Raw genomic sequence first — 60,948 nt, 5'->3', positions numbered from 1 at the left:
AAGCATGTCAGGTATGGCTATGATTCCAGAAAATGAAGCCTCGCCAGATGGAAACCCACCCAAAAGATGTCTTTGCTCTTCAATAGACAAAGCAACACCATCTATTGCAGGATGTAAGCATGTGCTGCCAGTACGATGTGTCATCTGCAGAACCAACCAGTATGTGAAGGACTCAGAAACAGGGAAAAGAAAGGTTGCAAAATTAATGAATTGTGAAACCATGAGAGGGGGGCTATTATTTTAAAAAAAGCAAGATCTAAGGTTGCTCCTATATATCAGGGATAAGGACATTGTTGCAATTGAAGCAAAGTAACATAAGTCATGTTACCTAAGGTATACTAAACTAGTCCATAAATCTCAAACAAAAGTAGAGAGCTCACAGCAACTGCACAAGAAATCAAATCAGAGTTTCTGTAGGAAAGTGATTGAAGACAGGATAATCAAAGGGAAAGAGATTCTGAGATTCTTATGAAGTTGAACAGGTTAGTCATCAAAGAGGTGCAAGATCTTCATTCAAATCTGGTCATCTGCAGACAAGGCTCGGGAGATCATACCTGTCATATCTGCATTTTTGCAAGCCATCACAGGAAAGTGAGAGTGACATAATATTTGTGGAAACACTTGACATTGTGGACAAGGTAGAAGTTGTTAAAGATGTCACTTGTGAGGAAAGTAAGGGCAGTGGTGCAAATCTCCCAGACCAAACATGTGGAAAAGCACAATGTTTGAGGGAAATATCCCATGCTCCTCAAGAACTGAAGGCAACCATGAGTAATGTGAAAGCAAATGCAGTATGGCCTTAAAAACTAATGATATGCTAGTAGAAAAGATAAATGATCTCATTCCTACTAAGTTGTATACATTTTTAGCATGGAGCACTGGTGCAAGCAAGGATTTGAATGAGTTTGAAAAGGTTTCGGTCCCTAATAAATAAAAAAGACGTCTGTTTGCAGTGGCACAGGATATCATGTACATTTGATCAAAAGGAAGGATGCTCCTTCCAAAGCATATATCCTTGGCAATGACATATGACGGGCTTGGCAAAGTTGATATAAATTCTGAATGGACTAGGCCACAGTGTGTCTAATTCATTCACTTTGGAACATGATACCACTCTTGCAAAATGACAGCTTGTCCTAGGTGCCAACATTCTTCTAGCAGATACTCAGTCTTAATTTACAACTGTTGTCTGTGATAATAATGATTTCAGTGAGGAGACCTTGTCTGGTAAAGGCACTATGCACAACACATATGGTATCCTACTGCAATGGCCTGAATCACTGGGTACTGATGTACAGTCTCCATATTCCATACCAAGAACCCGGGAGAGATCAATTGAGCCCCAAGAACCCAACATAAAGAGGTACTGTGAAAACAAACGTGCCAATCTTGAGCCGTATGGAGTTGATGTTTCTCTGAGAGAACAAAATCACCGTCCAGTCCAACAATCTGCAAGGGACTTGGATTTAGCATTGAAACTGATGAAGACGGCCGAACTGTCCGAAAAGATCTTCCCTGGTTGGCCTGGCTGCAACACCTTGCTGCAAAATGAAGTTCCAAGTGTCTAGACAAGAGCATATTTACAAATCATTAGTGTATGAGATTGTATTTATCAAACCTGTTCATCTTGCTCCTTTTTCATACTTTGGTATAAAGCATTTTTAATAATCTTTTCAACACAAATGCCTCTTACCATTCATACTTCATGTGCCATTCAGTAGATCTTCCTAAAAACTTCCTAAAATATCTTCCTAAAACTGAAATTACCTAAAATTCTCTACGTTGTAAAGGAATCAAGCTATGAAATGATTTGAATGACATCAAACAAAGTAAAACTCTTAATGATTTTTTTTTTATTCTAAAAGATGAAACATTCTCTCAATATAAAAATCTTGCCAAATCAGGTAATGAATAGCACACTGTAGGTCCCTAAGAATTTATGATTATTATTTCTTGTTTATTTCCTCTATATTAGTCCACTGTCTTTGCACTGTATTTCAATGTTGTTTTTTGTTTACTCTTTCTGTGTGTTTTACACTGATTTGTATTTAATTGTATCATTGTGGTGCCCCATCCACAAGTTTTAAAAAAGAAAAAAACTTCCAAGGGCTCCCAATCATATGTTTTGATCAAAATTTGTATATATTCAGTCAGACCGCAGCTCGCGCGATAATGAGCATATTCACGAAGATTTATTCAGCGGCCCTCTAGCGGTCTCATAAGGAAAACGTGTGATCAATTTGGCTTGATTTTCCCAGTGAATTGGAGGGGCTGAAGTTATAGCTCTGTACTGGTCGCTAACTTCAGTTTACGTCGAAACGAATTGTGGTAAGTTATTCTCAAGGCCTTCATCTACATTTTGATATATAATTTTTCATATTTCGACATTTTCAACCTACCATTTTTACCTCTTTAATTGATACCATTTTTACCTCTTTAATATTTTAACTGCGATTTTGTAGTCGGAATTTCACTTTTGGTTCCTGACTTTGCTACATAACCAAATGGTTTCGATCTGGGTTTTTTATAATGAAGAAAATTCACTGTTCAAAATATGTCAGAACCAATTTGACGCAAACTCACCTTATATTTTTATTTTAGAGAAAATGATACCCTAAAAATCAAGAAATTTATATTTTACCCAGAAGTAACCTTCTCGTTCACTCTACGATGGCGCGAAATAATGCAAAAAAAGTACGGTCGTCGCGTGTTGGTGGGATTTCGCCTTTGGTCCCATACGTTGAAACTTCTGTAATGATGATAGATGGCTCGCATTATTTATGTGAGTGTGGACGGTGGACCTGGTTTTTTTTGCAATTAAGACTTAATATAAACGAAGCTCAATAAGTAGATCTCTTCTAAGGTTTTATTTAATGATTATCAGGTTTCCGCTTTCTATCAAGTTTTTATAGATTGAGATATTTCTTGATTTATGTTGAAAAAAAAAATGTTAACCTTTTTTCTTAATTAGTAGAAGTTGAGTCCCATGATGATTTTTGCCCCAGGCTGCGGTTAAGAATGAAATGATGATTAGCTTAGACATTCTACTCTATAGACTATAAACAGTTTGAAGTCAAACTGAAAAGTCTGGTACTACCGTACTCAGTAGTAGCTATAAACCATTTTGTTCAAATAAAAAAATTGTGGCTGTTGCAGACAGTACTATTATTAGTCTCTTGACTTACATGTAAAATAATTTATACATGTACTTTGAATGATTATTTAGTAATTTAGACTATTTCTCTCTTTTTTTGGTCTCTTCTACACACAGATCTGCACACTTGCTGACTCTGGTCTCTGCTCGCTACTTCATTCTGGGAGATTCCATCATGTACTATAACGGTCAGACTGATTTGGACAAAGCCATTTTTCGTTTGCAAATTTTGAACTGATAATGATACAACAGAAAATTGATCTTTATCGATATTGGAAACAAAAAAAATAGAGCACAGTTTTGGGGAGGACTAAGAATACTGACTTGGACAGGAATACAGCTTGACAAAAATAAGAATACACAATTTAAAACCAAAGAACATTTTTAATGTTACTAATAGTGCAGTGCAAGAAACTTTCTACTCATTCACACATTCCAAAATCAAGGGTAAGTCCTTTGATTAAACACAAACATGTAGTTGATTTGCAATCTAATGTGCTGAAGGTTAAGTGTTATGTATGTTCACAATTTTTTTTTCTCAAAAGGTATAATATATTTGTCCTTTTAAACGGTGTTCGAATGTGGTTACGCCTTGTTTTTGTTTTCCACAGTAATTATTGCATGTATGAACAGAAGTGAAATATTTGTTGTGAAGCACTGTGTGAATGTTGTGTGATCATGGAGCTGTGGTGTGATGGTATTATAATTAATTCATCATTTTTGTTATAAGACTGTAAAACTGGTGGATGTGAGGGAGTGGCCTGGATGAAAGGAAAGTGAACATGTGTCCAATTACTGATTTTTTTGCATATGTTTAGACAATTTTGTTTGTGGATAAATATTAATGTGCATTCCCTACATTCCATGCAAAGAGTAAAGGAGAAGTCCACCCCACCAAAAAATAAATTTGAATTTAAAGAAAAATAAAGTATTGCAGAAAATTTCATAAAAACTATGATTCAAAATTTTAAAAATTACTATTTTGACATTGAAAACTTTTTGCCTAATTTTATTAAACAATTATATGCTCATCTTGGTCAATGTGCAAATTACAGAACTGATTATGTCACACACACTCTAATTACTTGTGTATTTTTTTTGTTTGATACATGTTCATGACATTATATTTTATTTTGATTTTCTCATTTTCTTTGACAAATTTTGAGAGATTTTAATTCCTCCATTAACATTCGTAGTTTCCATGAATGTAACCTATTGTGATTCGATGAAGAGTATTTTTATCAAATTTGCTAAAATTGATATAATAAAATGCAACCAAAATTTAGAAAGTAATGTGATGTGAGTGACATAATCAACTCTATTTGTATACCATTGTTTTGTGTATATAACTGTTTTGTGTTAAAAAAGGGAAATTTCTCTATTTATTCAAATAATTTTTTGTTGATGTGCACTTGACCTTTAACTCACTTCCCTTTCCACCCCTGCCCAAATAAGTGTAATCAAGAACTAGAAAATCAAAAGTGATTAAGAAGAAGTAAGATTTAATCATAGTTATTAATAGCTCCATGATTTAATAATACAGGCCTAAATAGAAATTCACATGAAAGTAAAGAGAATAAAGCTGGGTAGGAACGGGGAAGGAATATGATTTAAAGAAAAAGTAAAAATATATCCCCACCAACCCCCCCGAAAAAAAACATTCCGGCGGGTTCGTTCCAGGGTCCCTGCACATGTCCAAACATTGAGCTTACGCAAGTCGCCATAGATCGCTTTGATACAACTTCCGGGATTTTAATGCTATATAAAATGTTGTAAGTCTGTGCGCCGCTGTTGACCAATCAGAACGGGTAGGCAATTCTACTGCAATTCCAATCATTTTGCAATGGACATTGCCGTGGTTTTTTGTGGTTCCTGACTTTGCTACATCATGAAATTTCATAATTCTTTTTCAGTCATAAAGAAGAATGTCTACGCTTTATATTGATTATAATATCAATTTGACGCAAGTGTGATTTCTATGCAAAAATACGCTCTGTTTATTCACATATATTTCTTGAAAAAAATCATTTTTTCTAAGCTAAATATCGGTCTTCAAAATACGTTAAATGTGCATTTTATTTAACTGATAAGAAATTTCAAAGCCTTATCTATAAAATAAGACCAATTTTGTGAGGAATAAACGATTCTAAGAGCAAAAAAACACCGATCGGAAAGTTCATCTTCACAGCTCATTACGAATGCATAACCACCGACGGCTATGCATACCGCTGAATAAAATAGAGCACTTTCGGACGGGCTGCGGACTGACTGTATTTTATGATTGATTGACTGAAATAAACTTTGAATTGTATCGAATTGATCAGATGGAGCAATGAAAGATTTTCAAAGAGATTAGTTCCTTGTCTCCGAGCATTCCACACTTCCATTGCAATGCTAGCCTGCATAAGAAAATGATTCAGTGATGATGGCCTAGAGGACTTAGTAATTGAATCTCGGCTTATTGTTCAATGTTATTTTAATGGTGCCATGAATGGAAACCACTATAACAGAAGCTCACGTATGCACAAGTGTCTGGTAGAAACAATGGAACGGACTCACTAGCAGTGCTCCATGGATTCACTCGGTGATCACGACAGGGATGAAGTGTCTGAAGAGACTGCACACATCTTTCCCAGGATCAGCTTTCATAGTGTTTGCAGTCTGAAGATTATAGGCAATGCATAATACTCTACCTCAACTTTATTGGGGAACAGTGACAAAAGAGTCTGATTTTTGCAGTGTGGTTCTCATACATCAAGATGGTACAGCTGTTAAAGCTATTCATTAGAGCTACTGGAGAAGGAATTTGGAACTTACATCTATCATCCATTCGGTCATTTCTTCCTTGGATTTTTGCCTATGATTACATCAATTATTCCTGATACCTGCCAGCATACTGGCTCTAGATGTTCAAAATACCTGCCTTACACCCTGCTGTCCATGAAGAGTCTGTCCAGTCCAGAGTCAAGGTGGCTATGGATTTTCTCAGACTGCATGTGAATATGGAAAGGGTTCAGCCAGGAGCAGCAGAAGCATCCCAGAGAAACGTATACATGGACAATTTTTTTGAAGTCAGATAAGACAACCACTGGAGCAGAGAGACTCACTGATAATACGGATGTTAACAGACGGTGGCTTTAAAGCAAATGGACAGATATCCAACATAAAACCACTACATGGACACAGCAAGGAAAGAGAAATGAAGTTGCTTAAAACTCTTGTGGAAGAGAAATTAATTGGTGTCGTGTGAGATAAGAAAGAAGGTGACTTCTCATACAGAGTTGAGGTATAAATCCTATCAAACAATCTGGGAGAGATTTGTCTGAGTCAGAGATGTCATGACTGCAGAAGGGAATGTGATAATTGGAATATAGATAACTATTAGGTTGATACAAGAAAATTACCGATGATGGACTTGAAAGAAAGTTGCAGTAGAATAATACAAAAGGAATTTATCATAGGCCCATCAAGCTGTGTATGCTTGGATATGCTAGTTACATTCAGATAATTAGAGTATGAATTCAAAACGTGACAATCTACTGAAATGAAATAATGACCAAGTCTTTCATACATAATTCGATTCCACTAGGTCCCCCAAGTAAAAAAAATATAATTGATTTTCTATAAAAAATATTATTACAAAACTTTGTCTTTTATATTTTAAATGATCTTTCCCTTACATCTCACCCCTCAATGTCAGTGATCTTCTAAACTGAGTAAGTACTGATTGACAAGAGGTAACATCTTCCAGTTATCTGTTACCATGGATACCACAGTGATGTTTTCCTGCAGTTGTAACTGTAGCAACAGATGCCATTGAGGTGGCAGCAGCAAGGCAAGATTTATTGTTCTTCCATCTGAAACAACAAATATAAAGAGTTGATTATGATAAAATTACAAAACTGAATGACTGGCATTGTTGTGTTAGAGAGGAAGAGCTATACTGCATATTATGAACTATAATTGATATTCCTTACATGTCAACTTATCCGTCAACTAATTACCTTATCTTGAATGCGAAGAAAACAAAGGAAATTGTATTTGATCACAGGAAAAAACAAAATGTCTCTGTAAATCAGTCAGTCCGCAAGCCCTGAAAAAGTAGCTTCTTTTATCCAAGTGATATTCATGACTAGAGGGTTTTTGCATAGTTAATGAGCTTGGTGCGAACCAAAACACCTCTTTTTATTCGGCCATTGCTGCTCTAAATATTGACCAAATTTCATGTTTTTGGTATCTTTGTAAAGAAGAATCATTCTTTCAGGTCATGTGTTTGGATTTTTAAACGAATGTTGTAATATAGGAAAAACTTTTGATCTAAAACATGAATCAAAATATTTTTTTTCATGCAACAACAGTTGTTGTTTTCACACTTAATTTCTGTTTGGGCACAAATGATTTTTGAATTATGATAAAGCTGAAGATCTAAGCTTTAATATGATATAATTTTTATAAGAAGATGTATTTTAGATGGGTCAGCAGCCAGCTTTTCATAGGCCAAGTACATTTTGCAGCTCAAAAACAAGAATACTGTGCTCTGATTGGTCATAGAGACCACTCACCCACGCAAATTCCAATGTTCCCCACACTGGGCCTCTGCAAGGTCACACTCACCATGTGGTAATCTCTTCAAATTACCCGCGCCTGTTTGTTTTGAAAACAGTATTCAGCCAATCAGAACTCTGGATTTTATGTTACTCAGAAATTTCAGAAATCTCGTCTTGCATCTTGATGGAAAAAGCTGGCTGCTGACCCATCTAAAAGATGCCACATATCAAGAGTGACATTGTAAGAAAGTATAGAGTTTGAGCTTTCTGATGATATAAATAATGTTGGTGCCTAAAACACAAAATGTTGCACAATTTGCAAGTGAAAACAGAAGAAGAAAATTCTGTTTGATGCATCTTTTCAGGTAAAAAATTCACTTATTTATCAAAATATTTCATTCAAAAGAAATGACCAATATAAAAGATTAACATTTACTCTTGCCCATGGTACAAAAATAATCAATATTACTCAAGGAGAAAGTGGTTAAATTCTTTGAGAAAGAAAGTCTCACAATTCACGAGATTTTGCAGGGACATGAATTCAGCCACGAGAGGACTTGGATAAATCTTGCTCATTTGCTCATTAACACAGGGGCTTGCGGTCTGACTGAAATCCAGTTGTTATGAAAGATTCTGAAATTGAAATTGTTCCATCATATAAATATCTTGGTGTAGTAATTAACGATAAGCTAAACTGGGAAGAACAGTGCAAACATGTTCTAGGTAAAGGCCATGGAAGGCTCCACTTTCTGAGGAAACTGAAGTCTTTCCATGTCGACAACGTCATCCTCAAACTCTTCTACTCCTCGGTTGTTGAGAGCACCATTTTATATGGATGCCTCTCTTGGTATTGCAGTTTGAGGAAATGTGACCAAACAAAAATTCAGAGGTTGTCAAATCAAGCAGGAAAAATAGTTGGGGATAGGTTTATACTTGATATCTGTTCTGCCCGCATTCTTAAGAAAGTTGAGAATGTCATGAAAGATCAACAACACCCTCTTAATCAATATTTTTGTTGGATGAGATCAGGGAAACGACTCCAGTCTGCAAGATGTATGACAAATCGCTATCTTAATAGTTTTGTACCATTTGCGATTAGGGCATTTAACAACTTACATTGAATGGTATCGCCTCTTTTTCTATCAATAGTTTATCAACCCATAGCTCTATGATCAAACAACTCACAGTTTTTCTTATAGAACCTCGTATATCATGACTGTTCTGAGTATGTACTTTTCCATGTGCTCCCATTTATTACTTTCTCTCCTTCTTCTTCCTCCTCCTCTTCTTCTCTTTCTCCTTCTTCTTCTTCATCTTCTCCTTCTTTTTATTCTCCTTTTCTTTTCTCTTGTTCTCCGTCTCTTATTTCTTCTGCTCTGGATTAGTCATGTTTGCTATAATAAATTATTTTAAATGTATAAAATTGATGTAACTGGGAAGGAAAACAGTTTAGAGAGATGTGCTTTGCTTTACTTTACATTTATCTATTTTACTATACTATAATTTAAATAAATAATGAATGAAATTTCTAATTATTTCAATGCATTGTGCAGTAGAGCAATGTCTTGCCCCCTCCCGCTGCCTCCCTTTCTCTCCTGGGTAATCTCCCCTTTCCACTCTCTCTCCTTACTCTGCACTTCTTGCCCCCCTCCTCTCCTTTTCTCTCTTTCTCTCCATCTTCTCCTTTTCTCTCTCTTCACACTGATACATTGTTTCACCTCCTGTAGGGTAGGCGCGGGGGAGGAGATGGTGCCTCGTAGGAGTTTTCTTTTCTGTGTTGATATTATGTCTGTATATATATATATATATTTGTAATGGTGCACTATTTCTTTATATTTGCCGTTAATATGTTTGCATGTCTTTCACATATGTATTTTTAGATGTTTTCATGAAATGTATGTATGTAAATCCCAAAGCAAATTTCCTTTATGGACTCGAATAAAATTGAATTGAATTGAATTGAAAAGTATGCTTACATAACAGGAGGTAAGTCATGAATAACTTAGTTTGGTTTGGTTTGGTTTTGGATTATTTTTCATATCTCACACAAAATCAAATACAATGCAATGTCCATCAAAAGACACTAAATCATTTATGATGAAATAATACAAAACAAAATTATTCATCATAAATAAGACAAAGGTTATACAATGGAACGTTCAGATTGGAGACAGATATATCAATAAGATGAGATTATGAAGGGTAAACTATTAAAAAGCAGAGATTGTAATTTAGTTTCCCTATTAATAAAATTATAAGTAATTGTCAACTTGTTTTTATTATCAATATAAAGAAAAGAAAAAGAGAGAAAAAAAGGAGAGAAAGAAGAATAAGTAAAAAAAAAAAAACCAGAGGTAGATGGACTGACAATAGATAAGAGGAACACTAGTGAGCCAAGGTATTGTAAATAAGATGATATTTCTTTCAAATATAAGTTTTCAATTTATGTTTAAAAGTATATATAGAATTGCAATTTTTAAAGTCGGTTAGTAGATTATTCCAAAACTTACAAGATAATGGCCTGTATTTTGAACTCTGGTTTAACTTAAAGCGTGGTCTAAAGATTGGATTGATTATGGATAGCTACATGGGATGTAAATCTCCATGTCTTGATGATCAATTTATTATCACATTTGGCACTCAAAATGTTACAAACCCCATCGATAGGATAAATACAACAGTTTCCACAACAATGGGAACATAGGAATGATCCCAGTAAACTCACAAGAAGCATATGTTCAACACTCACAGATTTCCACAACTTTAGACCATTCAGACCATATTTTAAGTTAAACTGGAGTTATGAATGCAGGTAAATTGGTTATGCACGGCTTTGACTTAAAATATCATGAATCACATGAGCTCAATAATTCATATCACAATATATTAAGATCAAATATGACATATATTTAACTTTCTATCAATGAAAATATATTTTTGATGCCAAATATTATAAATTTCCTTCTTCTTACCTTGTACTTCATCTGAAGTCACAATGTAATCTACTAATTGAGACTGCACTATCCTCTGTATTGATTCTGATCCTAGAGTGATGGTACAAATGGATTCAGCACTCATAGATTCTGGTCTGTTAAAAAATGAAAGAGTAAAACAATTTGTATGACTGAAATCCTCTGATTGGATATGCCATTGACCCTCTACAGTCATCCATATGGGTGAGACAAGTAACCTGCAGACAATTGTTGCTCTCTCTGCTGTATGCTTCACTAATCCATCTTAAACCCCTCCCAACCCTTTAAGGATGTTAATGGCGAAATTTTCAAATTAAACATTAGCTCTACTGTTGAGTATATCTTGTGAAGTTACAATCATATTTGTGAGCCTTATGAAGTGTAATCATATCCACCCTATTCTATCATGATGTCATAAATGTGTATACTGGTATGCAAAACGCACACATGCCATGATCAGGGATGCCAGTAGCAAATGGTCCCAAGGCCTGAACAATTTTCAGAAGGTAAATTATAAATGTGCACAAAGTCTCTTCCCGCTGGGGTCTGCTTAAGGGCCCTGTAAGCTCTAGGGTTCTAAATCATGTAAATGGTCTCTGATTCAATCTGAGCCTATTTCAGGTATCATTTCCCCAAAATTTAGCTCAAGTTTGACATGACATAATTCATAAGAAATAATGAAGTACACAAGAACATAGACTAACACACCTGGAATTCGACATGTGCCTCCATTCGACATGGCTATTTAAACTCATTTCTGCAGCACAGTCAATCACCACAGAGTGCACGACACAAACTAAACACATTGTTCTAATATACACAGGTACTATCACTCACCCCATGAAAGTCCCTATTTCAAGTCCAAATTCTCCTTTTAAAAGTATTTTTTTTCTTTAAAAAATGTGGAATCTGTACCATATTTCCAGAGCACGCAGCAGCTTAGCTCAAATTTAAGAAGTGGGGTCACGAAAAATTCACTAAAAATGACGAAATCTGTGATTCTGTTTAGAATTTGTTCAGAGTTCGCAGACGTTCTCGCAAATTTAAGGTTCGTATCTTCAAAGTAACTAATCAAAAAAGAAAAAACTGAGTAAGTCTACCGCATTGAATTTGCACAGAAATCAAGTTGACGGCATGCTATAGCGGCAGACATGGGGTCCGAGCGTTATGAGGGAGCAAATGGCCGCAGTATATTGCATGCCGTGCTCTCCGAACGGCCATGTCTGGCCAGTGACTGTTCTCTCCAGCCTGAGAACACTCAACCAGCCAGGACTTACTGTCAAAAAAATGAAAAAGCCGGAATTCCGGCTATAGCCGGAACTCTGGCATCCCTGCATGATAAATGTCTTGACAAATCAACTCTTTTTATCAGGAAGTTGAATTCCTGAGCTCCAAACATGAACCATTTTCATATATAATAAATAACAATAAAAATGTTATTTACCCAGGATAGACACTTCAGTTAGAAAACTGCTCTACCAACAGGCCCTGCATAACATAATATGTTATTGTTACTCTTTTTCAATCTAAATGCTGAGCGCCTAGTAAGAAGGTAGAAAGCCCAATTTTAAAAGTCTTTGGTATGACTCGGCCAGGGATCAAACCCACGTCCTCCAATTCATGAGACAGGTGCTCTACCACTAAAGCCACCACGCCCATTTACATTAATAGGCACTGAAATACATGAATATAATTAACTCTATCAGCTTTTTGTCTACTAGAAGAGAGAGAGAGAAAAAAAAGAATAAGGAATCAAATCAATCTAACCTTGTATGCTCATCTTGTCTGATGCTCTTCCATAGTTCACTGAAGAGATCAGGACGTAAAAAAGGCATGATAGGAATGGGGATGAAGAGGTCATCAAAGGTCACTTCAACAGGTTCCAGTTGGCACACACAAGTTTGACCATCACTGCTACTAAACATTGCACTAGAAGATACAAGACAAAAACAAATTATATTCATTTTCAATTAGAGATGGGTTTCATGTATATACATATCTCTTATCACTCAATTAATCAGAGCCATAAATGTATCTGATAAAATTGATTAAAATTGATACCCATATTGAGATTGAATTGAACCAATAAGTAAACTGACAAGCATGCAATATTATACAAATAGCAAATAGGGATGAGTGCGAAGGTGGGAGATTTCACATAAGGTGAAAGAAAGATGCTCTATACAATGAGGCATTAGCCAAGTTGAATAGAGTGTCTTGCACCATTGCACAAATAACAATATTTGATATTTGTATTGTACAACGCCTCGGAAGTTAGCGAAAATCCAAACAATAATCGTTTTTTTCCTACGTAAATCTATGAAAATAAGAAAGAAAATTTTGAAAGCAAAATCCTTTCAAACGCGCATCTGATCTGCAGCAGCAATGCCCATTTCATCCAGTAAGCCCGGCCACACGCATACAGAGCCTGCATTTACTAAGTGCATGCAATGCTTTGAAGCAATGCGTTGAATCATATTTTTATAGTGACGTTACCTTCTCCTGACCCTTGCAATGGTACATTTTGGACGGTACATGTACGTGTGCAACGGTACTAATGTTTGACATTCAGCCTCTCATTTGCTTGCGTACAACAAACAAAGTAGGCGTTGTACAACCTTTTTTTAGCATTCATTTGAAGTGGTGTAACAATTGCAGCATTATATCATTTCAAAATCAAAATTAAATATCATACATCACACTTACTTATCGTTGACCAACTTAAAACTGTAACTAATAACAACATAGTAGAAAAAAATTAGATTAAAAGAGTACCACAAGAAAATAATTTGCAATTGATTATAAATTTTCAACAGACAGATCATTTAAAACTATAGCTACTTATTTCTGTTGCATTAAGCAGTCCAGAAATAAGTTGCAAAATCATTTTTTTGTATTTTTGATTAACGACCAATTGCAACATTCTTGCTATGCCCCAAGCATTATTTTACCTTACAGATAAAGATGTAGGTATAGGTTCTCTGGGATAGAGTGCTAATGTGACCATCTGACAGCCATCTTTGGGTTCAGATGAATTCTCGACTGACAGTGATGCAACTGTCATATCTTGAGAGAACAGACATGGATATGACATAGAAATATTATTAGGAATGACTTAAGTTATAAAACTTGGCCTACAAAACAAGGATTGATTCTTCTATGGATATTTCTTTTACTCTCTGTTCCACTAAACAATATTGTCATTCATTAGATAGTAAAACAGAGCACAACATCAATGCACAGTGGATGTTGAGCCAATAACTTACTCTAAAGTTAGTAAACATTCAATCAGATTGCTCGATTATGAGTGTAATCAGGTAGAGTAGCATTAATAACAAAAATGTATCAATTGTGAAATATTGTAGAAAAAAATCTTTGACTGATAATGCAATGCGATGATAAATTTTGATCAAGATTATTTAAGAACAGTTCTTTAAAATCCCCCCCACGAGCATATTATTTGAATATAGAAAAATCACACACAAAAAGAAAAAAGAACATGAAAATTTCATCAAAAGAGGATTTAAACAGAATAAGAACAAGTGGAATGCCTCTGGCCGTCTCACCTGCATCACGCGATTCAATATAGCAGCAGTGCTGATTTTGAAAACTACTATAACTCGCACAAGATGTTCAGTGATACTTGGTTACTCGTATTTCCACGTTTTATGAATTAGACCAATACACTTATAGAGATATGATGGCAATTCAACAAATACCCCCAACGTGGCCAAAGTTCTTTGACCTTACATGACCTTTGACCTTGATCATGTGACCTGAAACTCGCACAGGATGTTCAGTGATACTTGATTACTATTATGTCCAAGTTTTATGAACTAGACCAACACACTTTCAAATTTATGGCTGTAATTCAACAAATACCCCAATTTGGCCAAAGTTCATTGACCCTAAATGACCTTTGACCTTGATCATGTGACCTGAAACTTGCACAGGATGTTCAGTAATACTTGATTACTATTATGTCCAAGTTTCATGAATCAGATCCATAAACTTTCAAAGTTATGATGGTAATTCAACAGATACCCCCAATTCGGCCAAAGTTCATTGACCCTAAATGACCTTTGACCTTGGTCATGTGTCGTGAAACTCATGCAGGATGTTCAGTGATACTTGATTAACCTTATGTATAAGTTTCATGAACTAGGTCCATATATTTTCTAATTTATGATGACATTTCAAAAACTTAACCTTAGGTTAAGATTTTGATGTTGATTCCCCCAACATGGTCTAAGTTCATTGACCCTAAATGACCTTTGACCTTGGTCATGTGACATGAAACTCAGGCAGGATGTTCAGTAATACTTGATTAACCTTATGGCCAAGTTTCATCAACTAGGTCCATATACTTTCTAAGTTATGCTGTCATTTCAAAAACTTAACCTCAGGTTAAGATTTGGTGTTGACGCCGCCGCCGCCGCCGCCGTCGGAAAAGCGGCGCCTATAGTCTCACTCTGCTATGCAGGTGAGACAAAAATCACACACAAAAAGAAAAAAGAACATGAAAGTTTCATCAAAATAGGATTTAAACAGAATAAGAAAAATCAGACAAATAAGATACTGAAAATTTGATCAAAACCGGAAAAGGAATAACAAAGTTATGGCACTTTTCAGATTTGCATTATTCCGGTGAAACAGGTCTAGGCATGTCTTCATGAATATTCAATGAGCAAACTGATGTCATATCCCCACTTGTTCTTTTGAATTTAATTATACAAAATTTGGTTTCGTCATATTTTTTCCTTCAATAACCAAAAATATTGGAACAACAACTGATTAAGTGCATTAGATATTCAGTTCTGCAACTTATTTCATTATAAGGGAGATATATCATTCACACATGAATGAAAAAATGAAACAATCATGATTCATATAATAACATAAGAAAAAGAGAAATGAGGATGTGACATCATCAGCACATCTAACGAATATTCATGCCGATGTGCATATAACTGTTTTCACAATATGTACTGCTAAACTTTAAAATTCCATAACTTCGCTATTTGTTATATTTTGATGAAATATTCATCAATTTGCTCTGTGAATTTTACTCTACTTATTTAGACACAAATATTTTCAGAAATGAGAAAATTAAAACATATTACAGTTTCAGTTAATTTCACAAAAATTGATATGCACATCCTGGTCGGTATACAAATTAATTTACTGACTTACTCACCAACCCACTATTTCTTTTGTATTGTTTTCAACATGAAATAAATAAATGAATATAAAATATTTCGTTTTTCCTCATAGTAATGTAAAACAAATTTTGATTACTCGTTGATCATGTGGAATAATAATTCACATAGTAAAATGCAAAAACAAAATAGTGAGTGTATGACATCATAAGCTCTCTCATTTACATATCACAAGTGTACAATTGTTTCATCAAAATAAAACTGTAAAACAGCAATACTTTGTTTTTTTAACTGAGAATGTTTAAATCAATACCTTCTATTGACTGATATGCAGCAGGTGTATCTATATGAAGAATCACTGCATAAAGGTGTCTCATAGAATCAGGAATATCTTCCAAGAAACGTTCCTGTAATAAAAAATCATTTGTGTTTATAAAAGAAGACATCACAATTTAAGCATCACAATCTTTTTAATTAAATGGAAGTAGGCTATGTAACAAATTTACTTCTTTACAATGTTTTCATTGTTTGATAATGATTTCATATCTTTGGTTTGACCTTAAATTTTGACATTAAAAGTATTGTCAATGTATTTATTATCATTGGTCTGAATGTATAATTTGACATGCTAGCCATTCAAATGTACAAACGATATAGGGAGTACAACAAATAACTTCAGCAAGTGCGGAACTACCAATTTAATGTCCCTTAAAATGAAAAAAAAAAAGTAAAATAGACCAACTCAAAGAAAGTGTGACATTTCCATATATGGTTGACTTGTAACATTTAACCGAGTATGTATTCAAGAGAAATCAACTTACATCAAAATGAAGATAATAATCAATTTTTATGCATGTAGTACTCTCTGATGATAGTGATTGTAGAGCTTCGTGGTATTTGGTTACAGAGGAAGAAAAATCTTTACTGATGCGGTGTGATGATGTTCGTTTTCTAATTCTGACAGAGATACCACAGAAAGAAAAGAAATCACAATCAGAGATATATGGTTGTTTGGAAATAACATTTTTTAAACAGATAAAAAGCTTGTATTAGTAGTTGTGCTAAAAAAAATAACTACATTCTTTAAACAATTGAAAATACTGATCACTCTCTCGTAGTCAAACTTCTCGGGACGACAGAAAGCTGATTTAGCCAAATATCAAAATTGAGATGGTTTGCATGTTTTGGTCTCACAAATTTCATCAACTTAGCTTCATCAGATTTACAGAAGGTGAGGCAGAATTAACTATATTTCTGTCAATCATTATAAATTAAGTAAATTTGGCTAGTGCATTACTAAATTTTATGAGGAAAGAGAAAACAAGAAGAAGGGGAAAGACAAGAAATGAGGAAGAACCAAAAGAAGAGTGTATTTTTACCTGGTCAATTTGAAGACTGTTTGATTTAATGTTTCCACTGCTCCAGCAGGCTTAACACTAGCACTACCCGTTACTAGCCTCGTTAGATTCTGAGAATCCTCAGCTGAACCAATAGATGATAAAATCTGGCTAATCTGTTATTAAGAAAGAATGTTACTGATGTAAAAATCAAGCGTTGTCATACTGTTGAGCGAAAAGTCAATTTGTCCTCTTTATGTTTCTATTGGGTGTTGGATACAGAGCTTATTACAAATTATACAACCAACAAACTTATTAGAAAAGTATTAAAAAATCATAAAAATTCCCAAATTTTATTTAAGGTATGAATAATGCAACCAAATCTCATCACATATCTATTGTTTGCCATCAATGGATGCCCGCGCCATTCCCAGTCCTCCTGTGTGTACCCAATATGTTTGCTCCAAACAAGATAAGCAAATTTAGAACTGTCAAAAGAAATTCTAAAACTAGATCCTGTAGAACAGTTTAAAATCGGCATACCTTTTCACTTGATAGATTGGTAAGTATAGCATAGTAGAGACAAGCTCTATCCCTTATCTCTATATCCTGATGCCCAGTGAATAGAGTGTAGAGTGTGTCACCCATATCTGAAAAAGTGAAGCAAAACATACTTCTGCACATAATTTGAATTTAGAAAATACTTGGGGGTTACTTGATTGGATTCTGTTCAAACTTGTTTTGAGATCTTTACCACCGCCAGGACTAATGTCCAAATGAAAAAGGAGCCACAGTAATCATCAAAACCAGACTTGCAAATAATGACTTAACATCTCTAATTTGTAATTCTGTTACCATTGAATTGCCCAAATTCACCATGGGGCCGTTTCATAAAGCTGTTCGTAAGTTAGGAGCAACTTTAAGAATGAGTGGTGAACCTTTCTTACGCGCTTAACCATTGCCAATGAATATACCATTTTCCACAAGAAAGGATCACCAGTCGTTCTTAAAGTCGCTCTTAACTTACAAACAGCTTTATAAAACACCCACCAGGATGTGCAAAATAAATGAATTGTCATTCTGCCTAAACAATGTTTCTCAAAGAATTTTTATTAAAAAAAAACTTACCAGAGTAAATACCAGCCTTGCTATGGACTTGGAGCAACTGATGACATACAGAAAGTATCTTGTTGCCTAGAAACCAGGATCCATCCTGCATCAGTGATGTTCTATGCAGTAACATCTGGAGGTAGTCTAAGATAGGCTAAGAAAATAATTCAAATACATAAATGAATAATTGTTGCAGCAATATAAAAATATTTAGACACTGGATGCACCTGGATTAGCTGGTGGCAATAGACCGCAGCCTGCCCTAACCCATACCACGCTTGATTCATCCCTAATATTTTATTGAATATTGTTTCAATATAAACACATTACTATACAGAATATAAAAACATGTTAATTACTGACAAGAGGATTAATTAGCTCCCACAGTACTGTAGTTTGACTTGCAAAAGGTTGAGGCCTGAAATAAGAAGCAATGATGATGTTTGTGTGGTATAACTGTTGTTCCAATAAATGCTAAATCTCACCATGTCAGACCATTTTGGATATCTAGATTTCATAATAATTCTGGTCATAAAAGATATATGGACTGCTATGAGAGACAAGGTTGTTTCTTTTGGCTTGCAGGTACCTAACAAGCCTGAAAAAGGCAGTCATACTGTGGTCCCTTGTAGCAGTCCATACAACTATACTATGGTCTTGTGGTTTTGTTGAGGATACTAGTATATTTGACTTGTGTACAAAACCACAAACTCACTATGGTGTTTGCTAAATGCAAACTATGCAAGCCATGGCGCTTTGGTGAGATATAACTATCACATCATTAGACATTTGAAGAGCTGTCATATTTTTATGCATGCATCAATTTCCTTCAATGTGTGCTCTTTACAGCAACAAATAATACAACCAACCCTTTATGAGGAAACTGACTATAAAACGAATTGCTACAGAATGCAAAATGTTCTGGCTGTGACTTCAATGGACTATCTGCTTTGCTTTTTCTCACTGTATGGGCAAGAAACAGCACAGACCATACATTAATAGAATGCATCAAAACAAGGAATCGCATCAAACCTTGAAAGAAAAATATCATTAATGGATGCATAATGTATAGTTAACTTTCTCATAGAGTCTCTTAAATGTGCATCTCCATTTCTGCATACATCTTTAGTATTGCAAACCAGTCAATTCAAAGTGATGTTCAGATTCTATAAAGGTGCGACACAAACTGAATCCCCGATCATTCTATATTTAGCATACTTTATATCGCTTACAAGGGCAGCTATGTGCCCCCCCCCCCCCATTCATGTCCAAATCAAGGTGTAAAATATGCCATAACACAAACTCGGGGAGAGGAAAGAGGTTGCCAGAGGACAGAAGATTAAACATTAAAGTCTCTGACACTACACATTGCGGAGAGACAAGCATATTAAAACCAATGCACCAACAGACAATAATTTGGTACAGAGCTTGTATCAGACTCTGAACTGCTGTTCCCACCTCAGCCTAACAAAGTTCTCATGAAATCTCTTTACCAACAGATAAGGGTAAAACAAGTCAATGCCATGTCACTTGAACCTGGCCAGACTTATCAAGCTGGACGCCTATGACCTTGGTAGTAACATAACTCTGAAGCACTTTAAAGACATATAGAATGATATGTTCAGCATTAAAGAAAAGTTAAATATCATTACTATATACCCATAAAAAGGCACTAAGGGCAACACGGGCACACTTACCTTTGGTGATATTTCAGTTTCTTGAGCTGCCCTCTGAAGGATGAGAAGATAGTTTTCTAAATCAGCCTCTTTATTGTGAATATCTGATGTGACAACATGTTGAAGGAGTGTCTCAAGAAGAAGCACAGTAAAACTCCTGGCAATTCAACACAACAAATGTTGATTGATGCAATAAGTCATAAATTTCATGCTATTTACAAATCATGAATGCAGGAAAGTTCTGTTTAGAAATATTTTTGTATAGAAATTATATTTCATTGAAAGCTTTGTAACTTAATACATAATTATTTTTTAAATTAAAAGTTTATTTGATAATTTCATAGCAGAGAACTACATTTATTTGTGTCCCCTTAGTGTAAAACTGTTCACAATGAAGTTACTGTATGCAGGAGGTTACCATCATAAGTGGTGAAGTAATGGCAGCGATGGGCATTTTGGCTTGCTGTAGACATTGACAACTTTGAAGAAGTTTATAAAAACACAAAAGGTATACACTGTTTGACACTAAATTTGCATGCTAAATCTACACAACCTACTTGCCATGTTAAAAAAAGGATGTAGGCATGTTTGAGTTCCATATTCTCAGAAATCATAAGAGTTAAATTAAAGACACAGGAAAGTATGGTGCGTATATGAGCTGCCATATATGGTAAAACTCAATGTCCTCTTTCCTACTGGCTTGCTTTCAATAGTTCACTAATTACAGTCTGTGGTAGAACTTACTTATCTGATGTAACTTTCTGCATACTCTCAATGAAGTTCACTGTGTGTGGAGTATACTTGGGGTTCTTAACAGTAACTTTCACCACAGCACTGTAAAATAAACAAACAAATATCAACAATATAATGGTGAATTTCAAAACATTCCAAATGAATGAACATCGTAACTTTGAACATAAGATTTATAGAGCGCTTTCTTTGCCCTAATCATTGAGGGAGGAAAGGCCATCTTTAATAAAGAGGGTTCTTTCATTTTCTTTCAAAAATAAGATTTATTAATATTATACAGTTTTTGTTTGCCTTGTATCTTTTAACTATGCTATTTCAGAACAGTACCAGCGGCCGAGATCTGAGGGGGGGGGTCAAATTGACCCCCCCCCTCGATCTTGGCCGCTGATTGTGCGATCGCCGCAAAAATTTGCACGAGCATATGTACACTACAAGACTGTATGGTAAAACTTTCAAAAAATTAATTGTTCATATTTTTTATCAATGAATTATGCAAATAAGTGCATGAAATTTGCCCTAAATTTGTTTTTTGTGTATGTTTTTGCCTTTAACTCAATTTAAATAGCTAGTAGAATGCTAATTCTATCGATTATTACATTTCTAATACCTCCAAAAAAATGCAAAAATATTATTAATTTCTTATGTATTTCATTGTCTTTTAAATTCTTATGTATTTCTTTGTTTTTTCAAGCTTTTGTTTTTTATTGTTTTTTCTAATGAACTTTGTCAGGGACCCTTTTGCAATCATAAATAGCATAAAATAAATCCATTTAAACCAACAAAAGTAAAAAATAATCATACATTTATGATTTAGGGTTGAAAAACACAATTTGCATTGATTTGTACACGTAATCATGTTTTTGAGCAATTTCGGGTCTGACATGCACTTACAAAATGTTGGGTAATTTTGGAACCACGTACCTGGGCATTGCAAATTTGGTCTAAAAAGATGCGCGAGACTTAAAAAGTAAAAAGTCGGCAAGCTGCGCAATAAAAAAAATTCACGCGATGGCATAGTGACGAAATTTGTCGGGGGGAGTCAAATTGACCACCCCCGGTTATTAAATAGGGGTTAATCATCAAGGCGAAAAGGTCATAAAAAAATAAAAGGTCTTTTTCCATCAACTACTGAATTTCCTAGTCAAAATGGATATATATGCAAGTAGGTTAATAATGTATGAGTGAATAACTTACTTCATGATTTCTTCTCTCAATACAGTCCCATAATGTCTCTGTAGCATACTGAACAGCAAGCGATACCAGGAGGTGGCTGGCCTACCCACTATTCCATATTCCAAGGACTTCCCAAGAAGATCGACACAACCCATCAAAGTAGCAGATGAGGTATCTAATGAGAATATTTTGAATCACAAATGTTTGTACAGAACAAGGGATCCTTGAGCATTATACATAAAAGATGGTGACAGTCATTGAATTCCTTAAGATTGAATTTAATCACATTTGAGTAATAAATTACTTCTTTTGCATTAATCTTTAGATAGCAAGGAAAATTATCTCCTGCCCATATACTAGCTCCATACTTTCCGTCCCATCCCCTCCCCAAACATTAAAGTTATAAACCCTATCATAGAGATTTGTGTGACAACCATGATTTTCATTGACCTGAATAGGAAGCTTGTTTTAGAAGTACAGCATTTTATCATCTAGATAACATCATGTGCCTATCAACAGGATCTATTACCCTGTATTGTTTTCTTTGTACATCCTGATAAAATGACTGCAGTTACTGCAGGTAGTCTTTGCACTATTGCGCACTTAGGTAAAATTAAGACTCACCACAGAGCACAGTAGCAAGGCTTACCATGTATAGTTGTGGGCACAAAACATTGGCTAAGTAGATTGAGTTTGACAAGAGATGTATCTAGACCATCAAATATTGTAGGAAAGAAATTTGTGTAGTGCTCAGTGAAGAGACATCCAGGGAGATGAGGCTTACAATGAGGAAAGATTGGCTGAGCAAGAAATAAAGTAAACATAAATTGCAAATTTTTGCTTGAAAGCAATAGTTAGCATAAATAAAAACAAAATCATTATAAAGATATTGCAAAACTATTTGCTTACATTATTTTTTTTCTACTAAACAGTGATTTGTACACCAGTTGAGCATTCATGGAAGAGGTTTACAGTACACCATGTGTAAAGTACTGGAGGGACTGAGATAAGAAAAGTGGAAAGAAATGGAGATGAAATGGAAAGGCGAGAAAGTAGAGTATTCTTTTAACAAGTGGAATGCCTCTGGCCGTCTCACCTGCATCACGCGATTCAATATAGCAGCAGTGCTGATTTTGAAAACTACTATAACTCGCACAAGATGTTCAGTGATACTTGGTTACTCTTATTTCCATGTTTTATGAACTAGACCAATACACTTATAGAGATATGATGGCAATTCAACAAATACCCCCAACGTGGCCAAAGTTCTTTGACCTTACATGACCTTTGACCTTGATCATGTGACCTGAAACTCGCACAGGATGTTCAGTGATACTTGATTACTATTATGTCCAAGTTTTATGAACTAGACCAACACACTTTCAAATTTATGGCTGTTATTCAACAAATACCCCAATTTGGCCAAAGTTCATTGACCCTAAATGACCTTTGACCTTGATCATGTGACCTGAAACTTGCACAGGATGTTCAGTAATACTTGATTACTATTATGTCCAAGTTTCATGAATCAGATCCATAAACTTTCAAAGTTATGATGGTAATTCAACAGATACCCCCAATTCGGCCAAAGTTCATTGACCCTAAATGACCTTTGACCTTGGTCATGTGATGTGAAACTCATGCAGGATGTTCAGTGATACTTGATTAACCTTATGTATAAGTTTCATGAACTAGGTCAATACATTTTCTAATTTATGATGACATTTCAAAAACTTAACCTTAGGTTAAGATTTTGATGTTGATTCCCCCAACATGGTCTAAGTTCATTGACCCTAAATGACCTTTGACCTTGGTCATGTGACATGAAACTCAGGCAGGATGTTCAGTAATACTTGATTAACCTTATGGCCAAGTTTCATGAACTAGGTCCATATACTTTCTAAGTTATGCTGTCATTTCAAAAACTTAACCTCAGGTTAAGATTTGGTGTTGACGCCGCCGCCGCCGTCGCCGTCGGAAAAGCGGCGCCTATAGTCTCACTCTGCTATGCAGGTGAGACAAAAATGAGTGAATTCCTTAACCCTAAGAAGACTGGGGGGGGGGGGGCTGAATCAGCCCCCCTCAACATTTTTTGTGATAAATCCGCCGCTCGAAATTTTTTGACTGCGTCGCTTGCTGACTTTTTACTTTCAAGTCTCCCGCAACTTTTGAGACCAAAATTGTGACCCCCGGGTACGCGGTTCCGAAAAAACGCAACATTTCGTAAGTGCATGCAGACCCAAAATTACTCAAAAACGTGAATTTGTGTACAAATCCAATGCAAATAGTGTTTTTAGCCAAAATTCATAAAATGTATCATTATTTTTCCTTTACTGCTTAAAATCAATAAATTTTATCTTGTTTATGGTCAAAATAAAGTCCCCGACAATTTCCATTGAAAAAACAATAAAAAACAAAAAGTCAAAAAACAAAGAAATACATAAGAAATTTAGTAAATAGAATACATAAGAAAATAAATGTGATGTTGAAATTTTTGAAAAATAAATTTGATCAGATGCCTATCTAGAGTATGTGAAACAAAAATTTGCATTTTAGGGGCATTATTTTATTACTTAGAGCAAACTTATGATTTTACGCATAAATTAGCATAATTAATGAGCAATGAGATTTTTCGCAGAATTTGATATTATAGTTTTGTAGATAATGCCATGGGTAACGGGCGTGCCAATTTTCGTCGCGATCAACAGCCGATATCATAAGAGGGGCTGAATCAGCCCCCCCCCCCGTCTTCTTAGGCGTCGAAATAGCCCAGTCTATTTAGGGTTAAAAGGACTGTATACCAGAAGGAGTGGAAAGCTGAGAAGCAGAAAGGCTTGAGTAGAACACCAGTTGAGCATCTCACAAACATTGTACTGGATTAAACTCAATGCCAAACTTAAGACTGACTGCATCAATATTCTCAAAGAGAGGCCTGGCAATCAAGACACTCATGAGATTGTGTTTCCTCATACAAATATTTAAAACAAGGCAAACGCCAAGCGTTGTCTTGCCTGCATATTGCAGTCATGAAGAGACTGCATGTCAAAACTACATGTATGCTATATGACTTAGATGGACCTCTGTTACGAGTTTGGCGATCCCATCTCGAAGCTATAGAAAGTTATTGTGTGTACAACACAGCACAGTGCCAGTCATGGAAAGTTCATTGACCTTTGACCTTCATCAAATTCAACTCACATTCGAACTTGACCTGCACCTTCAAGAGATGGACCTCTTGTATGAATTTGGCAATCCTACCTCGAAGATATAAAAAGTTATTATGTGTACAACACGGCACAGTGCCAGTCATGGAAAGTTCATTGACCTTTGACCTTCATCAAATTCAACTCACATTTGAACTTTACCTGCACCTTCAAAAGATGGACCTCTTGTATGAATTTGGCAATCCTAACTCAAAGATATAGAAAGTTATTGTGTGTACAGCACAGCACAGTGCCAGGCATGGAAAGTTCATTGACCTTTGACCTTATTCAAATTCGACTCATATTCGAACTTGACCTGTGCCTTCAGGAGATGGACCTCTGGTATGAATTTGGTGATTCCACCTCGAAGATATAGAAAGTTATTATGTGTACAACACAGCACAGTGCCAGTCATGGAAAGTTCATTGACCTTTGACCTTATTCAAATTCAACTCACATTCCAACTTGACCTGCACCTTCAAGAGATGGACCTCTGTTATGAATTTGGCGATCTCACCTCGAAGCTATAGAAAGTTATTGTGTGTACATCACAGCACAGTACCAGTCATGGAAAGTTCATTGACCTTTGACCTTATTCAAATTCGACTCATATTCCAACTTGACCTGTGCCTTCAGGAGATGGACTTCTGGTATGAATTTGGTGAATTTCCCACCTCTAAGCTATAGAAAGTTATTGGGTGTACAACACAATTGTTGACGACGACGACGACAACGACGCCGACACCGGAAATAGTGATACCTATGTCTCGCTCCGCTACGCAGGCGAGACAAAAATGGGGGTAATTCACGAGATATGATAATCAATCAGACTCTTGTTCGGCTTTCCAGATTAGATCATGTGTTAAAACAATACTGCTAAAATAAAATGATAGATCAAAAACACAAACAAAATAAAAGAAAGAAAATTCCTTCCTCATCCCCTCCAAGAATGTTTATGACAGAAAAACCCACTACAAATTTACAGCATATCAACCCAAATTTGGCTGAGTTATTTCTACCAACAGCAAACCTCTCTTGCTTACGTACCTCTCTCTCTGGAAAGTGCTGTAACCACTGGTATGCAAGAAGTCGATGGCCAGGAGACAGGGCAGGATGGTTGGTACATGTCAGTAATTTACTCAATACAACACATTCCTCATCACCATTCAATATCTCAGTGGGAAATTTAGCCTGAAAAAAAAAACATTAAAAAAATCAGCATAACCTGTAAAAGGTACTTTAAAAAATGAATTCTATAAAATTACAACACCAAATATAATACATGTTTACAAACAATATAAGTACTTTTCAATAAGGTAAATTTTATCTCAATGAAAGATTGTCACAGGCCTGTCATACATAGCAACAAGTAGTTAAAGACATACTGGATTCAAAATATTGAAGTTCATGAGTATTGTATCTTGCCTATTTGCAACATGTCAATGGAATACCTTGATACTAAAAAGGCCACATTCACGAAACAACCAAAAATACAAAGGAAGATTAAAAGCAACTAAAGAAATGGCAATGTAATTATTTTGTGGCATGTTGAAGACTAAATTGACAATCCATATTTGCAATGAGTAAGCTGCAATACTGTTCTTTGGCTAAGCTATTTCACATATTATTAGATACAGTTCTGTGAAAGTTTAAAAGAACCATACCTTGAGCAGAAGAACAAGATGAAATAGGATGATATCAGCTGATGATGCCCAGTTAGATACATGACCCTTGAAAATCTAGTGGTAAACAGACAAATTTTGAGTTGAACTTAAAAAATAAGCTATATACAAAACTATAAATAAAATAAAATTGAAAAAATTTAAATCCCTCTCACTATTTCAAACTCACTGACTTTGGGAAAATCCTGTAGTTAATTCAAGACAGAGTAATAATAAAAAGCCATAAGAAAACCAGATTTGGTTTATTGGTAGCTCAATAGTTCATGATTGCTGATAAATATTCAGATGACAGGAAACTCCATATCCACACCCCCAATTCATATGATTTAAAGATCTTATCCATACATCAGAAAATTCATCTAGTGATAGAACAGGGTCCTGTCTTACAAAGTGTTGCGATTGATTCGATCAACCTCAACTCGATGGAAATCCATCATTGTCACAATTTTTCTACCGAAATTTGCACAAAGTCCTTCTGTAAACAAAGAGGAGCACACCAATTAGTCAAGACAACAATGAATATATGAGTATCTAGAAAACATTTTGAACAAACACGCATTTTAGATGTTGACGTGGCTGGCTTTCCATAGTGGTGGTCGATCCGGATCAATCGTAACTCTTTGTAAGTCGGGGCCCAGAGATACATTTCTTCATGCTGCTAATATAAGAACAAATATCAAGTCAACATACATATCTACTTATGACTAGGATACCTGTCTTTTGACCAAAGTAGCACCCTACAAAATTAGTTATAAAAAAAATGATGTTCTAATAAAGTTTTCTACAGAGAAACATGTACAGAATCTGGTAATCATTTTTTCCTCATAAGTCACTTACCAAAGGATTGATACTAGGACTATGGACCAAACTCTGACCAACAAGAAGGGATGATTGCATAGCTGATGACTGAGTCATGATAGGAAGATGGTCAACAATATATGTGAGTGCCCTCTTAAGTTCACGGGTGTCCAGGTGCATTGGAAGCTGCCCAGGCTCTTTAGTGATTTTCTGAAAGGATGGAAAGATGAGAAAATTGAATGAACTATCCAATTAAATCAGTTAAATTACAAAATGCATATTTTTTCTGATTAAATCAGATTATAGTATTTGTAACAGAGTTTTGATTAAAAATACTTTTGGTCATTTTCTCAAAGTTAAAGGAACCCATTGGAACAGATTGAAAACAACAAAAACGTAATACAATCACTTTGAAAGTTTTCAGTAATATATAAAGATACTTTTTGGTATACTGTACGAAATATCATTAAACATGTTACTTTATCATATGTGGGCGTGCCATGGTCTAGTAGTTCTGACTCTCACCTTTCAAACAGAGGGTCGTGGGTTCGAATCCTAGCCATGGCGTGTTTTCCTTTAGCAAGAAATTTATCCACACTGAGCTGCACTCGACCCAGGTGAGGTGAATGGGTACCTGGCAGGATTACTTCCTTGAATGCACTGAGCGCCAGTGGTGGTAGCTGGAGCTAAAGCCGGGGTAATAATAGCAGCGCTTTGTATCCTCAGGCAAAAAGCGCTTTATAAATCCAGCTATTATTATCATTATTATTATTCCAGTATTTTTCTCCATATTGATTGTTGTATTATATTCTAAGTTTTTTTTTTTCTGTATAGTGAATTCTATTGCCCTGCATTTTCTCATTATAGAGAAATGTCCTAGGCGTATATTGTATTCCTTTAATGTGCAGATTTGCAAATAAAGTGAAACAACTTGTCATCAATATAATATACTGTATATCAAGTCAAAACAAAGAAAACTCTCAAAAAACGAATAAAACATTCACCTCTTTTAATTGAAACATCTTGATGTCAAAGTTTTCAGGCAAGTTCAATGGCTATTGAAGAAGAGAACAAGTTAAAAAAAAATCAACATTTAAATTCAATGTTTTAACCTACATAAATTTTACAACATCTATGATTATCATCCATTTCCTCAAACACAAGTACATGTAATTCATCAAAAAATAAAATTTTCATGCAATGTGAGTAAATAATCAACAATTTTTTTAAATTTAAGATGATTCTTTTTATAATCCTTGGGGCAATTCCTTAAAATATGTACGTCCGACCCCATGTTCGTGGAACCTTAATGAAATTTTCTGTCTCTGATTTCTGGTTCTTTGTACAGTCTTTCATGCTCTCAAATAATCATGACTTGGACAGTTTATGAAGTGAAGTAAAACTTGAGAAAAATGGGGGTCAGATATACAAAAGGGTTATTTTACGGAGTTGCCCCATGCAAACTGCCCTAGAAAGTGCTAAATCGAATTCATCTTGTCTATAATCTTGAATTTTTAAAGGACCTATGAGTGTTTTAAACATTCTTTAGGTTTGTCAAAAAAGTTCCATAAATCAGCATAATAAAAACAAATTTATGATTCCTAGATTATCAGGTTACATGTAATGTTAGTATGAAAAAAATCTGTATTTCAGCATTTATTTGTATCTTACCTTCAATGGTTCCTTCCTTCTGCTGAGTAAATCACTCAAATCATTGACATTTAAGCTGAAGGAGGAAGAAGGCAGTATACTTATCATCATTCATATATATTTTCACATAGTGGTATATAAAGTATTTCTCCATTACATACAGCACAACAGTTGACCTCAGCTGAAATAGTCGCTTTTTAATGAATGAATAATTCTCATCTCCATGCTGTTTGCCACTCTCCCTCCCTCAATATATACCTTTTAAAACTTTATTTATATTTCTATATCGATTTACAATGTACTTTATCCAATATAAATTTAATCAAACAATAGATTTGCTACCTTTCTATATTCCTTTAATATACAAACTCCATGTTGATATTGTGTAATGTCCCTAACTGACAGTAGATGCATTTTTTTGTCGCAATCACTGTTTGTTTTTTGTTTTTGTAAAAACTAATAAATAAAAGTCTGAATGTGAAATGCTAGATAATTATGCAATAGCAATGTAAATACTTCTGACACAAACCCTTCTGGATTGTCATCCTTATAACTATCTTTTAGGGCCTCCAGGCATCTTTACGTTTAGACAGTTACCCACTTACTAATACCATCTGATAAATTACTCTCTTGGTAGGATATTGATAGGTGGTGTAATATGCATAAAGGTAATAGATATCTGGGGAGCCATAGAGTAAGATCTCATTCTTGAGGGGAGACTTTTTTTGTTGAGCTATACTTGTACCTAAACATGTCAAGGTGAAATGAATCTGGTAACCAGAAGAATGACTTTTAAAGGGAAAAACAGCACATAATAGCTTTTTGTAATATCAAGTGAGCTTTGAGAAATCCTTCATCAGGTCTGGAAATTAATTATTTATTCCATTCAAAACCAGACCCTCTTAATTCAAAAATTCTCATAGTGAGCTCTCAGAAAGGTCAAGAATGCACCTACGTTTCATTGGTCTAAGTATCTGCAATAGTCTCCCACTTAGCATCCAATGGTGTTTTACATTCAAATCATTTAAAAACTAAATCAAAACTTTCTCTTTGATCCCCTATTAAACTACAATATCCGAATGGAGAGCAGCATTGTTTTTCATTCTTTATCAAAGTGGTTCATGCATGTTAATAAAGAAAGGCTGCTAAACAAATGCCAAAATATACATTTGTACATACATTTACAAGAAAAGTATGAAATCTATAATCACAAAAAAAAGAACTATTGACAAATGGATAATGACATCAGAGAATCTGACTTTAATTACATTTGAAGCATTGAAACTGGAATACTAAAAAGAAATAATATGTCTTTAGAGATCACATAGCCCACATGAATTTACGGAAATGAAAGGAGACTTGTAAAAAATTGAATTTTAATCAGCAATTACGATTTTTGTTAACATTCAATCCTTTTTAAAGCATTATTAATAAGTTTTAATTAAAATTTTCTTATTCTAACACCAAACAGACTCAAATTTTTACCTATTAGGATCTTCAAGGAGTTGTTCAAGACCATTTTTCAATACCATCCCAAAAAGAGTCTGAAAAGAAAGGTTTGAAAATCAAGTTGCTGCAGTGAATATTAATGAAATTAAAGATGAATACCAGTATTGTGCATATAACGATCTCAAAATGAGTTCAAACAGAGTCCAATGAAATTACCACCCAAGAGTTTGTATTTATAAAAAAAAATATGAGCTAAATGACTCTGCAAGAAAATGTGTGATTGCTGAAAAATTAGCAAAATAATCACAGAATTCCAATGTCAGGTATTTTTCCAAGCAATATTAATACACTGTCCCACATGCTTTTCTGTGTTAGTGATCATCAGAATTATTGGTTCTGAGCAAAGATTTCATGATTTTACAAAGATAAGTTTACATTAATATACCAGATCTAGATATATGATAATATGGTGACAATTAACCTTGTTTTAAAATACTTTCTCATGAAATAAATGTTAGCAGCAACAACTTTCTTTTACCTTAAATTCATCCCATTTATCAACATTTCATGGGTCTCCATGATGTAACTATACATTGATTTGAGTCAAATTGATTGCACTGAATCTGTTTTAAAACCGGGTCATCAACAATTACTGGTACTATAACTTAAATAAAGAAAAATGAGTTAATGTCCTTAAATAGTTTTAATGTATATTATCATTAATTTTATCACATCTTTTGATGAGTTGATAATAAATTGGGTTCTAATAAACCGCGATTTGTCAGATATGATATTCCTTGTGCTCCACAATTATTACCTCATCTAATTGACATATATTTAGACCTCATCTTTACATCATAATATTGGCATGAAAATTGGATTCTTCAGCAGAAGATAAAAACAATAAAAACATTTTATTTGATTGAAGATACTGGTAAATATTTTATTAGGTCACTTAATCCTATTTTAGACTATCTGTTTTTCATGAAGCATTCTAAGCTCCTATAATTGTATGATCCATTTGGGAAAACAACCTCATTTTAAATTTGGCCATATCAATAGAGACAGAACTCCTAATCTGATACTAAATTACATGAAAAAAAAAGTTATACAAAATCTACATACCTGTATACTATGACAATTGTCATTTCATCTTGTTTTCAGTTATAATGCAAATTCGAAAATTTTCAAAATCCAGAAACTCTATTAAAATCTCTATTCACTTCTAAACATTAAAAAGAAAAAAAACCATTCCAACATACACATACATGTAAACAAACACACACACAAATACATTTATGGTGCCAATCTGAATAAAATCTGATCAAATAATTTACCATCCTGAATGGGTTGACAATAGATAAATGAGATCAGTTAGAACTGAATTTATAAACACTTACCATGTAGCTTTGACAGATACATGAATTCTCAAGTTGGCACATGGCATAAAAATGATCCACTTTTCTGGAAAGTAAACCCTGTCCAAAAAAAAAGAGAAAACAATAAGATAGATGCATTTTTCATCCATATCACATCTAAATGAATCAGACTTTTAAAAAGTGATAAAAAGGTGTGTTTTCTGTCTAAATCCTTACCATCTTTGATATTTTCCATTTTTACCTTTATTTTTGTTAAGATCTTTCTTACAGGGCAAAGCAAATTCTTAACAATGTGAGAATATTCACTGATTAATAGTTCCTTAGACAGGTACATAATTCAGATATTCAGATTCAAATATTCAAAATTTATTGTCATGCTCAAAATAAAAAGAAATTACATTGGCGTAAAAATCATAATTGATGTACATAGGATAATAATTGTTTCTTCTTGACAAACTAAACATCTTCAATGATGGATTTCTCAAAGTGCATCAATATCAAACAGCTAACAAATATATAATCAGGATTGAATACTCAGGTTAAAGTAAAACATACAGCTCATTCAAAATCTACTCACGTACAAGTACATCAAAAAGTTCACTTAACATCAATACCTGAGACACGTTAATTCAACAGTAGGCCTATGCACACATAATTACCCTTACCGGATGTATTGTTTCAATTTCCTTGAGGCACTCACAAGCAATGCCGCGAAGAACCCTATCCTTGCTACCATTAACCTTAGAAACAACATCTAGGAGAATATCAACAACTTGGAGAAAGTTCCTTGAATGTTCCTCCTAGTAAAAGAGCATAGATTGAGCAAGACCTAGTAACTCAATATAAAACTCACAATTAATACTTAATGTACAAAGATATACTTTTATTTTAAAAATCAGTACAGCATTTTTAGTTGAATCGAATGAACATAATTATTCACTATATCTATTTTCAGTGAAGGGGGTTATTCTTTCAAAACAAATTATATTTCAACATACTCCACGTGGTAAAAAAATTTCATTTCAATTTTTATTAATCTGTAAAGAATTCCAACTTCATATTGTCTTAATTTTTATAAACAAAACAAAACAATTTTATGTTGAAATTCAACCATAAAACATTCTTTATACCCCTTTTGAAAATCAATCAAATAATCTTAATTCAAAATCAAATAAGTCTTGAAATACCTCCCTTCTGAGGATATCAAGCCTAGAAATAAAACAACATGCAATATAAGTTTTTGTTTCACTATTCTCCTGGAGTCAATTTTTCTACTCTACATTACACAGATAGCAAATAAGCATAAGTGCAATGGTGAAAGAAAGATACTCTATTCAATGAGGCGTAGCCGAGTTGAAAAGTATTTTTTTGTTTCACCGAAAGCGAAGTCTCCCAACAATGCACAAATAAGACTATTTGCTATTTGTGTTGTGCAACACAAACGTGCATCGAATCTGCAGCAGCAATGCGCATTTAGCCAGTAAACCCTACACGTATTGCACTTGCATTTTACAAAGTGCAAAGCATTGAATCCTAATTCTGATAGTGACATTACCTTGTTACTGGCTGTGCAAAGGTACATATTGGATGGTACGTTTGCAACGGTACGAATGTTTGATAGTCAGCCCCCCCCCCCCATTTGCTTCCGTACAACAAGCTAAGTAGGCGCTGTACAATAATAATAATAATACATAACATTTATAATGCGCTTACTACTGGTGTTTCTAAGCGCACTGTGTTCTGTTTATGGTTTGTACTTGGGTTTAAAAAAAAAGAAGAGAAGTGGCAGAGTAAAATGACACAGCTAATACAACTATACTAATAATCAAAAATAAAAAAATAAAAAAACTGGTGTGCACCTCCAATTGACCGACCCACAATATGCTTTGTTGAAAACGTCCCTTTGGTATAAAATAGCAAAACTGTACTTAATCACTTTGACTGGCTACCCACTATGTAAGATATCCATGCTTACTCACCAGTTGATTGCAATCCAGCATGATTGTTGTTATAGCAACAAGAAGCTGACCCTTGAAGAGCGCTGATATATCATGATGAAGCTGTTGATAGATATTGGTCAGTGATCCTACTACTTGTTCCACACTAAGCAACAACAACAACAAAAAGTTACTTCAAAGTAATTTTTTAGCTCTGCATAATTTAGCATATTTAATGAGATTTTTAAATTGCGTAGAAGTTTGAAATCACCACCCATACAGAATGTAGTGAGCTCTATCATAATGTATTGAAAATAAATCAGGTAAAAAAAGTACAAAGTAGAAGAATTTGAATAATGGATGAATGACAGACACCACATCATAAGCTTATCTGCCCATTAAAACCACCAGCTGGGTAAGCAAAAAATTGTTTCTTGTCATGGCATTATAGTAGAAACTGGCTCAAATTGATCATGAACATTGAAACAGTAAGATTGAACAGTATGATGAAGAAATCATCAAAATTATCAGAAATCAACTCCTCTTTGGTTCAAGACATACATGCACAGCACATTGGGAAAAAAGTGTATGTGACTACGTACAATTTGTTCTGCATTTTTTAACAATGTATGGGTATCTGAGAAAAACCCCTTTTCAGTGGACTTTTTGTCTGTCATATTCTTCTTTAACATTTTTTTAAGACAGCTATTGCCATTTTTTTCCTAAAAAATGAATTCTTCATTTTCCATTTGACATCTGTGAGATAAGAATCAAAATTTACAGGTGTTAAAAGTATTGTTTGTAACAGAAATCCAACAGAACTGTTTAAAATAGAGAAAGGAAATTAATCTACTTACCTGTCAGGGTACAAAAGAAGAACTGACGTGTGCTCTTGGAGAACACCAAGCAGCATAACTTTCACATTTTCACTCAGGTCTTCCGAAAATAGAGCCTATTTAGGAGATAAAAATCAGTTTGTGAAGTCTGAACTTTGGCAATTCCAGCAAAACAGACAAGACATTAAGTTTGAAAGGCAAAGCACCACATATTTGAAATACCGATATTCAAACACTTCTTGCTGAGTTTATCAGATACATGTAGGCTTACACTGAAAAATCAGTCAGTTACATAAAAAATGAATTTTACACTTTTTCATTTTACAAAGATGTTGAGAAAATGAAATGGTGAGCATATCCAAAATGATTGGTTTATGAAATAGAACTTGTCAGAAATAAAATGTGGGTGGTCCTTATCCATAGTTGCAGAGAGAGATATCAGAATTTAGATTGAAATATATTAGCAAGTATTATCATAAGAGAAAAACAAAACACAATATCTTAATACATTTTAACAATACCACCCCAGATGCTGCAGCTGGTGTTTCCCTGTGTATACTTGCCATTAATACTGAGGATTGAAAAAAAAAAGGGAGACTTGGCAAAGGAGGCCAGGGGAGCCTAGTAAGGGGGCTTGCCCCCCCCCCCCAAAAAAAAAAGCTTGGCACAGATGCAATAGATCCAATTACTTTCAAAGTCATGAAGATGCATGTATTTCCAAAAATACCCACAAGTTGATCAATGTTCATTGGCCCTAAATGTAAATGATCTTTAAGGCTTTGACCTTAATCACATGACCAGAAACCTGTGCAAGACAATCAGTGGTACTTCATTGCTCTTTAATGTACATGTATGTTCATATTCCATGAACCAGATCCATATACTTTCAATGATGACATTTTAAAAACTTAGCCTTGATTAACATTTCAATTTGATAACAAAACATGGTCAAAGTTCATTGACCCCAAAATGACCTCTGACCTTAATCATGAAACCAGAAACTTATGCAAGATGATTAGTGATACTTCATTACCCTTACATCCCAGTTTCATGAACTAAGTCGATATACTTTTGAAGTTATGATGACAATCAAAAATTTAAACCTGGGTAAGATTTCAATGTTGTTCAAAGAGGTGCCTACATTCTCGCTATGCTATGCACGCAAGACAAAAAGGTGATTCTGATAATCGTTTCTGTATGCAAAAAAATTTAATTTCGTATGTACAAACATGTAATGATAATAATTTTACCATCCTTTGAAAGATCAGACTTTATTTCCTCATCGAAGCCCAGTTATTCTTAAAAAGGAGAATGAAACCCAAAGAAAAGTTAGCTTGTGCAAAAGCAAAACATTTAAAGAATATTAAAGATCAACGAAAGTTTGAGTAAAATTTGACAAACAATAAGAAAGTTTTGAGCATTTGAATGTCGAGATCACTATTGCTACAGAGATCCTCTCTTTGGCAATGCGACTAAGATCTGTGATATTACAGATGTACAACTCTCCCCTTTGGATACTGAAAATATACCCAAACAAAAGTCTTTTCACTCATTTTAATGATAGGACAACCAATTCATCCATGATATATTGTTGTGAAACATATATTACATGTCCTCCATAAAAAGAAAAGTGCTGATCTTGTGACAAAAGAGAAAACTTTCATTGATCTGTTTCCTTGAGTTTTCTCTTTTATATGAATTCATCTAGTTTCAAGGGTTTCATTCTCCTTAAATGAATGTCCTTGGGTGTTATTGTCAATTTGTTTAAGGAAAGTTAATTTTGCACGCATGATTAAACTTTGTAAGGGTAAAGATATTTATATAGTACTGACTGGCTTTGACGGAGATACCACACCAGTATATATTTCCAGAAGTAGTGTCATATTGTCTCAGTTGATATAGAGGGCAGTATGGGTCTACTGATGTCTGAAATATAATGTGGTATCTCCCCAAATTTAAAGCCAGTCAATATCATAGATAGCCTACAGCTGTAATTGAAGCTAATTTTTGTGAGAATTTATGTGTTTGCTGATTTCGGGTTATTCGTGAACTTGATGAAGTAATCCTGGCTAAGAAATAGTGGCGTAAAGTGTAAACAGTGCAGGCACCCATCATGCATTGTGCACACATCCACTTAACACATACACAAAACAAGTGCTTGGGTTTGATATTATGGGAATACATCTACATGTAAGTGCCATAGGAAAATGAAAAAGGCTTTCGATAAGGTGCCCCATGAGAAACTAATACACAAACTTGCTTCCTTTGGAATTGCCGGCTCTACCCACACATGGCTCAGGAACTTTTTGACCAATCGTCACATGAGGATTGTTGTCGATGGAGAGAGCTCTCATAGTGCGCATGTTAAATCAGGCGTACCGCAGGGGACAGTGCTCGGTCCCCTGATGTTCCTGTGCTACGTAAATGATCAGCCAGACGCTGTGAAGTCACAAGTAAGACTGTTCGCGGATGACTCACTGCCTCCTCTATCGTCAGATCAGTAAGCAGCAAGACCACCACATTCTCCAAAGCGACCTCACAGCGTTGGATTCTTGGGCACAGAAATGGGGTATGTGCTTCAATGCAAAGAAGTGTTACACCATGAGTATCGGCAGCAAGTCGTCCTTCTTCTATCAACTAGGTGACCACATCCTGCAGCATGTCAAAGATACACACTACCTCAGAGTTACCATCTCAGAGGACCTCAAGTGGGAGAAGCATGTTGCAAAGACTACCCAGAAGGCAAACTGGGTCTTATCCCTCCTTCGTAGGGAATCTTCACTTCTTCCCTGCCGACGTCAAACGCACAGTCTATACAGCACTCGTAAGATCCTTCCTCGAGTATGGTGCAGTAGTATGGGACCCATACCTGCAAAAGGACACAAACAGACTCGAAAGTGTCCAAAGGAGAGCAGTTCGCTACATCAGAGGGAACTATGTGTCTAGAGATGAGGGTTTCATCACAAACAAGCTAGCAGAACTACATCTCCCAAGTCTGAAGGAAAGAAGAAGGAACCTCAAACTCACCCTCTTCTTCATTTGGTCGGGGGGTTGGTGCCAGCTCTCCCAATCCAAAATTTTGCTCAACCCATAAAATCCAAACGACGTATCCGTGCCAAACAATTTGAAAACTGTGACACTACAAATATTATAGATAGGCAAGTGACAAATAATAAAGTGCTACAATCCAATCAGAGCACGAACTGAACAGTACAGGAACTTGTTCTTCCCATCCACTATCATTGAGTGGAATCACCTGAGTGGAATCACCTGAGTGACGCTGTCATCAACTCAACATCGACAAGCTCATTCAAGAAGACCATTGACAGAGCCTTCTAATCCTCACTCCACCCTCTCTCACCTAATGCATTTATGCCCAGGAGGGCCCTGCATCGTATATATCCAGATCCAGACCAATACGCGGAGGAGGGGTGTACATGTATGAATGTTATGATCCTTGGTCAAACATCGGCTCCCTAGCTTGGCCATTGTGTCATATATATTTTGTGTTGAGTTAATCAATTACAAGGACAAAATACTAATTTACATCTTTCTCTAACATGCATCATTCTGGTAGTAAAAGGGGCATTGGGACCTAAATAAGGTTGAAAAAAAGCTGCCAGAGTTGTTGAACTTTCATGCAACAATTGTACAAAATCCATTAGTCAAAATTTTTCGTATCTAAACTACTATAAACAATGACTAATTTTACTCTAAAAAGGTTCTAAAATAAACGAAAATAAAAATAATCGGAAAATTCACCCCACCAACAAGCCTTGTCATCATCTTTGTGTGCATTTGTGTGTTAGCGTGGGTGCCAACTTTCTACAAATGCACTATCCAATATGCGTTATTCTGGACTGTTTGCATTTACTACGTAGAAAGTCTACGACGCACCAATTCCTTTGAAAATGCAAGTCAAATTACAATGGAAAGCTGAGACGTTTTTGTCGAAAGTTTGTGGACTGGGACAGCATCGGAATCTCTAGACTCTGAAAAGATATTTGCCTTTGTTTGTTCGGTGCAAACCTTCAGACGATCTGCTGTCCCAGTCCATTAACTTTTGAAAAAAGCCTCTTAGCTCTCCATTGTGATTTTAATTGCATTTTCAAAGGAATCAATGCGTTGTAAAGAGTTTCCCCGGAGTACATGTAAATGCCAAAATTACCTATTGTCGCCTATGAGGTCAATACTTTAATCATGTATTGACCTCTTTGGTACAAGTACTAGGATACCTGGTAGTCCAAAAGTGCATAAGTCTTGAAATTGAAAAAAAATTGGTTTCTGGAAGTTCATTGATGCAACAACAAAAAATCATTACAAGGCAAACGCCAAGCGTTGTCTCGCCTGCATATTGCAGTCATGAAGAGACTGCATGTCAAATCTGAAGGGTAACATTTAAAAAACTTTGACAGCTTTTCTATTGTACCATTGGCAAATTTGTGTGAATATTATAAATGGTGCCAAGAACTATAGCTCATTAAATAAATAACAGTTTTTAAAGAATAAACAAGTAAAATACAAAATCTGGTTCAGGTATAGAGAGTACTGAGTTCTGAAGTAAAATGTAAGTGTTAAAAAGTATAAAATTATAAAGTTCATGTCACTAGAGGAACAAAGTAGTGTGAAAGTTCATTGACCTTTGACCTTAATCAAATTCAACTCACATTCGAACCTGACCTGCACCTTCAAGAGATGGACCTCTGTTACGAGTTTGGCGATCCCACCTCAAAGCTATAGAAAGTTATTGTGTGTATTAAATAGCACAGTGCCAGTCATGGATAGTTCATTGACTTTTGACCTTAATCAAATTCAACTCACATTTGAACTTGACCTGCATCTTCAAGAGATGGACCTCTTGTATGAATTTGGCAATCCTACCTCGAAGATATAAAAAGTTATTATGTGTACAACACAGCACAGTGCCAGTCATGGAAAGTTCATTGACCTTTGACCTTAATCAAATTCAACTCACATTCGAACTTGACCTGCACCTTCAAAAGATGGACCTCTTGTATGAATTTGGCAATCCTACCTCGAAGATATAGAAAGTTATTGTGTGTACAGCACAGCACAGTGCCAGTCATGGAAAGTTCATTGACCTTTGACCTTATTCAAATTCGGCTCACATTTGAACTTGACCTGCACCTTCAAGAGATGGACCTCTGTTATGAATATGGCGATCTCACCTCGAAGCTATAGAAAGTTATTGTGTGTACAACACAGCACAGTGCCAGTCATGGAAAGTTCATTGACCTTTGACCTTATTCATATTCAACTAATATTCGAACTTGACCTGTGCCTTCAGGAGATGGACCTCTGGTATGAATTTGGCGATCCCAACTCAAAGCTATAGAAAGTTATTGTGTGTACAACACAGCACAGTGCCAGTCATGGAAAGTTCATTGACCTTTGACCTTATTCACATTCGACTCATATTCGAACTTGACCTGTGCCTTCAGGAGATGGACCTCTGGTATGAATTTGGTGATCCCACCTCGAAGCTATAGAAAGTTATTGGGTGTACAACACAATTGTTGACGACGCCGACGCCGGAAATAGTGATACCTATATCTCGCTCCGCTACGCAGGCGAGACAAAAACTAATCGCATGATGAAGGGGGGGGGTAGCAAGAAAGAAAACTAGTATATGCAGTACGTTAGGCTTATGTCCCCTCCACTAATAAAAAAAAATACTTCTCCAAATCCCCCTTCTTACATTCTCCTTTTCTTCTTATGGTAGTGTGACCTTAATTCACGCGTTACCTAATTTTGCGCACGGGCGAAAACCTCAATATCTAATTAATATTTTGAAAATCTGATATCACCAACAAAAAGAGCGACTTAGAATTACCCAGTATAGCAATTTTCTTGAAGGTAAGGTCTCTATTAATGAAAATATTGGCAAAACATCGGCAAATTTTGTTAACTTTTGCGTCAGCTCCGAGAAAATCCGACCTCTCGACAAGCATCAAGAATTCGCCAGTTTGCAAGCGGAAGTCTCCAAATAAGTAAAATGTGATACTAACCGAATTTATGGCATTTTAACCTCCATCTGATACAATTGTGTTACCTTTGTCTGCTTGATTTCTTTTCTAAAGCCTTGCAAAACGATCGTGCGCAAATTAAGGTCACACTTTTTTATGACACTTTTTCAACCGAGCACGCACTAGTCGATCGCCGTGAAATTTTGAGATCGCGATACCAGCGAAACCCTTGACCTACTTTATAATTCCGTCAAGCGAAGTTGACTTTAGGATCTTGCCTTCCGTTTGGTATTTATGATTTCGATTAATTTTGTGTGAGCTGTGAGAAATTATTGATTGAAAATCAACTTCATGATGATATCTAAAATGTGCGCAAATTATGGTCACCCCTAGCCTGGAGGCTTCTGGAGAGTAAAAAAGTATCTACTGTACGTAGGCTTACTCTCCATGAAGCCTGGTTCGGTTAGCCATTGGTCTATACACACCGTAGGTTTTCCCACGGTGAAACTAGACCTAAATCACACGTTTTGCTTAGGATTTTGAGCCCAAACTAACGTACATGGGCCAAAACAATATTTACCCCCAAATTTAATAATACGTTTGTATATTTTATTCAGTAAATAGTAGTAAATATGAAAAATAATTAAGAGCACGAGCGTTGACTTACCCAGTCTGTTATGGTCGCCATCTTGATGTCTTTGTTATCGATACCTAGATACCACACGCGTGTATAGCTGCCAATTTAATTTTTTTAAATACTTGCATCGGCCGATAAATATCATGAATCGTAAAATACTTGCATCGGTCCATTAATATCATAAAGCAATTTTTATGATATTAATGGACCGATGCAAGTATTTTACAATTCATGATATTTATCGGCCGATGCAAGTAGTTTTAAAATTTAAATTGGCAGCTATACACGCGTGTGGTATCTAGGTATCGATAACAAAGACATCAAGATGTCGACCAAAACAGAATGGGTAAGTCAACGCTCATGCTCTTAATTATTTTTCATTTTTACTACTATTTATTGAATAAAATATACAAACATATTATTAAATTTGGGGGGTAAATATTGTTTTGGCCCATGTACGTTAGTTTGGGCTCAAAATCCTAAGCAAAACGTGTGATTTAGGTCTAGTTTTACCCACTTGTTCACTGCAACCACCCTGCCTGTGGGGAATCTACAGGTAGGACTATGGCATGCCAATGCTGTATAGAGCACACACTTCAAACAAGGCAAAAGCAATTTTGTGTCTCGCCCACTTATGAAAATGACCAGAAATATCGTGATTTGCGAGGGCACGCAAGAGAATTATATCGAAACTTCATTGTGAAATGACAGGGATGGAATAACACTTGTCATAAGAGCCTTGCACGTAAACTTTAATGTTGACCTGAAAATGACCTTTGACCTTACCAGGTGACCTCTGACTGCAGCATAACATGCAGGTTGCCTAAGTACATCTACCATCTAAGTTTGAATGAAATGCGACTTACGGTTGCGGAGTTAGGTGTCATAAGAGAGTCTTGGATGTAAACTTTAACGTTGACCTGAAAATGACCTTTGACCTTACCATGTGACCTCCGACTGCAGCATAACATGCAGGTCCCCCAAGTCCATCTACCATCCAAGTTTGGATGAAATGCGACTTACGGTTGCGGAGTTAGGTGTCATAAGAGAGTCTTGCATGTAAACTTTAACGTTGACCTGAAAATGACCTTTGACCTTACCATGTGACCTCTGACTGCAGCATAACATGCAGGTTGCCTAAGTACATCTACCATCCAAGTTTTGTTGAAAAGTAACTTACGGTTGGGGAGTTAGGTGTCATAAGAGAGTCTTGCATGTAAACTTTAACGTAGACCTCAAACTGACCTTTGACCTAACCATGTGACCTCCGACTGCAGCATAACATGCAGGTCCCCCAAGTCCATCTACCATCCAAGTTTGGATGAAATGCGACTTACGGTTGCGGAGTTAGGTGTCATAAGAGAGTCTTGGATGTAAACTTTAACGTTGACCTGAAAATGACCTTTGACCTTACCATGTGACCTCTGACTGCAGCATAACATGCAGGTCCCCTAAGTCCATCTACCATCCAAGTTTGGTTGAAATGCGACTTACGGTTGCGGAGTTAGGTGTCATAAGAGTCTTGCATGTAAACTTTAACGTTGACCTGAAAATGACCTTTGACCTTTACCATGTGACCTCTGACTGCAGCATAACATGCAGGTCCCTTAAGTCCATCTACCATTCAAGTTTGGTTGAAAAGCGACTTACGGTTGCGGAGTTAGGTGTCATAAGAGAGCCTTGCATGTAAACTTTAACGTTGACCTCAAACTGACCTTTGACCTAACCATGTGACCTCCGACTGCAGCATAACATGCAGGTCCCCCAAGTCCATCTACCATCTAAGTTTGGATGAAATGCGACTTACGGTTGCGGAGTTAGGTGTCATAAGAGAGTCTTGCATGTAAACTTTAACGTTGACCTGAAAATGACCTTTGACCTTACCATGTGACCTCCGACTGCAGCATAACATGCAGGTCCCCCAAGTCCATCTACCATCCAAGTTTGGTTGGAAATCGACTTACGGTTGTGGAGTTATGTGTCATTAGGTTTGTGACGGACGGACGACATTTGGATCCCTAAGTCTCGCCTTCACCTCCGGTGGTCGAGACAAAAATCATTAAAATATCATTTTTGTGACCAAAATTACTAATTTCCATACAGTTGCAATTTATTTTTCATAAGTAACTTGGGAATAATTTTTTTATTCACTAGAGCGCTCAAAAACTTGAATTTTGGGCATATTTTTGTGTACGCCCTCTATTGGTGGAAAATAATATGGCAAGAAAATTTTCATTATTTTATCTCTATTTATAATTAAGAAAAAAATCATTCAAAGAATCAAATTTACTTAAGGGCCAAGTTGTATGACGAATAGGTGTAATGGAAACTGTCAGTGTAAAAAATCAAGCATTTGTCCCAAAGAAAAAGAGAAAATAAGCCAAACATTGTCATCCTTATTTTGCCACACATGGAGATATAACTGAGAACAAGGTTATATCATAACCTTGTTCATTGAATGAGTGGTTTTACCGTGGGAAAACCTACGGTGTGTATAGACCAATGGCTAACCGAACCAGGCTTCATGGAGAGTAAGCCTACGTACAGTAGATACTTTTTTACTCTCCAGAAGCCTCCAGGCTAGTCACCCCAGGCATCATACTTCTCTTCTGGTTGGAACTTGGATTCAAATTTCAAACCTCTTGTCAACTCAGTCTTGAGCAGGCGCGTAGCCAGGGGGGGCGGTCGCCCCCCCGGCCCCCCCAAAACGTCCCAAAAAAGAAAAAAGAAGGGAAAAAAGAGAGGAGAAAAGGAAAAGGGAAGCTGGAGGAAAGGGAAGAAAGGTAGCTTTGTCGGGTTATTTTTCTTTTTATTCTTTATTTTTTTTCTCAAAAGAGAAACTCCTTCACTCTTGCTTTAAATTTATATATGAATTTTGCTTCCGCGCTGCTCGCGGTTAAATGACAATATTGAAGTTTTCCATTGTTTCCCACACCCTTTCTCTAACCCTGTTTTTCCACCTCAGCTATATGTGTTTCTTGCCAGTTAAAGTTCAAATGTATACATTAAGGACATGGAATTAGAGTAAGGTTAGGCCAAAGTATATGAAGTTATCTTTTTTTTATTGATCGCGCAACTTCTGGTCGGGTCGGCTCCGGGCGGGTAAAATCTTTATATCAATTTCTGCCGTCACCCCCATAAAGTCAACTTCTCCTGCTTTTCAGCTCATTACTAAACAACCATAATTTTGGGGCAAACAGGTTCTTTATTTTAAAAGAGGAATGTATAAAATTCGTGTCGTATTAAATAAAAAAAGTACAATATTTTTTATCAAATTCTATTAATCTTCATGTCATTTCCCTGCACATTCATCTCCTGTCCTGTTTTGCACCCTCAGTTTGAAATTTTGAAAGACACTTAGGTTTCTTTATAATTCAAAATTAAGCGCTTCAGGATAAGTCAAAGAAATTAGGCATCCTTTTTTATATAATTTCAATAAATCATAGAAGTTTCAACTTTTGCGCACTATTTTCCTTGTAATGAGTTCAATAATCTTAGGAAATCAATTGAATTAGAGCCGATGGGGTATTAGAGATATCTGCATTTGATGAAACGTCCGCCCTCTGAAATTTCAGAGTTTTATTGCTCTGCGCAGGGAGGAATATCTTCCTCCCGGCATATACACTTCTCCTCTGTTTTGCGAGTTAAAGATATGCACTGTCACTAAATTGTTTGTAATCAAATCTGATCTTTCCAAGGGAAGTATTCACTATATCTTTGAAAATACCCTTTTCTCGGGACTCTTTTCATGGCAAAAAATTGATAAAACGCTTTAGCATCCGCGCTTCGCGCGGGGTTATTATGCTTTTAATTTCCTCCATTGTATTCCTTTTGTGCGTTCACAATCACTTTTGAAAACAAGGTTCAAAATCACAATATAGTCAACTGAATTGGAGCTGATATAGGTACTACTATAGAGACAAGAGAGACGACTCCTTTTCATTTTAATTTATGAAACACCAAAAGCTTCGCACGGGAGGGGGAAAATACCCCTCCCTGCACCCACCCCCTAGGGAGTGCGCTTCGCGCGCTCTGTAAGTGTTGGTACACTTCGCGTGCATTTACCGCCCCCTCCAAAATGAAATCCTGGCTACGCGGTTGGTCTTGAGTGGGTCAGTTGGTGCACTCAACTCAGTGAAAGTTACAAGAAAAGTAGACCAAAAGCTTCGGTCTCTGTTATGTTGGTTGTTCAGCTGAACTCCGTTGGCTTCACTCACCAAATACAGAGACCGAAGTTCTAGCGCGATCTGTACAGGGGACTCAATGGCCATATGTTTATGTGTATTAACTTCGGATAAAACAGGGCAGTGAAGTTGCGCGACAGCCGAGGTAAGTCACTGTTTTTGTTCCTTTTAACTTGATTTTCCCCGGTTTTTTGGCAATTAATGCCAAGAGGGAATATTGATTTGCATTTCGGTTGCGTTAATTTTCAAAAGTTTGATTCGTTAAAGACAAAAATTGAAGAGCCCCGACGGGGGGATTTTGCATTGTAAGTCCCCTAATGGTCAATGGTGGCAGCACGATAGCGAGCCGTCTGTGTATGAGGGGAAATTTAAAAAATAAAAAAATGTTTAAAAACTCCTCGAAACAGACGGCTGCCAGCTGTCTACAAGAAAAGATACTATTACTAGAATTTTCAGAATTCAAAGATTAGTGGGCACCATTTCTTGTGACTCTGCAAAGACAAGAATATTGGTCTTTATTAAAGTCAAGTCAACTTTCAGAATACGGCCCAGGCTGCGCCTACGTCCTACTGCAGACTGCGGGCCAGGAACGGTCAGTTAGCTCCGCTCTCTCCCCGCCGGCGCCCGGGCCCGGCGCTTTCATTCAATCCAGCGAGTAACGGTAACAAGTCAAGATTAAAATATCACCTGCAGAATATCTAATAAGAAGTCATCTTCCCTTGTGTCATTGTGGGCGAAAAATGTACTTGGATTCCTCCTCAAGGCAGCAATATCTCTCAACCATTTCTCCTTTTCAGAAAATCCTGCCATCACAGGAATTTGGTGGTAACAAAGCCCAAATAGGAAAGCTTGCACGAAATGGACCGTACACAGTATATACAGGATGGGAATGCCAGGGCGGCCTGGTCTGCGCCTGGGTACGGTGGGCGCGGCTGGTCAAGCCTGCCGTATTACCGGTCACAAAATAGTGTGGGCGTACCGCACTGCACTGTACTGTAGTCATGGTTTGGGATTCGATTCCGGATTTAACCAAAGATAATTATATGATTCGAGTTGTGTTTTTTTTTACAGCTGCAATTATTATCATTTTGTTTTATATTTCCTTGATCATGTATGTATGAATGTTATTTGAATGAATAATAAAGACTACTACAAAACAAAAAAAATATAGCTCTGACTCCGCTCTGACTATGATTTTGTTTGAGGGGGGGGGGGCAGGTGTAAGGAGTCTAAAATGTTCAGGGGAGCATACCGTATAGCGTAATGGGCAATTTTTTATTTCTTTTTTCAATCTGAAAACAAACAGAACAAATATAACATAACAAATAAAAAAAACTAGCTGCGAGCCAAACTTTTGACCTTTTAAATTCATTACTAGTAATTAATTTTATGAAGAAATTTTACATAGTAATAAAAAATGTATTTATTTTCCTTTTGGTTTAATTTCTTTTCTCCTTCTCTCTTTGGTGGTCAGTCCATATGGCCCCAAGCACCACAAACTACTCCAGTCATGGGAGGGGGGCGAGTCCTTAAATTAAGACTGCAGGTTTAAGTACCGGTATATTTTCTACGACTGTATTAAAGGAATAAAGTGTGCTGAAATTTTTGAAAAATATGAAAATGATGCATTCTGATGATTTTGTCGGTTTCATTCCCTTTAAGTTTTCAATTTTCATTTATATAAATATATGTTCACTTATTTTACATCATGAACCTGAAGAAAGAAAACTAAAAAAAAATGAAATGATGTTCAAAAGGTTGGTAAAATAACCGGGCGCTTCGGGTTTTCGTGGAGGGAAAAAAAAAAAAGATAATGTCATATATAAAATCATAAATACAAACATGTTATGTTTCATTCTGGAAATTTTTTTCAACTCATCTCTCTTTTTAAAAGTCATCTTTGATAAGCAAATTATCTTTCTTTTTTCCCTTTTTCATTTTCACAGCTTAAAAACTATTGGGGTGGTCGCCCCCTTATGTAGGGCTGCGCCCCTGTATACTTGACATTATTTTATTATAATACAATCATTTGCTATAATTTGGAACAACCATAATAAGCCCTAAACTAAACACAAACAATTTCACGACCGTGCATGTACATCACGATTCACTTTCTGTTTCTGCCTTAATTACTCCCCCCCCCCCGGGGGGGGGGGCACTTCCATTGATGGGGTCTCGAATTTGAACTCACAACCTTACGATTATGAGTCCAATGCTCTAACCACTGGACCACACGGCACTTGTTTTCAAATTGCATGGAGATATATACTTTGATGGATATGAATCATCATTGGGGTATACCCCGCACGGTATATTCGATTGTACTGATACATTGATAGCCCTGCACCTCCTTCGGAATTAAAACGTTCCCATGCAAATTACAAGTAAATTTAACGATTCGTGATTAATACAGTACAGGGAGGTCCATCGCATTTATACCCCCTTGGTAAAAAAAGAAGAAAAAAATCATACTAGGCCTACCGTGATGAATATTCGCATGTGCCTTTTTCCTAATTTCTGTTTCTTTGGACACAAAAATGAATGAAGGACAGTCAAGCCGAGTCAGTATATATCCCGTCTGAGCAGCGGGGGATGATAGCATTTATATTGAGCAGAAAATTTGGGAGTACCCCACACCAAGGGTTCTGTATAGAAGGGGTACATAAAACATAATGCCTACATAATTCCAGTGGCGTAATGATTATAAGAATAAGGGGGCACAACATGCAGTCTGAGATAACATTTCTTAAAAATCCACATAGAGTGTAGCGAGCGAGATAAAATTTTGAATATAATTCTGTGGTTTAAGTTTTGTCATACAGAAAAAGTATCATATTACAGAAATATCCTACCAATTTTTTCTTTAATTTTCCTTCTTTTTCTTTTTCAATTTTATTCTTTGTCGTGAAACTTTTTTGGTACTATGGGCCACTCCACCATCTCCATACCAGTTATTAATAAATGTGTTTCAGATGGCTGTTTTGATAGTTTCAATTGTTACAGACTGAATTACATTTGAGTTGACCATGGATATCAATTTGCACTAATCGGAAGACTGAATTGTTTCCCAAACCGTCTTTCCTTGAAATCAAAACGATGAAATTTAATTAAACAATCGCAATTTATATAAAGACTCATTCGCTGGTTTTAGAGGTGAGATTTGAAATGAAAGAAGATTATGATCATTATCAGTATTAAGGGTGCTTTATGAAATGAATTATAGGCCATGCATCACAGACCACTGAATGCAAATGAAAAAGAAAATATAAAAAATATAGATAAATAAAATTATATTTAGGGATGATGCAACATTCATGATTTTTAACAAAAGGTCATTCACTTTACTACTATTAGATTTTAATGCTAATACTATATCCTATCTATTGAATGTTGTTATCGTGCGCGTATTCTGGGGGGGGGGGATCTCGGGGCCCGGACCCCGGTCGGGTAGGCGAAAGGGGTCGCCAAAAGGGGGAAGAAAAGAGAGGAAAAGAAAAGAGAGAGAAAAAAAGGAGGGAAAGAAGTAAAGAGAAAAAAAGGGGAAAGAGAGAAGGAAAAAAGAAGAGGGAAGGGGGAAGGAAAGGAAAGGGGAAGGGGAAAGAGGAAAAGAGAAAGAGAAAAAAAAGGAGAGGGAGGGAAAATGAAAGAAGAGGGAAAGAGAGAGAGAGTAAATATATTAAAAAAGAGCGGGGGAGTCAGTTTGATGTTGACCAGGGCCCCGTCTTACAAAGAGTAAGTACGATTGATCCAATCAATCGTAACTCTATGGAAATACATCAGTGTCATGATTTTTTCTACAGGAAATTTGCAAAATGTCCTTTGTAAACAAAGGAAAACACACCAAATTGTCAAGAAATCAATGACTTTATGGATATACATTCATAATTTTTTTTTGAACAAACATGCATTTCAAAATTATGCTGACTTTGCTGGCTTTCCATAGTTGCGATTGATCAGATCAATTGCATATAAATCTATATGGAAATTAATCAGTGTCATAATCTTTTTATACAGGAAACTTGCTAAATGTCCTTTGTAAACAAAGGAGAACACACCAAATTGTCAAGAAATCAATGAATTTATAAATATACATTCCACCGGGGGAGGCAGGGGGCAAAGTTCTGCCCTCATGATTTTCTATGAGTTCGCAGTAGGGTGGCACCACCGGGGGAGGCAGGGGGCAACTGCCCTCATGATTTTCTATGAGTTCGCAGTAGGGTGGCACCACCGGGGGAGGCAGGGGGCAACTGCCCTCATGATTTTCTATGAGTTCGCAGTAGGGTGGCACCGCCGGGGGAGGCAGGGGGTAACTGCCCTCATGATTTTCAAGATGTTTTATAGGGGCAAGATGACTTACAGGTGACGTCATATTTTCTCCATTGAATGATATGGGTATTACATATTTACATTCACCCGTTCCCCTCCTTTACAATATTCTCCTTCTTCGACCATTTCTTATATATTTTTCTTCTCTTTTTGGTTTCATAAAGGTGGTCGCTTCCTGTTGCTCCGCTCTTGAAGGAAAAGAAGATATAGAATATCATATTGAGTAATGTATTGTAAGTGAATGTCTATAACTAACCCAAGATATACGAGCTATTGTAAGAAGCTAATTCATGCTACAATGCTGACACATGAATAGTGAATTGATGGAATGGAAAGAATTATGAAGCTAATCACATTACCAATCTAATGTCTTCTTTACTACAAGGAAAAACTTTTTATAATGTAACAGACTGGCATATCAGCATAGGTCTTTATATCGTACTATATAGACTGACGTCTGACGGCAGTCGTTACCAGCTTCTTGATCAATTTATTAGAATGCAACCACCTTATTATTGTTTTTAATTTTCTTCAATCAAAATGTCTATTTATGCTACAAAGCCTTCATTTCTATACATTCAATCCGATTTGATAAGTGGTAATTGATAAATTATATTTAATATTGGTAGAAAGTGGAAAGTTTGATAAAGATAACAAACCGATTAAGAGATATAAAAATCTCCAATGAGAAAATGATATTCATGAATATATTTTTTATGTATGATGAGTTGTCAAAACTTGGCATGCTTATAAATGTTAGAGACTATTATGCATTCCTAGTTTTTCATTATGTTTCGTCGACTTGATTATACCTCGACTTTATGCTGTGTATCGTGATGTAACTAACATCCAACTAAATTTATTTCGCGATGACTATTTGTTAATAATCATTTAAATCTTGATATTTTGTTTAATGAATATATTTCGTTGATTATCACCGGCACCATCATCATCATCAACAACATCAAGAGCAGCATCATCATCAACATCAGCATCATCATCATCACCATCATCATCATCACCATCATCATCATCATCATCATCACCATCATCATCATCATCATCACGATTGTCAATATCATCTTCCTGTCAACTCAATGTATATGTATTTCACAATAATTGATAATTAATATTTCTAAATAACTAATCAAAGACAGTTGAAAGCCTTTTGTAATACGATGTATAAAATACATTCTTGTTTATTATGTTTTTACAACTGTAATCAATTTTTTTAAATAAAGTATTTAATTAAGTCCAGAAAATAACCGATTTACTAAAGGATTTTGATTATCACTTCAGGGGGGCGTTTCATGAAAGGACTTGTCGGACGTTTTATCCGACAAGTCCCATTTTATCCGACAGTTACCATAGTAACAGTACCTCTCAGCCAATCAACATCAGAGAAAGATGTCAGATCTGACAACTTGTCGGATGAAAATGTTGATGAAACACTCCCCGGTTATCGACGCCATCATCTATATCTTCATCGTCGCTAACACCATCATCGACACAATCTGAGGGAATAATTTTGCTTACCAATTTCGCTTAGCATTATTATTCATAAAAGATAATCTCAACAAAGTTCTGTACAGTGCTATGTAACAATCTGCATAGAGTCTTTAAAAAGGATGTGTAGCAAATTACTATGTGATTCCAGGAAAATTATCCCTAAATCATCATTGACATTACTGATAACACCATCATCACTAGCATCATTATTATGATAATCATACATTTTTGCATCCTTATCACCACTATTTTATAAACCCGTCGGAGACTGAACCTGATGTGTGAGCTAGAGTTTATACATGGAAGCATGCACAGTAAATCATTCAGTCTCTAACGAGTCAGTCATGATTAACGTAGCTGGATTCATCATTCCAATATTATTCTTTTTGCATCCTTAGATATCAAATAGAGTTTGCAATGTCGAAAATTAGCTTTATATGCCAATTGCCCCATCCCATACCCAGTCATGCATCAGTATCGTGAGCGTTTTGTGAGACTTTATATACGAGGATCATTTGGCTATTTCCGTTGTGTGAATCAAATATTGGTGACTAGAATAAGAAGCGTGTACGTATTTTAGAACTTTTAATGATTGATATGTAGTTTATGCGAGTATCTCATAATGACAAAAGAAGCTATCACCTTTTTGCTGTTATTTGTCTTTTCTTTAGACTATCTTAATCAAACTTAAACTCGTTATACACCACTAGAATTTTTTAACAGTAACAGTGCATTTTTTAAAGGAGTTGATGATAAGTATCATCATGCATGCATACGTGTAAAATACTTGCCATGGTATTGAATAGCGCAATGTATATGAACTATGTTTTGTTTGTAATGTATATCCCATCTATATACAGTTAGATAAAAAGATAGTGAAAAGATAATTTTCTTTATTCCGTTCTAACGCATCTTTCACAAGCGAAACGTTCAATCTATACAGTCTAATGTAATACTTCCCAGTTTCAAACCGTATTTTTTTTCATGAAAATCCAATTTTGCTATCTCGCTACATGAACGTATAATTTTTTCATTTCCGTTCCGTGATATCTCAAAAGTACAAAAACAAAATTGTAAAGAATGCATGCATTATTACTAAACTCACATCTACAAGCGTCACACGCAGACACGCCCACACACATAATGAATTTTCATATCTCCCTTTTTTATTTCTCCATCTCTTTTTTTATCTCACCCTTTACACATTTCTTTTTTTTATTCACATAACATCATTTGCTTTATTATAGCTACAAAACTTAAAAATTAGTTATATAATACTTAAACGTGATGAAATTGGTTTCATTGATGGATATATATATATGTGAGGGGGTGTGTGTGTGTGTTTGTGTGTGTGAGAGAGAGGGTGTGTGTGTGGGGGTGATGGTGCGTGTGTGTATGTGTGTGTGGAAAACTTGTTCATTACTTTTGTTATGGAATTGCTTTATACTTTCATTTCAATTGCGCTATTAATTTGGTGTGTAATGGAGATACCTTTACATACAACAGAGCATTGCTTTATGGGCAATCGTGCGTATCGCCATAATAATTATGGTGTCATGATGCCGAAAAAACACACTTTGGAGGAAATCAGCCATCGTAGAAAACAACTTTCTTACTGGAAATATTTTTTATTCCCTTCTTCTCCTTTTCCGTTTTCGAATTAATTAGCCCAAACGAGCCCCTTTAGGATAACTGGTGTGTTGGGTCAGTTGGTAGAGCGTCCGTCTCACAACTGGGAGGTCAGGGCTTCAAACGCCGGCCGCGTCAGACCAAAAGACGTTAAAAGATGGGAGTTGCTGCTACCCTGTTTGGCGTTCAACGATTAAAGGGATAGAGCTTCGTCGATCTGGCGCTGCACCGCGGCTGCCGGGCCCACGATCAATTGGGAAAAGCAAATTTTCGGAGTATATCATTTCATGCCTATTTCGAACAATAACATATGGATAATGACTAGTATTTTTTTTTATATTTCAGAATAAACCTTATAACCTTAACTATTACAATGAAATTAGAATTGACCTATAAGGTATAGTGAAATGTATTATAACGTCGATAAATGCGTGTAAACCTATCAGCTGTCCTCCTCTGTGTCTTGTTTAAAGTTCAAGTCCACCCCAGAAAAAAAATTATTTGAATAAATAGGAAAAAAAATCAAACTAGCATAACACTGAAAATTTCATCAAAATCGGATGTAAAAATAAGAAAGTTATGAGTTGCGTTTAATTTTTACAAAACAGTGATATGCACAACTTTAATAGGGACATGCAAATGAGATGTCCCTCACTATTTCTTTTTTCTTTTTTTTTTAATTATACAATATTTCATTTTTTACAACTTGACTATAAGGACCAACTTGACTGAACCATATAATATCAAACAATGCTGATTCCACATGTTCAGGGAGGAATTAATCGTCATTTCACTTGGCAATGAGGAGAAAATTTGAATATTTCATATTCATATAATAATATACAAAAGAAATAGTGAGTGGATGACGTCGTCAGTCTCCTCATTTGCATACTGTGTGCAGGATGTGCATATAACTGTTTTGTGAAATTAATCGAAACTTTAAAATATCATAGCTTTCTTATTTTACATCCGATTTTGATAAAATTTCAGTGTTATGCTCGTTGGATTTTTCTCTTTTATTCAAATAAACTTTTTGTTGGGTTGGACTTGTCCTTTAAACACAGCGCGTGGTACGATGGCTGTGTAAATTCGTGCAGATACCAGTCGCCAATATATAGACCGTCATACTTGATTCATGTCGTCAGTGATCTTCCACAAAGTGAGAGGACTGGGGCTTGAGTGGGGTGGTATTCTTTGTAGACCTTCACACCATATTGGATAAGGGTCATTTTGTATAATGGACTAGGGTTGAAGTGAAAAGAAGTTACGTTGCACGATACGTCATTATTTAAGAAGAAACAATGAAAAACACATTTTTAACCCTTATGTCTTCCAAGTGGTTATCTCAGGGGTCATTTCTTTGAGGGTATAGAAAGTATGGATCGGGTTAGATTCTCAATTTTTTTTCGTTTTTCTTTCATAGAAAGAAATAATTTAGAACAATGGTTTAGAAAGAATTCAACGACCACTAGATTGTGTAGGCCTATCAAATAAGGCAAGAATCTCCCTTCAGTCCCGAAAAAGCACCAAACTAAATAAAGCTAAAAACAAGATGCAAAAAATATCAGAACATAATAATCCCTACTTAAATATGTAAAAAAAAATAAAAGAATGTCTCCCACATACTTAAGCCGGTCAGGGCAAGTATGTTCCGCAGAGCTTGTGGCTTAGTGTTTATTTGGATGGATGTGTGCGTTGTGTCAGGGTGAGTGTGTCAGGGTTGGATTGGTGGGTGTGTGTGCGGGTGGGTAGGAGTGTATAGGTTATGGTGTGCAAGTACTTCTGTGTATTCATTCATTCAAATAAACATTGATTTTCTTCAAATTTTACAAAATACAATTTTCAACATAAATTTCACAGCAGTTGGTTTGTTATAAAACGATAACAGGTGTGTATGTTGGTCTGTCTGGATATATCTCGTATAATGATGTCTGTTCCAGTGTCTTGATTTCGTTTTGGGGCTTGTTTCGTTTTTGTTTTGCTTTTTGCATGCACCCAGCTCTCCCAAGAATTCATTTTGTCATAGTTTTATTAATTTTTTTTTAAACATTGACAATTATGTGAATCATGGAGATATATTGCTAACTGCATTATAATAATAAATGATAATGAAAACGTTTTATTCACACAGGATGTCGCCACTTCAGTTGGGAAACTGTTCTACGAGAGGATAATAATGCTTCTTATTAATCAAGATATCAATCGTTTCTATGATATTTACTTCAAGTCCCTACTATAATCGAGAGACCAGCCTATCTTTTATATCAATACACCACATGCAAACAAGTGTTTATCTAATTTTTAGCGAAATATAACTTCGGACTGATGATTCGCTCGTGTATCATTGTGTATGGTGCAGGGTGGCCAGATTTTGACGGTCGAAATACGGGACACTTCGAGGTCAGATGTTTATGAACCATGGACTACTGCCCTATAGCAATTATATGGAACTGGAATTTTACAATAATTTTTTTAGGGGCCCCCAAAATCAGGAGCTTTTTCTCAAAACGGGTTCCCAAACTCTCTTTTGCAGAATGAAGATAGATATCAAAGGCCAATGTGTGTAGATGTGGCAAGTTAGTAAAGCACATCAAACTCTTCGATTATTATGATGACCCATGTTTATTAAATCGAGCAGTGCGAGTGAGCAAGTTTTCGGTACATTTGAGATTGTATGGTGTCTTAAAGGGGGTAAATAAATTAGAGATTTTGAATGTTTCTAGATATTGATTCATCTAATACTATTACAAATGTGCAAATCGATTGTCATCAGTCGCTTAAAAACCATAAGGATTCAAATCTAAGAATAAGAAAAGTGGCACTTATAAAGAACAAATATTACACTTTGGATAGAAAGAGAGCAAGTGATAGGATGATATATACTTTTTTACAGGCCGTCCCGATACTCCCTAGAGGATATACACCACGCAATTTTTACATCCCCATATTTACGTCAGTCATGTCAGCATATAAGCCTGTTTTGATTGCCATGAATTTTCAAGTAATGATATTGTAAAAGTCAGTGGAATCACATAGCTGAAAAATAATTTATTACAATCATAATCTTGTGATGCAGTAGATACAGGCCATGCATGAAGATTTTAAAATAAAGTCATCGAGTTTTCCCTTAAATTGTAATGCTAAACTATTTTTACATAAATGTGTTCAAAATTGTGAAATAAGGGACAATAAATTGGCGTTCCGGGCAGGGTCGTACCGAACGCGGGACAAATTGGTGAAATCCGGGACTGGCCCTGAAAATCCGGGATGTCTGGTCACCGTACTCTTATATTTTGTCATGGTGAGTTAATATTAATTCGTTCAGGTGTTTACGAAAAGATTTTTCAGTAATTGTTGAAACAAGTTCACGTCTCACAAAAGAAACAAACATGCAAATTTCAAAAATGAGAAAGCGTGCATTAAAATGTTCATCTTAACGTTGACATTTCATACAAGCAACTGAAGCATTCCCATTATGGAAAGCAGTTTCACAAGGGAAAGGGATGTAAAAGATGGGGAACAGCTAATACCTCATCAATGCCAAAGCCAAATACAGCTGTATGATTCAAATTTTTAATTGGAATTTTTCATTTTAATCAGGAACTACTGAGAGAGAGAGAAAATTACAAACACAACGAACCATTGAGTAATGTTTATAAAGGGGGGGGGGGGATGAATGATGTGAACCAGTTTAATCTATCCTTCACATTCAATGATTCGATATATTTGACACCCGTCCAAGCAACGTGTGTATTCTACCATCATTCCCAACTCCGTGCTAACGTCTGACTATCTTTCACAGCTATTTTCTTTACAGACAGTGTGAATAAAACACGTTTGCAGATAGTTGACATAGTTTGAAAGTTTCTGTTTCAACAGTGGGAAGCAGATTGTATAGTAGACTCAAATCAAGGGGACGATCAGAATGACGAAGAAAATGGTGGCGTTGGTGATTATTGTCGTAATAGGAGCGGATATTATGAGCCAAGGTAAGTTGAAGGTTTACCAAACATTATGAGTATCATCACGAAATTGATTCAAATAATTCAACCAAACCATGTTTGGCCTCTTTGGCCAATGTTTGGAAGAATTTAATCATCAAACGATAAAGAAGTGAGAATTGACCCAGTACTTACCAAAGAACAGCTAAATAGTTGGTTTAACTGACAGCAATTTCGAAAAACATTGGTAAACTTGGACCAGTATAGGGCTATTTTATAATATGAAGAAGGTATAATCATCAACCGTCATGGTGTGAATATCATATCAATATCTTTATCGCAATATATTGGCAGTATGTAAAACAGCGCAGATCTTTGGTACCTGGCCTCTTGGCCGTGATGTAAATAAACACACTCCCACTCATAACTCCGTCTGGTAAATTACCTCCCTATTAATTAATATCAGCTAACAGTAATTTGTTATTTGGGTAGAATAATTATAGAGGCATCATATGAAAAAAATGCATTTTAACTGATCTCAATCTCACGCTCTCCAATCTACCTGGATAAATTTCAAATGTTCTATATAAGTGTTGTCAAATCCAAGTACAAGTAGTTTAAAAGGGAATTTTCACTCATCAGTGATTTACTGATAATTATTTCTAGAAGAAATAATTTATGAGATGACAAGTTGAAGTATATGGGATTGTTTTTTTCACTGAAGATATGCCTACGTTATGGATCGCAGATCCATAATGTCAGAGTTATACCAGGCGCGGATCCAGGAGGGGGCCGAGCCGGCCCCGGCCCCCCCTATTTTTTGACAACCTGCAGAAAAAGTGTACTATAGGAAAAACACTAAAGAAAAGTAGGAAAGAGGTATCATACCCAGGATGTGTAATTTACAACCTCGTAACGGCCGGCCCGACCCCGAAAGGAAACAAGAAAAGGGTGAGGGGAAGAATTGGAAAAAGAACTTTATATAAAAAATTTTGCTCGCGCTTTGCGCTCGCATTGCCTCTGCCAATGAATCACATTCAAGAGGATTAAATGACACTTATATATCCAGATCTGAAATCAATTTGCACACAATATTTTAGCTCGCACATCAAGCTTTAATTATTTTGTTTGTTTTACACAAATTGTTTATATCAAAATTTTTAGCTCGCGCTGCGCGCTCGCATTGTTTAATTTGTGAGTTACCTATCCTCTTTGGAAATTCTTACCAAAATTTGTCAAAATGCTCCTTTATCATGTCAGTATATTAAAAAAATGAGCTTGTGCTTTGCGCTCGCATTTAATTGTTTGAGACACACAGCTTTTTCTGTATTTAAATAAAAACGCGCTTAGACTGTCCAGTTTTCAGGTCGGAATATCAAAAATTTTGAGCTCGCGCTTCGCACTCTCATTATTTAATTGGTGATACTTGTATCCTCTTCATTAATCCATAAAAACAGTCCTAATTGAGTCCCTTTTCACGTTACTATGATAAAATTTCGGCTCGCGCTTCGCGCTCGCATTGTTTAGTGGGATACTTATCTTTTTCATGATTATAAAATCTCCTCAGAATCTTCAGGTCTAAGGACATAAAATATCAAATAATTTGAGCTCGCGCTTCGCGCTCGCATTATATATTAAGACCACATTATATACCTTATCTATTTTATAACACTAAAAACTAACATATACTTAAAACTTCAGTCTCTAGTTAGGACTACCCCCTGAACCCCCCCCCAAAAAAAAAAAATCAGATTATAGCGGCCAATTGAGAAAAATGTTGATGAAAATATTTTTCGGCCCCCCCTATTGGCGAAAGCTGGATCCGCCCCTGTATACTGCGACAATACAATGCACGAAGATAGTACTGTACCCATGGGCCGAAATCCCAGAGGGACGGGGGACACGTCCCCCTACCAAAAATAGTAGGGGGCACAATAACAAATACCCCCAACTATTTTGGGTCTTATGATTTATGATGGAGAAAATAATAATTCACAATCGAGTAAATTTTGAGTGAAAACCCTTGTCCTGCTTTTCAATTTTTTGGTTAAAATGACCTTATATTTTTCGTGATAACCTTTTCCCCCCTTTTTTCCCCTTTTTTGTTTGTTTTGGCTTGTCAAAGTTTCCCGCCCCTGGCCCCCTACCTTTGGGGACAGGTTTCCACCCGTGATTGTACCGTATAAAAACCTTACAGAAAAAACAGATTTGAATTCAAAATGCCAGATCCAAAAAAAATCAAATAATACATTTGAAATCATTCAATAAAATGCATAGGCCTAGATTTAGAATATGATAAATTTCAATTACGAATGACAATTACAGATATGGAAGTATTGGCATAAAAGAACAGGTGGGAGGGTGACTTCGTTTCTGAAGCTATACATGTCTTGTTGTGATAATATGAAAATGATTTAACCAAACACCATTTAAATCAATTTCATATGTTTCCTTTTGTTCACATGTTAATGATTGATATCCATACTTCATTTATCATAAAAAAATAGAATTTCCGTAGAAACATATACGCATGTGTCATCTTATGTTAGTTTAGATTCAGGATTTTAGGAGCAAATCAAAACAAAACAGAAAAGTCATAAAATCAACAACAAACAAAAACAATTTTGAAATAATATTATTTTTTGTGATTGTACATTATTAAACCTGTGATGAAAGCGATTGTTTACTCCTTTACTGTAAATTTCTCTTTGAACATGATTTCCTTGTTTCCCCTTTACTTACAAAATGCAAATACAGGAAGAGCGCAGCCTGGACAAGAAAAACTTCATCATCAGCGGAAAAGAGAAGGTAACCCTCCTGGGGAAATGCGGCTTCCATTCAGCTTGCTCCAAGCCGATGACAACGGACTAATTATTGACGATAATAATAGCGAAGGGGAATTCGCTCTTACTCGGATCAAGAGGCAGTACAAAGGAGATGAAAGTGATGATAGCGATGATTATGATCCATATAAAAGCGATTAGTAGTGTTTAATAAGTTCAAATACTTAAATACTATTCTCTAACGTCAGTTAATGTCCCATAACTAGATGATTAAAATATAACGACTGTTTTAAGATAGTCAGAAGTGTATATAAAATCGATCAAACAATCAATAGGATATTCATTAGCCAAGTCACAATGAAATTAAATCTGAAGATACCGAAAATGTTTAAGTTTTAAAATATTTAATTTTATCCCTGTATATAATATGCTAAGTCAAATTGCAAGATATGCTTAGGCCAAAGACTGTTTACAAAAATAAAAAGAATGTTATCAATATCTTCTGAAGATATGAAGTCATCCTACCAGGAAAGAGTTTCTTAAGTCTTTTCAACTGATTTATTTAATTACCAAAATAGAAATGATAAAATCCTTTTAACTGATTGCCTGAAGGAGATATAGAAACGTGTTACCGATAAGGTCGCCTCGTGAAATGCTCACAGATATAAGGATTTGTTTTTGTTGATTTTTTATATATTTGTCATCAACGTATTTCTGTAGTACCCAGAAGGGCAGATCTAGGGGGGGATAGACCAGGAGGACCATCACCATTACATTTTTTATTCTATTATTTTTTTGTTTTTGAGGGGGCTATTTTGAAACCCCTTAAGTTATGATTTCTGGCACTTACTAACGCAAAGGAGACCATAAAAGGCAGTTCATGATAACGTCTTTTTAAATCAAGTAACAGATTAACACACAATTATATCAACAGCTATCATGACTGCGTTTGGTTAACTCAATAACTTACCAGAAAAAATCTACCTATAAATTATCTATTTTATTATAAAATAATGTTATGGTAAGCAAGCTACGTACTTTTTCATGGTGATATAATTGCGTAAACCTAAACACATCAATTATTGTTACATGTATAGCTCAAATTTTTAATATACTGACCTGCAAAAGTACTCGTTTGCA

General features: G+C 35.7%; 1 protein-coding gene across 2 annotated transcripts; it reads right to left on the bottom strand.

The window, feature by feature from the left end:
- Positions 1 to 1,858: 1,858 nt before the first annotated feature.
- Positions 1,859 to 34,948, bottom strand: LOC129255480 (AP-5 complex subunit beta-1-like). Of its 2 annotated transcripts, XM_054893831.2 has the most exons (23): positions 34,834 to 34,948; positions 34,019 to 34,142; positions 32,705 to 32,839; positions 32,061 to 32,138; positions 30,697 to 30,755; positions 29,233 to 29,287; positions 28,566 to 28,616; positions 27,601 to 27,771; positions 26,746 to 26,820; positions 26,129 to 26,272; positions 22,528 to 22,678; positions 21,900 to 22,053; positions 20,700 to 20,789; positions 19,977 to 20,112; positions 18,298 to 18,433; positions 17,713 to 17,819; positions 17,212 to 17,345; positions 16,654 to 16,789; positions 16,146 to 16,239; positions 13,625 to 13,739; positions 12,441 to 12,602; positions 10,674 to 10,789; positions 1,859 to 7,011 (listed from the first exon to the last, which is right to left on the bottom strand). In XM_054893831.2, exons 1-23 carry the CDS (start codon positions 34,887 to 34,889, stop codon positions 6,851 to 6,853), a joined length of 2,640 nt encoding a protein of 879 aa, XP_054749806.2. In that variant the 5' UTR covers positions 34,890 to 34,948; the 3' UTR covers positions 1,859 to 6,850. The 2 variants fall into 2 exon arrangements, with proteins under 2 accessions (XP_054749806.2, XP_063953465.1); XM_064097395.1 differs by lacking the exons at positions 1,859 to 7,011; positions 10,674 to 10,789; positions 13,625 to 13,739 and having other exon boundaries at positions 12,454 to 12,602.
- Between the last annotated feature and the right edge of the window lie 26,000 nt (positions 34,949 to 60,948).

Source organism: Lytechinus pictus, chromosome 3 (genome assembly GCF_037042905.1).
Source record: "Lytechinus pictus isolate F3 Inbred chromosome 3, Lp3.0, whole genome shotgun sequence".
In the NCBI taxonomy this organism is placed as follows: domain Eukaryota; kingdom Metazoa; phylum Echinodermata; class Echinoidea; order Temnopleuroida; family Toxopneustidae; genus Lytechinus; species Lytechinus pictus.
This window is presented reverse-complemented; position numbering and strand designations above follow the sequence as displayed.

Coding starts and splice junctions, on each gene's coding strand:
- LOC129255480 (XM_054893831.2), bottom strand. CDS start 34,889: ATGCTGCTTGGTGTTCTCCAAGAGCACACGTCAGTTCTTCTTTTGTAC. Junction 32,840..34,018: donor TGCTGGATTGCAATCAACTG/GTGAGTAAGCAT, acceptor CTCTTTTACTAG/GAGGAACATTCAAGGAACTT. Junction 27,772..28,565: donor AGATGTTTCAATTAAAAGAG/GTGAATGTTTTA, acceptor CCATCCTTTCAG/AAAATCACTAAAGAGCCTGG.